The sequence below is a fragment of the Aethalodelphis obliquidens genome, unplaced genomic scaffold, assembly GCF_003676395.1.
Source record: "Aethalodelphis obliquidens isolate GAN/ISIS:26980383/991018 unplaced genomic scaffold, ASM367639v1 scaffold46, whole genome shotgun sequence".
NCBI classification, from domain to species: domain Eukaryota; kingdom Metazoa; phylum Chordata; class Mammalia; order Artiodactyla; family Delphinidae; genus Aethalodelphis; species Aethalodelphis obliquidens.
The window spans coordinates 6,454,376-6,524,042 of record NW_020837990.1 but is presented as its reverse complement, the minus strand read 5'-3'; the positions used below and the strand labels follow the sequence as shown (position 1 = coordinate 6,524,042).

Below are 69,667 nucleotides of genomic sequence, written 5' to 3'. Positions count from 1 at the left end.
ACTCTGTACCCATTAAACAATAACTCCCTATTCCCCAGCTCCTGCTAACCACTAATTTACTTTTCTGTCTCTGAATTTGCCTCTTTTGGGTACTTCCCTTAAGTGGAATCATACTATATTTGTCCTTTTGTGTCTGGCCTCTTTCACTTAGCATAACGTCTTCAACGTTCCTCCATGTTGTCACATGTCAGAATTGTATTCCTTTTCATAGCTGAGTAACACCCATTGTATGTACAGACCACATTTTGTTTATTCATTTGTCAGCGGACACTTGGGTTGCTTCCACCTTTTGGTGATTGTGAATAATGCTGCCATGAACATGGGTGTACAAGTATCCCTTCGAGACCCTGCTTTCAACTCTCTGGGGAGTGGTAATTGCTGGATCATATGGTAATTCTATTTTTAACTTTTTGAGGAACTGCCAGGTGCATTTACTTTTTTTGTATAGTACTTTCAGAGTTTAAAGGGCTCTCACCTGCAATTGCTCCGTGTAATCCTCACAATATCCTTTGAAGCTTTATCACTCCCCATTAAAACAGGTGAGAAAAGCGAGGCTTCGCTTGTTCAAGGTCACCCAGTTTGTATCACAAACAAGACCGGAACCCAGGTCTCCAGACACCAGGGCGGCCCTGCTTGCTCTGCACGGTGCTGCCTGCCCTCGTGGCCCAGCTGCGTGATGTGAAGTCACCACTCCAAAGTGGATGCTTTTTCACTAGGTGTTCTGCCCTCTGTGAACACAGGCTCAGAACAGAGACATGGGGCAGACTGCAACAGGTGTTTGAGATGACCCAGCCCAGCCCTCCGCTTTACAGATGAGGAAGATGAGGCCCTGAGCGGGGAGGCGATGGACCTGCCTGGGGTCAGGCAGGCAGCGACAGAGCCCAGCCGTCTCCAGTCTTCTGGCTGATAGCTTCCCTCACCACCGCCAGCTTACTGGGCTCATTCTTCCGTCCTGTTCCTCCCCTTCTAAAGGAGATGGTTGCTGAGAGGAATCCAGTTATTTTAAACTAAGCCTATTGACCCAGGGCACCTGGTCAGGCCATGCCTAAAATAAGCTGCTAAGTCAGACAGGATGAAAGGGGCTGCTGTCTGTTGGGAGGAGACGGGCCCTGAATGCGCCTGGGGGTGTCAGCACAGCTGCTCGAGCCCCACATGCTGGAAGGAGAGAGGGGGACCCTCCGCTCTCCATTTACCTGAAGTACCTCCTCTATCCTAAGTGTCCCTTTTATGCTGGTTACACCTGAGGGCCTTTCAGGGACCACAACACTGTGTGTAGAGAGTCAGGTGTTACCCGAAGGGTGAGGTCATTCACTGTCTCCTGAAGAGGCCGAGTGGATGTGGGGAGCAGGGGTGGGCAGGTGAGGCGGGCAGACTCGGGACTCTCTAGCACAAGGAGGCTCTCTCTGTATATAATGTCATGGTTAAGAGCACGACTTCAGAGCCAGAGATTAGATCTCAGCCCAACTCTGCCATTTACTAGCTGTGCAGTCTTGGGGAATTAATGTGTGCCGACCCCCGTTCCCTCGCCTGTAAAGTGGGGACAGCCACAGCATCTGCCTCGGAGACCTGTTGTGAGGATTAAATAAGACAAGCCCCGCGGCTAGCACGCAGTAAGCACAGTAAATGTATATATCACTAATGTTATTGGCTTTTGCTCAGAGGACCTTGAACTATAGGGGGTGGGGGAGGGAATAGCTCAATGGGAGGGGACGTTGGGATGACATCCTGCAGTCCCTATGGCAACAAGGCCAGAATTCAGGAGTTGGGAATCCAGGAAGAGGCCCCAGAAACATGGAGAAAAGGTGTGCTTGAGGCTGGAAGGGCATAGAGTGACTGTCAGCAAGGAAAGGACCTGAAAACAGACAGTCCATATGCTTTTTGTATTTTCCATTTCCTAGGTTTTGTTCCTGCTTAGTATTTAGGAAAATATCTTTGCAAGTGACAGTCTGGCTCAGATGTGTTCCTAAGTCCCCTCTTAACTGGAGTTGTACTTGGGGAGCTATGGCAGAGTCAACAACAAGCACAGCAAGGGAACTCCAGGGAAGAGAGTGGGATGCTTGTTTCACCCACGCCCACGCCAAACCCTGATGCTCTCCTCCCAGGGCTGACATTTTGGAGGGGCTAATTTTTTATTTTGATAAAAGGGACAATTCCTTCAAAGTCCCAACTTGGATGGAAGCCCTCACACCCACACACAAATATATGCACACCAATGTGAGAACAAACACAGTTGCCCAGGCAAACATCCATGTGTACAGGTAAACATAAATACTTAATGACAGGCACACCTGTGCTCAGATGCAATTTGAATACAATCCAAAAATCCTGCATTGACACCTTTGCATATGCCCTAATACATTTGTTTAAAGCCTCAAATTTGTGGGACGCATTTCCAGCAGGGACACACTGCTCATTTAAAAAGCGATTAATTAATTTCAATAATTTGTTACATCAGAATGCTGGGTGATGATGTAGCTGGCGTGTGTGTGTTTTACCAATGCCAGTTGAAGCGGCTATATGAAGACACTGGAAGGTGAACCCTTTCCAATTCAGGTTAATCATGGATATTTGGGGGGTATTATTTTGCCATGTTACATTAGGACTAGAGCCATCATGAGAAACAACAGATGTTTTCATTGTTTAACTCAAACAACAGCTTACATATTTTGGATAATTTTCTTCAAAAACAAAGGCATATAATTATTTTAGCAAAGGCTTCTTATTGCTCTGAAATGCTGTAACAACTTCAGCATAAATATGGTTTTCATAAAAGGAATCGATACTGAACCAGGTCAATGGTAAAAACTTGACATTTGGGGTTATATAGCTAATTTGGGATTGACGTTTTTAGTACTAATTCATTGATGGGAGGAGAAAAAAACAAATAAGGGTTTCCCCACCTTTTTTTCCAATTTGTAATTGATTTTAATGTTATATGAACAGTCCCGGACTACGATTCAGAAATCCTCGGTTCTCGTCTCATTTTTGCCACCTTAGCCAGCTGTGGGATCTTGGACAAGTCACTTTATCTTTCTGGGCCTCAGTTTCCTCACCTATGCACATTCTCTAATGCAGGCAAAGAGACGGAAATACGTATTTTCATGCACTGATACTCAGAAGCAAACAAAAAACGCACAAAATAAACAGTTTTTGCTCCAAACGCATGCACGTCTATCTAAAATACTTCCATCTTCTTGAGATGAGGTGAATCATTGCAATTAATAGGCTATGGTGCCTATATAAAAAGGTAGCACATGTCATTAAATTACCGGGGCATTCCTTAAACTAAAATTCTATATGCTTAGCTCCGAGGATGTCTAGGTACGTTTTGCCACTTACCCTCTCAACATTTTGGATTCTAGTATCATGGTCCTAAGCTCACGGAACAAAGGGCCCCAATCCCTGAGGCTCCTCCCCTACAGATGGCGTCTCTGGGGTTCCATGGCCCTTGTTCAAGCCACTGTCTCAGGAGGGTTGGGCAGGGGCTGCAGAAGCCCCCTCAATAATCATGGCCTCTCTTCCGCAGTCCCCTCTCTGCTCCCAACTCTGAAACTGGCTGAGAAGCCAACCCAGAGAGGTTCCATGAAGCTGGAATTCCGCGCAGCTGAAGCTCATTGCCAGGTCTCTCTCAGGGGTGGCGGCGGGGGAGGTGGGCGGAATCTAAACTAAGAAAGAAAATCAGGAAAATTCCATAAGTGGGAGCTCACTTTGCTGGCTTCCTGGGTTATCCTGCAGTTCTTCTGACCCACGAGGCACTCACGAATGTGTTCATCACATTGTATTGAAGCATCTTCTCTCCTGGAAAGCCTGCATGCTATGTTTTTCACTCCTTTCTCAAGTACCCAGTGCCCCTTCTCTACCTGCGTAAGCCTCCTTGTGCAGCAAGGCCTGGTCAGGCACCCCCAGCTTTCCCGGACCAGCACGGACCAGCCCCCCTCTGGTCTCTACCCGCCGCAGACATCTTCTTGGCCCGTGGCGCTCATCCCTTCATCCTGCATTGTGCTGCTTACGCACACATCTGACTTGCCTCCTCTTCCAAACGCTAGGTTCCAAGCCCTTTCGGTTTGTACCTGCGGAGCCTAGCCTGATGCCTCCTCACACAAGGGGGCACTCAGTGCCAATTTAATGACCAATCAAGCTCATTCTTACAGGGTTGCAAATACTCGATTACAACTTCACAGGTATGCCTTCCAGAGGCACATGCTTTAACTGGAATCAAAGCCTTAAGCTTCGCCCTTCTCATATGAGAGTTTCTGGCCTGGAAGCGTGAGGCCCGGAGCTGCAGGAACACTGACCCTAAAGCTGGAGTCTCCGCAGATGCCTGCTCAGCCGGCGTCACCATCATCTTCCTCAGGACTTTTGGGATCCAAAGGCTTCACATTTTCTTTCATTTCAGATCCTCGTCCGAAACAGAAAGATCAGGCCAGAAGTGTTTTGTTCATTGTACAGATGAAGAAACTGAAACTCTAAGAGGTCTGTGATGTGCCCAGAGGCAGATCTACCATCAAACTAAGACAACTTATGCTTCAGGGTCCTGTAGGGCCCCAGTAATAAGTTCACATAGTCAGATGGTATTGGTAATTTGGTAGAATACCACAGTTGATCTGCAATCATGGCTTCTCTTCTTTTCTACTCTGATGTGCATTTGGGGTCTGGTGTGCATTTGGATCTGACTCAGGATCCCCCAAATGAGTGAGTGGTGGATCCATTCGATTTGGGATCAGTGAGATATATTTACGCGTAGAGAATGGTTAGCACTACTGTGTAGCCATCCCAGCGTAGGGAATGGCTGCAGGAATGCGACCACCCATCGGGCCAATTCACTTGGCTTCGTGACACGAAGTCGCAGGGCCCAAGTTGTATCACAGCAGGATTATGGCCTGAGGTGCCTGCACTAGAGATGTGTGTCTTGGAAGAGAAACCAGGTTGGAGATGTATGGAGCCAGGAGCTGGTGTGTAAAATTGTGAGCAGAAGAAATGTTAAAAAAAAAATTTTAAGACATTATAGAGGTGTGTCAGGCAGTGAGTTCACACAAATATCGTTATTTGTCCAGATTGTGTGATATCTGTGGTATTTGTCCGTTTTTACAGAATTTGTGGCAATTTCATTTTAGCATCCTAAATATTCACGTTTGTACCTCATTTTGAGTTTATAGTTGTGGGTTGTTTTCCTTAAGGAGGTCCCTTCGAATGGTCTAAGCTTCAGGTCCTACAAAACCTGTGTCCATCCCAGGGACTTGTCCTGGGTCAGACCATGGAGGCTGAGCTGGGCCAAGAAACAGGTTTTCTGGATTCTGGTCCAGGGCTCTTCCCACCACAGTCCCTTGCCTCAGAGTTTCACACAATGTGTAATTTATGTGTTTGTACAGTACTGCACACACAGAGGATGCTTAGAAATGCCACAGCCCCCGAAGAGATTGTCCTCCATAGTGAAGGGGAGGTCAAGGTCCGGCCCATGGAATCGGCCCTGACTTGGATGCTCAAAGCCCTCTTCCTAGGAAATCTGGCCACTTAAGTCCACAAACCAGAGGATCTCAGGGGTGGAAGACGGCTTAGAGTCCCCCTCTACACCCTATCTGTGGGACAACGCCCCTCCCATCACTGGGACGGAGCTACCAGCATGAAGGACTGAGATGCCCCTCAAAGCCCAGGGGTTGTGGAAGACACTGGGAAGCCCCTCCAGCCATGCTGAGCAGAGAATGTCCACCTGCGGGGGGCAAAGCCACAGAGCCAGAGTGCCACAGTGGCGGGTGGAATGCCGTTTGGGATTGCCAAGGGAATGGGGGACACTGTGTGGGAACGGTGGGGGGGTACCAGCCCAACGGCCATAGACTCAGCGAGGAGGCCGGCTGGTGCCTTAGAGCCCATCTGACCGGCCCCATCTCATCTCACACCCCCCAGCTCTCTCCACCCCCCCAGATAGGTGCTAACAGTCCCTGGTTAAATGCTGCCAGGGATGAGGGGCTCCCTACCCACACAGAAGTTCACCCTAATTTGACTCTCTGTGATCACGCACACTTTTCTTTACGAAGCCCAATCTGCCTTAGCCCGCTGGAGTTCACGAGACCCGCCAGATGACGGCTTTTCAAATATCTTAGAACAGCCACCATAGCGCCGCCCTCCTACAGGCCTTCCTTTTGCCAGGCTAAATATCGCAGTTCTGTCAACCTCTCCTTTTCCAACATAATTTCCAGACCCTTCCCTCTCCTGGTTTCCCCTTTTGCACATATTTAACGTTAACAATGTCCCTCTTAAAAGCAGAGTGGCCCCAACACTCCAGATGAGATCTGAACAGCTCTGAGAACAGGAACTGTCACCCCCTTGATAGGTATTCGACTTTCTCTGTGTCTCAATATTTGATTGGCTTTTGGGGGCCGACGTGCCAATAAAGCTGGGCCTCTTTCCCATGAACTGCTGCTGACCTGTGACCCTGAGGTGGATTCTTGGGGACGGGGTCAGGGTGGGATGCATGACTAGACACATTGCTTTTTGACCGCTGGGAGAGGAAATGCTGCCTGGGTCAAATGGCATCACTTACACACACCGGCTAAGACTCTCAACGACCCCTGAAGTCCTAGCTCAGCCCCAGTGAGGGGGGCAGACTCAGCTGAGAATGCAGGCACGAAGGGAGGCCCAATTTCAGACCACGTGGCATGAAAGCGTAGCATCTCTACCACACGCAATCGTACTTAAACCCAGCTGAAAAGGCAAAAAGATCTTACACTGCATTTCCCAAGAGTTTCATGAGAAGGAAATAGGTGATATGCAAAAAGTGAGTTCTGGTCAAATAGGTTTGGAAAACACTGGAATAACCAGAGGTAAATAGGTTTCTTTTACTGTAAGGACATCCCAGAACCTTTAAAACACTATTGGGTGTTATGGATACAGTGTGAGGTATTTGGGAAGGTTTCCACTTTTCCTGGTCTGAAACCTCTGTCCTTTCACTGGCCGCTGCCCACCCTCGACTCAGAGGAAGCACATGTTGTCGGTTTATTTACACTTTCAGCAATTTTGTGCCCGGCCCCTATGCAAGGAGCTCCCAGCATCCCCGGAAACTCTAAGACAGGTCCCTGCCCTGGGAAGCTTGCGCTCAGCGGGGAAGGAGACGTATAGAGGACAGCATGCGGAGGTCTGTAATGCTGAGCCTAAAGGTCAGAGTGGGAAGGGGGCTGGAGGCCATCTACTGGGAGCACCCTGTGTCACAGAGGAGGAAACGGTGGTCGTGCAGCTGAAGAACATCCAGGCCATACATTCTGAAGGTCAGTGGCAGCGCTTGGATGCAGGGTTCCTGAATCCCAGGCCTGCACTCCGTCTACCGTGACATTCATGGCCCAGGTCGTGTTGTCCTCTGTCTCCGGCCCATTGACTGGGTAGCCCTGCCCACCACTCCATCCTCAGTAGCCACAGGGTTGGGTTAAAAGACTTTTAAGATCCCACCTAGGGCTGAGATTCAATTAGTCTGTGAAGACAGCTGCTTAAGCTCAGAGAAAGGAGTGGTTAGGAAAAACCAAGCCAGGATGTGAGTGGGCCTGGTGATGGGAAGAGCCTGAAGAGTCAAAGCTGGGTGGAAATGGATGTACCAGGTGATGGGAGAAGGGCCTCCCTGTGGGGGGTTTCATGAACCTGGCTCTGTGGTGTGTGTCTGCCCATCTGAGATACCCACGCACCTGGCACGAGATGGTTCAGGGCTGTGTCTTCCAAGACTCATGGTTAGAACCTTGGAGCTGATCGAAATGGCCAATTGTTTGTCTGAATCAGCTAAAGTAGCTTTTTCTTTTGGCAAATTATAACCAGAGCCATGGACTCCTAATAACGATTTTTATCATTGAACCCTGCTGTGGTCCAGCACTATGCTAAGTACTTTAGATGCATAATCTCAGTGAACCCTCCAAACAACCTATAAGGCTGGCATAATTATTATCATCCCCATTTTACAGATAGTGAAACTGAGACACGGGGACATTAACACATCTAGTAAGCGTCAAATGCCCAAGCCTTGAGCAGGGCTGGGTGGTCTGACCGCAGAGTTTTCTTTCTCTTTACTGCTGTCGGTGGTGGTTGGTAGTATCTCTGCTGTCACATTTTCAGAAAGGTTTTAATACGGAAAATTGTCAAACATATCACAAGTAGAGAGAAGAGTATAACGAACTGCCGTGCACCCATCCTCTAGGGCCAGCAATTGTTGACTCGTGGCAATCTTGTCTTATCTGTATTCCCCGACCACCCTCCCTTCCCATCACCAAGGATTTCTGTAAGCAAATCTCATGCATTATATAAATCCATTCGTAGATCTTTTAGTGTGCATCTCTAAAAGATAAGGCTGAATTCTTACTGTCAATCACTACACTTTATGCCATCCTGACTGAGAAGTAGCTTAGACCAGGCACACCGCCCTCAACTCCCAACACACACGTGCTGGGCTTCAGGCCAGTCACTGCCCAAAACGGCCAAGCTCATGGCAGTGTGGCCAAACAGCTTCCCTGAGCCTCCTCAGAGAGTCTTACTGCAGCTGAAGCCCCTGCCATCAGTCTAGCTTGTCTGGAGCTGGGGAACACCAAGTCTTCTGCTGGGTGGGGTTGCTACCACAGGACAACAGTTCGGACCAGCCTGGACCTGGCCCCGCAACTCTGGCCACGCCCCTAATCCCAGTTCCTAACTCAGGGTGATTTAGCATGCTCTCTTCTGCCTAGGAGAGAACGGCTCCCCACTCTGCTCAGTCTAAGAGCAAGAGGTAGGGAGGAGATGGAGCTGAACAAAGCACCTGGAATCAGAGGTTCACTGTGCCTCCCATGAACTCACTTTTCTCATCTGTAAAATGGGAACATAACACCTACCTCATACGGTGGCTGTGAATGTCCAAGGAGACAAGTTTTCCCCGCTGTGGTTGGGCTACCGGATGATGCAGTACCAGACTTGGCCAGTAGGTGTCGCCCAAAGACTAGCACCTGTAACCTTGGGGAGGGGCGGGGTGAAGCGGGGCGGCAGCTGCTTCATTGAGAGGATTATCTTTCCATATTAGACCCGGTTGCACCTGGGGGAAGTGGAAGAAAGTTCAGCCTGTGGGATTTCTCCTTAGAAAAGTCAGGTCTGGGGACTTCCCTGGTGGTCCAGTAGTAAAGAACCCGCCTTCCAATGCAGGGGATGAGGGTTCAATCCCTGGTCGGGGCACTAAAACCCCACATGCTGCAGGTCAACTAAGCCCGTGTGCCACAAATACTGAGCCCACGCGTCTCACCTAGAGCCCGCGTGGCGCAAACTACAGAGCACACGCACTCTGGACCTCGCGCGCCACAACTGGAGAGAAAAAAACCCGCACGCCACAACTAGAGAGAAGCCTGTGCACCGCAACGAAAGATCCCTCACACCGCAACTAAGACCTGACACAGCCACAAAAGAAAGAAAGAAAGAAAGGTCAGGTCTGCCTCTACGCGGAGTTAAAAAGTGGAGCTGTGCAGCCTTCAAAGCACGCTCACAGGAAGACCCCCCACAGCAAGACAGGCATCAATACCTCCATTTTACAGATGAGGAAATCGAGGCTGCAAGAAGCAAGTGACTTGCTAAAGGTTAAGCAGCCACTAAATGCAGAGCTCAGACTCCAGCTCAAGTCTTCTGCTTCCATATTCTAGCACCCTGCTGAGGCACGTCCTCAGAAGCCAAGCCTTTGAGGGGACCTGAGACGGGCTGGAAAAAGTGTAAAAGGTACGGGTGCTCCCGAAGCCCCTGGCCTGTGATATGCTGTCCTCTGAGAGCATCTCCCCTCTCTGGGGCTCAGATTCCACTGTTCAGAAAAGGACTGAACTAGATCAATGGTTCCCAAATTCAACTAATCAAATGCACGTACGCGCGCACACGCACACACGCTCACTCGCAATGGGGACAGGGAGAGAAAGAGAGATTCCAGATTCCAGAAGCAGGGATCTGTATTCTACATATCCCAGGTAATTTGAAGGTAAGCAGCTCAGCATGGGTCTTCGGACTGGCATTTGGGAAACACCAGACTAGAAGATCTTCTATGGGTTTATGTTCTGTTTCATAAAAAATTTCCACTCAAGCTTGTCAAAATACCAAACACAGTGACCAGCACATACTTGATATTTAAATAGTCAACATATATTTTGCTGAAGTATACTGAAAAGCATGCAATCAAACACCCAACCCAATGAAAACCTTGGTTGACATTGCTTCATCCACTTTGCAAACTCTTCTACACTGTTGGTGGGAATGTAGATGGGTGCAGCCACTATGGAAATTCCTTTAAAAATTAAAACTAGAATTGCATATGATCCAGCAAGCCCATTCCTGGGCATATACCCAGAAAAGATGAAAACTCTAATTCAAAAAGATACATGTACCCCAATGTTCATAGCAGCACTATTTACAATAGCCAAGATGAGGAAGCAACTTAATGTCCACCAACAGATGAATGGATAAAGAAGATGTGGTACATATATACAATGGAATATTACTCAGCCATAAAAAAAGAATGAAATAATGCCATTTGCAGGAACATGGATGGACCTAGAGGTTATCATAATATGTGAAGTAAGTCAGACAGAGAAAGACAAATATCATATGATATCATTTATATGTGGAATCTAAAAAAGAGATACAAATGAGCTTATTTACAAAACGGAAACAGACTCACAGACATAGAAAACAAACTTATGGTTACCAAAGGGGGAGGGATAAATTAGGAGTTTGGGATTAACAGATATGCATTACTATATATAAAATAATTAAACAACAAGGACCTACTGTATAGGACAGGGAACTATATTCAATAACTTGTAATAACCTATAATGGAAAAGAATCTGAAAAAGAATAGATATACATATATGTATAACTGAATCACCTTGTCATACACCTGCAACTAACACAACATTGTAAATCAACTCTACTTCAATTTAAAAAAAAAGAACGTAAAACTTTAAAACATCCACATTGCATTTCTGTAGCGCTTTATGGCTTACAGATCTCCTTTACACACATGATCTCATTCAGTCTCTTTAATGGGCATTGTGATCCCCATTTTACAGATGAGGAAATTGAGGTTCAGAGACGCTAAGGGACTTGCCCGCTGCTGCCCAGCTAGTCAGTGACAGAGCCAAGCTCCAAACCCAAGCCTGTGTTGCCCCACCTCCAATGCCTCTTCCACTGCACTATTCCTGCTTTTGCTTGTTTCACTGCGTGGTTTGAGGGGAGGAAAAACATCAGATCTAGAAGAGAATAAGTCTTCCAAAACTCCCTGGAGAGGGCAGTTTAAAAGCCCAGGAGCCCCCCTCCCTCTGCGTGGGCCCTGGCTCTGCCCTCCAGAGGGGACATCCCACTGCCTGCACCTTGTAGTCTCTGGTCCCTTGCAGATGCCTCCATTCCCAGGTCTCTGCACAGGGAATCTGGTTATCTGCCTCCCCTAGCATCCCGGGACGGGATGGGGGTGCCGCAGGCTCAGATCCTCCACACACAAGCTGCCCCTCACCCCAGGCCATGTGTCACAGTGAAGCTGGGATCTGGACTCACTCCCTGCCCCAGCTTTGTGTCTGTGTGTCTAAGAATCACTGGGAGCAACAGACAATGACCTCTGACCCAGCCCCCATTCTCAGCTGAGGGGGCCGAGGTCCAGAGAGGGGCCAGCAGAGTGGAGCTGCCCATTTCCCTGGCCTCCAGACTCTGGGCCCAGCCTCTTGCATCCTCCATGCAGTCAGTTCCCTACCACCTTGTCTGTCTGGCTCTTCCCCCGTTCCAACACACACACACACAAATGCACATACACGTACATGGACACTCACACACAATCCCTCGCACACCCAACACACACACAGAAAGTTCTTCCACAGACCCTTCCTGGTCCCAGCACAGCAGCCATAGACCACCCTCCACTGGTCTCAAGGGAGCGGGGGAGCCCATGGCCAAGCTGGCAAAGGACCCAGTGGGCGGGGCCTCCCAGGATGGGCCAGACCAAGTCCCCACTGTGGCCCAAAGGGTGCTGAGGAGGGTCTGGGGCTGAGGGTGGACTCAGGAGCCCCTACCTCCTGGCCGTGAACAGTGTCCTGGGAAGAATGCACTGGACGGTAAAACATTATGGCCAAGGGCTGAGATGCCTACAGGGGTCCAGGGAAAGACAGCAGCATCCAGTGTCAGCACTGGGAGAACATTCGAGAAAGTAATCACAGCAGCCACTGGTCACCGAGGACCGGTCAGGAGCAGGAACTCCACGAGTCAGACATTGTTTCTCCTTTTCGGGAAACTGAGGCTCAGGGGGGACTTGCCCACAGTCCCATAGTCCACAGCTGGCCAAGCCAGGGCTCACATCTGGGCCAGCTGATTCCAAAGCCTCTGATCTTAACTGTGATGCCAGGGACAAAATGCTGGCTGTCACTGGGACAGGCCCCTGGTAGCCCCCTCCCCGTCCAAGCTCCATGAGCGCCACCCGGCAGACACACTACCCAGCTACCTGCCCAGACTGCAATGCCCAGCAGCTCTCCCTGCCCCCTGAGAAGCAGGGAAGTGGTAGGTCCAGCTGTGGGTAATCACTCATTCATTCCTCTGGCCAGCCAGTCATGTGCTCAGTCAACAGCAAACATTTATTGAGCACATGCTAGGATGGGCGAGGCGCTGGGGATTGCTGGGTAAACCATCAGACGCCACCCCCGCCCTCATGCGGCTTGCAGGCCGTGCAGACAGACATAAAGGGACTGTCAGAATGCCAGGAGTTATGGGGCCCCCAGCAGGTCCCCTGGGAGGAGGGCATCTGAGGGCTGAGGCCACTCCGGGATGACATGAGTCACTGCATCAGGAGCAGATGGTCCACGGACACGAGACCTGAAATATTACTTACTGCGGCAGGGGTGGTGGGCACTCAGCTCCCGTGCAGGCTGGGTTGGCACAGCTGTGTTACTGATTGATAGGCCTTTCAGGAAACAAAGACCACGAGAGAATTCAACACGCTCCTGGCTCTGGGCCAGGCCAGCCTCATCTCCTCTGCTTTGTCAAGTGTGTCTTTTTGTCTGCCTTCATTACTTGCTGGGCGCCTCTGTTTTAACTACTAGGAGGGAGCGAGTGTATATTTGTGTGTGTGTGTGTGTGTGTGTGCGTGCACACACCCAGCCTCCCTGAGCACTGCTCTTCTGGGGGCAGGAGGTAACAAGGGGACCAGCTACAGGTCCCCACTTATCCCTTCCCAGAACCCCTTGACTTTGAAGCCAGCGCCTGGAATTTTTGTCCTGTGTTTGCTTTTCCCAAAGCCAAGTCCAGAGGCAGCCGAGGGCCGTCTCACGGTCACACAGTGGGCTGAAGGCAAAGCTGGCAGTGAGGCCAGCTCCCTACCGTCCGCAGCACGGACGGCACTGAGCTGCAGGCGAGGTTCCGGGGCCTCGAGCTGCTGCCCCCGCCTGGAGCTGCCCGTCTTCTATGCCCGCCCCGCCACCTCACCTGGGGAATTCCTCTTGGTGACACCAAGGAAGGCCTTCAGGGAAGCAACAGAGAATTTCTTGAAAAGGGAAACGAGTTTAAGAGCTCTGGAGACCAACAGCAGCCAGGAGCACCCCAGGGCCTGAGGAGGGGGCTTGGGGGGTCACGCAGGTTCAGGGCAGGCAGCCTAATAGCCCCCCAAATAAGCTGCTGAGTCAGAGCCTGGGGAGCCGCCACCCCTACATGCAGTGGGTTCGAGTTCCTTTCAGGTAGGAGGCCCTTCCATACCTGGGAAAACCCCTCACCCTGGTTTCTGCGGCCGCCTCCTTAGGTCCCCCCAACCCCCAGTGTCAAGCTGAGGTCATGGGCACCAAGGTCCCAAGTTCTAAACAGGATTTCTTCCCAAGCCCTCAGTCACTCAACTGCAGACGACATTGAGTGTCCCCAGTGTGGGAGGGGGACACCGAGGCTAAGGGGAGGGTTTCTTCTAAGGCTGGCTCACTCGGGCGCCACGCTGACTCTCCCAGCCCAGCCCCGGGCTCCGCGCTGCCCTCCCAAGGCCCTGCAGTGGGACTGCTGTGGTCCCGGCTCCAAGGCCCAGGCCCGATCCATCTTCCCAGCCAGAGACTCACTGCGACGACAGGACAAGGCTGGGCGGCCACAGCATTGGCCTCTGATCTCCCCTGGCCGAGTGTACGTCAGGAGGACGATGAAGAATGAACGCCTGGCAAGGAGTGGGTCACTGCCGCCCGGAGGCCCTGCTGAATTGAAGTTCAGACCTCAGCTGCCTGGGGCCGCAGATCAACAGGGCGGCCATTAATCTCTCCAGCAGGGATGAGTGGGAGGAGGGCCTGGGGGAAGGCTCAGCACTCCCCTCTGCCCTGGGCCCCTCTTCAGCTCAGCGCGCCCACTCCCTTGGGTGAGATAGGACCAGTGGGGTTGCTGCGGGCGGCGGTTGGGGGTGGGGGGTCTTGGGGCCGCCCTCTCCTTACCCACCTCTCTCTGGGTCCTGCTCATGACGTTGATGCTCATGACGTTGATTAACTCAAACTATGTGGGTGAAGGTCTCATGGTCACCCTAAGGTAAGGAAGATGTGCAGATCACAGAGGGTCTCTCCCTTCCAGGAGGAGTGAGGAGGGCTCGAGATCACACAGCCAAGAATTATCCCAGAGCAAGGGCAGGTGATACACCTGAGGGGTGTGCAGACGGAATGAGAAGAGCTCAGGGCTTTCCTGGGAAACCAGAGCCCCTGGCAGACCGGGAGGCCCCTCCTCCCAGCAAAGGTTCCACCAGCCCTTAGACTGAGTTGAAAGCCTGTTTGAAAGGGATTTGGAGTAAGACACATGCTCCATCTGGTGGTGACAAAGGAAATTGCATCCCCTCAGACTAAGGCTGCTCTTGTTGCTGTTGTGTGATTAAAAGTTAATTCATTCAATCACTTCCCAGCCTTGGTTGTTATTTGTGACAATCTGTGTACGAATTGTGGAAAATCCCAAAGTGAAGTGAAAGTTCAGTAGCTCCCAGTCAACGTGACCTTAATGGAGGGGGAAGGGAAAGTGTTGATGAGGGCTCTGAATGTCACCTGGATCTGTGGTTTCCGCACTGGCTGCTCTCCTGGGAGCTGGTTAAGCATCACCTGGCATGGGCCCATCCCAAGGTTAATATTTGATAGTTCTGGAGGGGATGCTGGGTAGCTAGTGCTTTGAACAGCACCCCAGGTTCTGCAGGGCGACAGTCTGGAAGACTGGCAGACAGAGGGCTTGCAGCAGGGGCAGAGGCGGAAGTGACTCAGGACCATTTCCCTCCAAAGCAGCTGGAATTGCCCTCTGGGTTGGCAGCTCAGGGCCTGTGTATGGAACCTTCTAGAAATGTGGCTCCTCTCCAAGGCGCTTACTTCTCCTCAGGCAGGCCGCAGGCCTGGAATACCCCTCTTCTCGTTCACCTTGCTGCTACCTCCAAGAAGCTTCAGGAGACCCCTCCTCCCAAAAGCCCCGCTGGCTGGACCTGCCCCATTCCCGTTCATTTCTCCCACTGTCGTGGATGGCTCCAGTGTCTTGTGTATGGAAATACTGAATTCTATTTAAGGGTTTGGCCTCTCAGGATTTATTTGTCATGGGTGAGCCCACATTCGGAGCAGGGTGTCACAAAGACCTTAGCTCTGAGTTGTAAGAATCAGGCTTTCCCCTCTGTGTCTCCCTGGAGCTTCTCCTCCCAACCCACGGGGTCAGTGAGAAGGACTCTGAAATTGGGGGGCCAGAGACCTGGGTTGTAGCTTGGCTCCGACACAGGCTGGCAGGGTCACCTGGACAAGTCGCTGCCTTTCTCGGGACCTCAGTTTCCCTTGCTGAAAATTGAGGATTGTTTGTTTTACTCTTTAGGGGCCTTTGGTGCTCAAGCATTCTGCGAGTCTGTGAAGGCTGGTGGTCCAGGCAGCAGTGGATTATGACAAAGAGCTCAGTTCTCAAGCAGAATGCTGCCTACCCTGCCTCTGGTCCCCAAACACACCCTCCCTGTTCGCTTTAAACTCTGCTCACTTGCTGCTGTCTTGGGTTCCCAGGCCAGTCCCGCCTCCTTCCCTGGCTGCTCCAGGACCCAGATGAGTAAACTGGACACTAGGTAGTGCCATGATCCCACCATCCCATCCAGCCTCTCGCAGAGGCCTCTGCCGGGAAGGGAGAGAGAGGGAAGAGGGGCTCCTTCCAGGGCACAGAAACTGCCCGAGGGGAGCAGCGTGCTGGGCTGCCAGGGGGCCCCAGGCAACAGGAAGTCAGGCGCTGGTGGCAGGGCCGGCCTGACACCATCCTGGGTTGAAGCTGTCCTGGGTGAGTGCCTGCCAGAGCGGACAGGGGGCTGGAGGAAACGGTTAACAAGGGGCCCACCCTCACCGTCCACTTTCTGGCCCCTGGCCCTGGGGTTAACCAAGTCAGCACCCAAATAGATGGATGAGGTTAGGTCCAGCTGAGGCCCCCTGGCCCCACGAGTGGAAAAGGGGTGGCTGGAGCTTAGCACCAGGGTCAGGAAGGGGATAGGAAGAGAGCGTGTGCTGAGGCCCCCGCCTGGACCCCTAGACCCACCCACCCTGGCACGTTGGTGCACCTGGGGAAATGGCAGAGCACATAATATGGCCACAAACAGCTACAACGCTGGCAGCCCAGGGCATGGCTGCAGTGTCTCCCACTGGAGAGCTCCAGCAGCCCCACCCAGGGCCTGGGCCGATGATCAGGCAGCTCCAACAGACCCAGCGGCTTTGAACCTGTGACCTTGACCTTCCCATCTTTCTCTTTGCCTGGCATTTGGAAGGCAGCCTGAGCCCTCTGTCTCTGGGGTCCTTGGCATCACTAGGAAAGTCCTAGAGGGGATGGTACTGAACTTCTTGCTTAAGTAGGCATGGGCACCTGAGCGAATGATTGAAAAACAAGGGACCGGGCTGTATGGACTCCGACCTGAAGGAGCGGATGGTGGCAGTTACAGGAGAGAAGGAGGGAGGGAGGCAGGCCAGGGAAGGAGCCGTCTCTGAGGCTGGTTTTATTATCAGCACGGGGTGGGAGGAGGCGATGCCCACCCAGGGGTCATGCGGAGCCCGAGGCTTCCTTCAGCCCGAGGGCCTGGCAGTCCCGGGTACAAAGACCTATAGCTCAGGGAGCGCTTCCCAAGCGGCCCCGGTGCAATGGTGGACATGACTGGCTCTGCAAAGACAAAGACAGGATTGGGGCTGTGAGGGGGCAGAGGTCGGGACTCTCATTTCGTTCCTTATTCATCTTACCTCTCCCTGGCATGTCTCAGCAGCCTCCCTTGGCTACACGTGCCACGCCAGGCACTTGGCCATCGTTTAAAAACATATGAGGGTGACAGACACCTGGCTGATGGATGAAAGACCCTGACGTCCTTCCCAGATCATCCTCACCTCTTCCTTATTAACCACAGCCATCCCCGGCCACCCCCTTGCCCGCCCCTCGCAAACCTACCTCTCATTACAGCTCATCTTCGTGAACTTGCCTGGGATGGAGGAAAGCAGACAGGTAAGTTGGGGGTGGCGGCGAGTTCAGGGGTCCCTGAAGTTGTAGACCCTCCTCACAGGCCTCAGTGACCAAACTCCTCAACCTTCTCCTCCCGCCCCCGCCCCGCCCCGCCCACCCCATCAGTCACCCAGGCAGGCACGCACCGGTGTTTCTTCCTGCCCCCGCAGCGGAATCGTCTGCCTTAAAGAGAGACAGGAAGTTAGTTTTCCAAGGAGACCCTCTCTGCCCTGGAGGACTCGGCTCTGTATTCCCTCCTCCCTCCCACCTGCCTGTACCGCTTGGTGTCTGCCTTGGAGGCCACAGTTGACTGTCTCTCTCTCTATATAGGGCTGCACCATAAGCAATCAGAAGCCCAAGCCAGTCGATTGGTCAGTCAACAAACACTCGCTGCAGTGGCTCCGTGGGGAGCGCCCTGAGCGTGGGGCTGAGCCTGGACCATTGTGGCGCCCGCTGCGTGGCGCTGGGCCTGCAGACGCTGCTCAGTAAAAGCTCTTGGAGAAGAATGGCAGGAAGCCCAGAGCCAAGACCCCTGCTCCTGCCCATCTGCCTTCCACCTCCTACGTGCTCAACACCGCCACCAGTGAGCCTCCAGGGGAATCGGGGAGACTGGCCACGTCTGCAAAGCGCAGCCGTCAGGAGGGGGGGCACCACCCATGGATGTGTTAGGATCCCAGGACACAGGTGTATCTGCTACATTCTCTCTCTTCTTTTCATTGGTGTGTTTCCGTGTATGTTTCTTCTGGTTGCACCTGAACAGGGCTCCTGCTGTGTGCCTGCCGGGGCTGGGGCTGGAGCCAGGACCCTTTTCTCCCCTAGGACGCCCCATGCCTACGTTCTGAGTGCTTCCTTGGCTGCTGTGTCTTTGGCTGCCAGCCCTAACCTTCTGAGGCAAGTGGGATCATCCCCATTTAACAGATGAGCAAACTGAGGCCCAGCGAGTAGGGGTGCCGAAGGCCTCTGGCTGCCAGGCACGGTTGCCTCCCGGCAGCAGGCAGGGGGTTGCGGGGGGGGGGGGGTTGCAGCTGAACCCGCTCCGCTTCCGATTCAGCTACGGAACCTCAGGCAGCTTGCTGCCCCTATCAGGGTGGGTCTGGTTTTTCATCTGCAAAATGGTGACATTGGTGGCCATCCCTCAGTGTTGCCAAAAGGATTAAATGGGCCGAGATGTAGCTCAAGCCAAGGAAGTGTCCAGATCTGGGGGAGGGGGTGTCCAGTGGAGGCTGGTTCCCTCCCTTCGCCTGGCTCCACGTGCACTGGAGCTTCCCTGGGCCACTGGAAGCCAGCTCTCCCATCTCCACAGCCTTCCCCCCAGCATCCACGGGAGGGCTCCCTGGAGGAAGAAGGAACCTCCTGGGTGGTCTGAGGACCAAGCAATGGGGCATCCAAGACTCCTCTTTCCATCAAGGTGGCCATCCATTTCCACATCCTGCGTGGGGGACGGGAGGGGGTCCGAGAAACTCACTTCCCCCTTCCTGGATCTGGGAAGGGGGCGAGAGGGCTCTCCCCCCTCCACCCCGCACCTGGGAAGCCAGTGCGCTCAGTGATGTGTCCCCATCAGCGCCCCACTTCCCACACGAAGGCCCCACTTACTGAGGATGATGATAAGCCCCACGACGAAGGCCAGGGCAGCGAAGATCAGGCCCCCGTTGCGGACAGTCTCATAGTCTGAGGGAGGAGAGGGCAAGGAAGTGGGATGAGTGATCCCAGACCCCTCCCTGCAGCCAACCTGGCAGCAGCCCTACAGTAACTGGCGAAGGTGGGGGACACATAACACAGAGCCAGGAACCGGGGTTACATGGGTGGGGGGGCTCAGGAAGGGTGCGGAGGAGGGGCCCACCAGGCTCACCATAGGAGAATGGGTCCACGTCCTCCTTGGGGCTGCCACCTGAGGAGAGAGCCAGAAGTGGGTCAAGGGTGAGTCACCGACGGCGGTGTGTTTCAGCCACAGAAACTGTGGAACTCCCATCCTTCCCATCCCAGCACCCCTAGGGGTCCAAGGGGGCCAGGTGAGGCTGGTGGAGAGACACCCACGAGTGGGGGCTGGTGAGTCCCCACTGCCCTACGCAGCTCCCAACCATCGGCTTGGGACCAGATACTGTGCCTCCAAAGCAGGGACCCACGATGCCTGTGGAGGCCCCTGGCACCTCTGGGAGGGGCTGGTTCCTTCCTCTCCTTGCTTCATACAAAAGTAGGAAAAGACCAACAGAGGCATCTCCCATAAGACTCACCAGCAACCTCTCTCCATATAACTAATGAACTACAAGGTACTTAGCAAATATTTGTGAAGTGAACGGATGAATAAATAAATAAATAGAACCTTAACATTCACTGAACAGAAGGAGGAAACTGAGGCCCAGTTTGAAGACTCTAAAGTCCCAATAAAAGTTGGAGGCAGACCTGAGTCTTGGACCCATGTTTCTAGATTCTTCTCTCCTACATTGCTATCCTCAGGGGGAAGCAAATTTATTTCAGAAGCATTAATATATTGTGCTTACCATGTGCCAGGCTGCGGCTAACAAAGCAGTAGCTCATTTAACCACTGTAAAAACCCTATGAGGCATTAATATTCTTCCAATATAGTCCATGAGAAGACGGAGGCACAGAGGGGCAAAGCAACTCACCCAGAGTCACACAGCTAGAAAAGGGTCGAGCTGGGAATGAACCCAGGCAATTGGTTGTTAAGAATCTAGGTGCTTAACCCCTTTGCTGGGCTGCCTGTCACATGGTCAGGAGGAAGGAGACATTTCAAGGCCAGGTGGTTCGGTCCAGTCTCCAGCCCCGAGCAGTATCATGGCTCTGCTTCCGGCCCTGTAAACTGAGCACACTCACTGTTGGGCAGCTGGAGGGCACCTGGCCAGAGCTTTTCTGCCACGGCTAGGGGTGGCCCCTTTTCTCTGCCCTACTTGAGCCCCTTCTTGGCACTAGGGCAGCAGTGCCCAAGGTCAAAGGAACGCACCAGTCGGCACCTCCCAGGCTGTGCTGAACTGTGCCTGGGCCGTGGGGCCTGGTGAGCCCAGCTGTCCTGGCGGTACACCCGCCCTAGGCCAGGAGGGAACAGGCTAGAAGGGGTCTGCTCCTGGGCCTGTAGGGCCTGAGGCCGAGGGAGCCTATGGGGGGCCCAGGCACCCGTCACCATGCAGAAGACCTCCGAAGTTGTCTCCCCAGATTCGGTTCAGGTCTTGTTCAAGGTCACATGGGGCATTAGTGTCAGAGCCATGAGCAAACTCACAGCTCCCCTCACCATACCAGGAACCCGTCTCCTCCCTGACCACCACGTCTTGAGCCACTGGATGAGCCAGCCCTCACCCAAAGCCCTCATCTTTTCTAGATCTGGCTCTAAGACCACCACAGACAACAGAAGGCCTACTGGATTCCAGGCCTGATCACCCTCGTTCGCAGGATGACTTCTGGGTGCGTGTCCTGAACTTGGGGGCTCTCACCCCAAAGCCAGCCTGAAAAGGCTGAGCAGAGGGGCCCACTCCTGCCCCAGCCAGCCTGACCCCCATCTGCCTGCTGCTCTGAGCTTAGAGAGTCCCAAAGATACATGGAACCAGGACGGATGCAGGCCAGAAAGTCAGGATAGAAGCTCACCACTCCCCACCCCCCAGCAGCTCCTACTGGGCGCCCAAGGTTCCGCCATTCAAGCTAGATTTCTTTGGAGTTAAGGCAGGATTCTCTTTTAAAAGCATATTTTCTTAGCGGGAAGGCTGGCACGGGATGTGGCAGAGGTGGTGGGTACACTTGGAAGGCAGGGGTGCCAGGAGACGGAAGAGTGGGGTCCTGCTCACCCTCCAAAGATGGTCCGAGGCACCTAATGTTTCACACGCGCACACACACTCACCATCATCTGTTGACAATCCTGCCATGTCCCCCCGCAGACGGGCACGTCCCACTGCCCTCTTCCTGCGGCCTCTGCTTCAGGGAGAGTGCCTGGCTGTGGGGTGGCCAGGGATGGGGGGGACATTAAACATTAACAGTGCCAGGTAATATTTACCCTGGTCACAAGAAAGGCCCTGGTGTGGGTAGCGGGGCTCCTGCTGAGGCATGAGGAGGTGCAGGGGCAGCAGGGGCAGGGAGGAGTTGGCCGGCTTTCCAAACCCTCCCCAAGGAAATTTCCAGAGAGAAGTGCTGGGGACAGATCAGCCGTGGTGTCCTTCCCCCAGCCCGAGAGGTCACGGCTGCGGCTGTGACAACGGGGAAGTGGGAGTTTCGAAATATATTCCGTGTATACTACAGCCTGGGGGGGCAAGGTCGGGGGTCCCATGGAGACCCCTGACCCTAGCAGCTGCCCACCTCACCCACCGCTATGGAGATCGCTGTTTCGGCTGATGTGTCTTGTCTGGCACTCAAGGCTCCTCTGCGGTGGTCCCAGGGTACCCGGCCCCTCCCGCCTCACAGCCCACCTGAGCCCCCCATGCACGTTCACACCTCCAGGCCTTCGCTGCCTGGGAGCGCCCTTTCCTCTGTTATCTTCTTCATCCATCCAGGCTGCATCTAACAGCTCACACCTCAGTCAGTGTCATCCCTAACCAACCCCTCGTCTCCTGCAGCCTCTGGCACTCTCCTTCTCCAGCCGTGAAGCACAGCTTCCGTGCCAGTTTCCCACTGTTACACGGTAGGCTCCCTCGGGAGGGACCAAGCCCTGCCACAGGGAGAGCGCCTTGTTTTCATGATTTGCAAAACACGTTCCTATTAGTTCCTTGCACTTTGTGTTATTTCCCCATTTTACAGATGAGTCATCTGAGGCACAGAGAGGGTAGGGCCCTGGCTCAAGGGCACACAGCGGTGAGAGGCAAGGTGGAGACTGAGAGCCACACCCTCAGCTTTAGGAATCAGGAAATTCCCCACGCTTCCAAGGCCTCCTCCCCGCCTCTACTGTGGCCCCACTCACCTTGGGGACCGCAGCGCTGGGTAGCTCACGTTCCTAGCTGAGTTCTAACCAATCGAATTGGCTTCCAGTAGAGGCTGATGCTCAGTTATAGCCAAAGGGCCAAGGTCAGCAGTCAGTGCTCATCAGGGGTGGGTTAGTCCTTCAAAAGGACTCCATCTATTAATCTTCCTGGAGCAGTGGCCGTGGGATCAAGGTTTGAGTTCACTTCCTGGCTCCCGCACTTGCTCAGTATATGGCCTCTGTCAAGTTACTTAACCTCTGTGTGCCTCAGTCTCCTCATCTGTAGAATGGGTTGTGATGAGGAGAAAGTGAGATAATGCAGTAAATGGTGTGGCAGGGGGCCTGGTACACAGTAAGTGTCATCATTGTTACTGTCATACACTGTCAGACCCAGAAAAGCCAACCACCTTCCAGCAGAATGAACATGAGGGTGAGATGGAAAGAGGAAATGTCACGGCCTGCAGACCAGGAGCCGAGGCACCCATTCAGCTCTTCTGCTTTCAGGGCCAAATGATGAATATTCATGAAAATACAACAGAGCTAACCTTTGGTAGGGGCTGAGCGTGTGTCAAGTTCTTGCATGCATTGTCCTGCCGAACGCACGTTTGCTCCATTCCACAGATAAAGAAACTGAGCTGGTCATTGACTCCACAACAACCCTGAAGGTGGCCAGGGCAGCGCCATGATCCCCACTGGGCAGCCCAGGAAGACTGAGGGCAGGGAGGTTGAGGGATTTGCCTGAAACACCCAGTCAGGGACAAAACCAGAGCTAGAAAGCCCCCACGGCTGTACTCCCAAAACTCCTGGGGCCCTCCACACAGACACTGGTACCTCCTTACTATACATTATCTTGGTATCTTAGTACATTTTGTCTGTCTTTGTAAGCCACTGTGGATTCTTTCTGGAGTATAAAAATAGGTAGAAAGTTGATAGATAGGTAGATAGATGAATGACTATAATAGATGATAGATAGATGATGATGATGATGAAGATGATAGATGGATAGATAGGTAGATAGATAGGAGATGATAGAAGACAAGAGAAATAAATCAGTAGCTGCGTTTTTAACTCTATATGCAAGGTACTGTTCTAAACACTTTACAAAAATTAACTCATTTAATCATCACAGCAACTCTATGAGTCAAGGAAGGCATTACTATCATCCCCATTTTATAGATGAAGAAACTGAGGTCTAGAGAAGTAAAATAACTTGCCAGAGGTCAGGCAGCTACGAAGTGGGGGAACCAAGCTCTGAACCCAGCAGTCTGGCTTCAGAGTTCCTGCAGGTGGACAGACAGATGGACACACAGACAGAAAGGGGGCTGTTGCACAAGTTGCCTTCCCAGCTCTTGCAGCTCAGAGACGCTGGGAGCAGAGATGACGGCACGCCCAGGACCCATACCGAGATGCCCTTGTCTAGAAATCCCGCCTCTCCTTGTTTCTGCTTTTCCTGTACTCCTGGGGAGCTGGGGGTGCACTTGAAAGTGATGGGGTGGACACCTGTGTCAGAGTCTGAGAAGGTGGGGGGATGGGGTTCAGGGGACTCACCCAGGTACCACCTGTCCATGGCAGGAGCTGCTGGCTGTGTCCTCAGTGGAAGAGAAAGTTATGAGGTGCTAGTGACCCAGGGCCTGGATGGGAAGAGTGGCCCTCCCTCCCTCCACACCCCAGCCGAGCCCACAGGCAGGAAGAGACAAAGGCAGGGAGGAGGGACTGGCAAGGGAGCCCTCATCTCGTGCCGCCTGCTGCCGGGGCCAGGCTGGGCCAGGATCCACGCGAGAGTGGGGGAGATTCTCTGACCTCCAAGGTGACCTGAGGAAGGGGGAAGCTGTGAGCCACAGCAAACAGTGGGAGCGGGACGGCAGAGCACTGGGGAGAGATGCCACAGCCAGCAGCCTCGGTGCAGCCCAAGGTGCCTGCAAAGGTCACCAGGAGCCAGGAGGGCACTGGCCGGGGCCACAGCCCGTGGAATCAGAGCCCTTGCTCTCCACCTGTCCCTGAGGCAGCTGAGGGAGACAGGGGTCCCCCCAGGCCTTTACTCAGCGACACCTCACTCCTCCAGCCCAGTCAGGCCTTGGCCCTGATGATCCTGCCTTGAGGGCTTGTTCTCCAGCTAGGAATCCCCTGGGACTGGGCAGAACTGCAGCAGGTCCTTGGAAGCTGCCCTGGATGAGGAGGGAATGTGTCCAGACCATGGCCCAGGGCACCAGCTGCAGCCTCCTGTGTCACCCCGGGACCTGGGCAGAGATGGGGAGCCGCTGGGGCTGGGAGAGGGAGCCGGTGTGTGACCCACCCTTCCTCAGCTGGGAACCCCCACTTAGCCCCCAGTGACTTACCTGAGGCTATGATGTCAGATCCGCCCAGAGGCCCAGCAGGAGATACCAGCAGCTCAGCGAGGCCCCTGAGGGCTGCCGGTTGGTGCCGCAGCGCGGGGAGGACGGAAGACAGCACTTCCAGTGGGAAGGCAGCTGTGCAGGGCCGGCCTCCCAGCTGGAGCCAGGAGCCAACCGTGGGAGCAGGAAGGCAGAGCAGCCCCTACCCTGGCTCAGACAAGACCCTGTTCCCTGGCCGCTGAGGTCTCTGACCACGGGGGAAGCGGGGCGGCGGGGGGATGAACTGGGAGATTGGGATTGACACATATACACTATTAATACTATGTATAAAGCAGACAGCCAATGAGAACCTACTGTATAGCACAGGGAACTCTGCTCAGTGCTCCGTGGTGACCTAAATGGGAAGGAAATCCAAAAAAGAGGGGATATAGGTATACGTATAGCTGATTCACTTTGCTGTCCAGGAGAAACTAACACAGTATTGTAAAGCAACTATACTCCAATAAAAAAAATAAAATATAAGTGGCCACAGAGAAAGAAAAAAAAATAAGCAGTCTGTGTGGCTCACTTGGGACCACAGGATCGTCCTCAGGTCCCTTCCTTGTGGGTCGCCCTGCTCGGCCATCCCAACACAGACACTGAAAAGCAGGGTCTGGGAGGTGCTGGTCTGGCCCCAGACACTGACCCTTGGCTCTGGTCAGATGACACCCGCCACTCTGTCCCTCCTTAGCAAAGCTTCCTGCCCTGAGAGGGTGACTCATGACACCCCCTCAGAGCTGCCCGGGCTGGAAAACACTCTGGAAATAGAGACAGGCAGGCCTGGAGGGGGTTGTCTGACTGGGCTGAGATCTGTCCTGGGGGGCCACCCCCCCCAGCAGGCAGCCCTGCCTCCAGGCTCCTCGTCCCTTCCCCACGAGGCAGGGGCCCACCTGCCCAGAGACCCAGCTTCTCACAAGACCAGGCCTAGTCACATGTTCCCAAGTGGAAACCTGCGTGCTCACGGCCCAGAGCGCCAAGCAGACATTCCCCAGGTTGGGCATTTGGAGAAGTTCCTAAATCTTGGGGCTAGATGGGCCTTTAGTCCCAGTCTAGTTACCCGTCCAAACATGTCAGTGGTCCCAAGAGTGGAGACCTCAGCCAGAAATACCCCCATCACACACACACACACACACACACACACACACACACACACACACACACACACACTCCCAGACACGAACGCTGTGAAGAAAGACATCTCCATCCCAAATGGAGACCCTGCATCATAGACTAACCAGAAAGGGCCTCCAAGGTCATCCCACCCAACGCCCTCACTTCACTAAGGGTTCCCTCTCCTGCTTAAACCCTGAGGGCTCAGAGTGTAAGCCAAAGCCCTTTCTGTGTCCTAGAAGCCCGTCTTTATCTGGCTTCTAGATACAGGGCTGACCTCTCTGACCTTGTCTCCAATGACTTCCCTGCCCCTTCTCTCCACTCCAGCCATACTGGTCCCCTTTACGGTCCTCTAATCCTCCAGACACGCTCCTGCCTCAGGACCTTCACACGGCTATTCCCTCTTCCTGAAGACTCTTCCTCCAGAGGACTTCCTGGCTGAATTTGCTCAGGTCATTCTTCAAAGACTGACTCCAAAGACCCTTCCTTGCATCCCCGCCTAGTATTTACACGCCCACTCTGCAACATTTCAAATTCGGGTTCTTTTTTTGTAGCACTTACTATATCTGATTAAGTACATATTTTCCTTATCTTCTTTCTCATTTCTCTCCTAACTAAAACTTAAGCTCCAGGAGAGCAAGGAGTTTTGTTGGTTCTGTTCATTCCTAGATCCCCAGTGCCTAGAACAGGGCCTGGCACTTAGCGGATCCCTAGTTTTGTTAAATGAATGGATTAGTTCCAGAGGTGAAATAATTTTGCCAGCTGCACAGGCAGACCCACAACTTGCCTAACGCAGCCTCTTCCCATGAAATCACCTGTAATAAGTAGCAAGAACTAGTTTGTCCCCACGGAGAGACAGCACACCCCACCCCCAGCAGACAGCTTCCCCAGAGTCCTTCCTGGGGAGTTCCCCGGCCCCGGCCCCCTGCTTCCCTCCAGCGCTTCACCTGGAGCCCTGCAGCAATTTTCATAAAAGTGTTCGTTTGTCCGTTCAGGGGAAGCCAGATGTTAAGAGTCAAGGAGGTCCTGCCCCTCTCACCTCACCCACAACCAAGTCCTTCCTTGTCCTGACTGAGGTCATCAGCCTGGCTGACACTGGGGACAGGGACCCCCCCCCCAACCCGCCAGAGACCCTACAGCCTTCCAGGGAGGCCCTGGCTCCTTCAACCTGGATCATGGCCACGATCCCCCGGAGAGAAGCCCAGGGAAGCCTCCCCGCACACATCTCTGCGAGCAGCACAGGGGTCCCTTGCAGATAGATGCACCCACGCTTAAATCCTCTTGCATCCCGACTCCTTACTACGGATTGCGTGATGCTGGGGAAGGTTACCTCTCCGAGTCCTCTTCTCCCATCTGTAAAATGGGATGATAGCACCTACCTTGCAGGGCTGTCGCAGGAATAGATGTGATGTAGGTAGAAGGCCTGGCAAGAGGGTCCTGATAAGTGCCAGCTTCACTACCCTCACCCTGAGCTGACCCTCCAGTTCCTTGTGGACACTTGCGGTAACCCCCTCCCTGGGCTCAGTTGCCAGTGGGGTGATCTTTAAAGCAGGCTCTTGGGGCACCTTTCTGTCTCGGACCCTCAGCATGATCTCTGCCAGCCAACCACCCATCCGGCATCCCCAGCCTTCACTTCTTCCCCCGAAACCCCGTGCAAAACGGCTGTTCCCTGCTGGCATCTGGCCCTACCTCTTGTTCTTCCAGTCTTTTCTGGGATATGGGGACAACTGGGGTGGGAGCACCACTCTTCCATCCTGGAAAGACCACAAGGCAAAGACCCCCAAGCCCTCCTCCTTTGTCTGTTGTGCCAGGCTAGAGCCAAAGAGGGGCACACTCTGCTGTTTTCCCCAAGACCCAGAAATCAAGGAGCAATTTGGGAGGTACGGAGAGGCAGTCCCAACTCCCAGACCCCTCCTTCAGTGCTGCCTGTCCAGAGGGACAGTGTCCTCAGTTGCCTGTCTTCCTGTCTTCCCCCTCTCCTGTCTTCCCCCAGCAGGCCTCCTTTGTCCCCGGATTCCTCAGCCTTGGGCGACCGTCTGGGGTGGTCATGGTTGGGCTCGTGGGGTAGGGAGTTAACGGACTGGGACATCAGCTGAGCTTTGTCTCCCTGGTGCTCAAGAACCAGCAGTGAGGCGAGGGCCCTCATCCCCAGTCTCCTCGAGACGGGATCCTCCAGATTCACCTGCCCTGGGTGTGGGGGCTGCAAGGCAGAGGGCACAGCCTTGGACTCCAGGCCCCCAGCCAATCCTCCTGGTGCTGGCTCACAGCTGGAGAGAAGCCAGAAACCCCTAGAAAGCCCCGATTCCCGGCTCAGGTCCGTCTTCAGCTCCATGGCACGTGTGGTCACTCGGCAGGGAAGGTGGTGCCTCTCAGGCCCCATCTGTGTTGCCCAGATGTCCCGAACCCCAAGGAACGCTGGCTCCTGTCTCCTGCTGTGGCTGTGAATGCCAGGGTCCCTGGGGTCTTATAAGGCAGGGCTGGGAGGGGGTGGGCCCTGGAGGGTCCATTCCTTAATTGTTGGCTTCAAGATGGCGCAAGCCATGGGGCACACAGGTCCTGGGAGCTGCCAAAGGGCAATGTACTCAGAGTCAAGGTCGCCCAGGTCTTTCTGCTCCCTGAGCAGGCAGGAGATGGGGACGTCCCCTTCTGCGTCTACAGCTGGTGACAAGGGCAAAGCCGTTTGACCCACCTCTCCCACAGTGAATACCCTGGAGAGAAATGCATTCTTGACTTTTTTAAGTCACGTCTGGGTTTGAACTAGAGCGGAGGCTGTTTCTCTCCAGCTGCAGCCCTTCTCCTTCCAGTAACCACATCCCTCCCTACCTCTGAAAGGCAGGTCCCAACTCACTACTTCCAGGAAGACCTCCAGGATCAAGCCTGCCCCTTGCCGCTCCCACCCTTCCTCCATGACCTTCTGGATGCCACTGACATGGCCCAAACGGCTCACACCTGGCTTTGTAATCATCTTCAGCATATATTTCACAAGACTACCAAGTCTATTCTGGCTTTTTCGAGGACACAGATCATGGGGTCTGTTAAATGTCTGTCTTCACTGAGTCTGGTGCCCATCTCAGATCACTTGGTAACAATTCCATCCATTTTATGGTTCTTGATTGTTCCAAAGAACTCTTGCCTGTTTGATCTGCTTCGTTCCGTCCAACGACTTAGTCAAGCAAGTTTTGAGATACCCATCCTACAGAAGAGGAATCTCCCATGGTATGTGGACAAGTCAAAACTTGAACCCCAGTCTAAAAGACAGAAGGGGAACCCTGCTATCAAAGAAAGAGCACATAAGGAACTGGCTGGTAATGTAAATATTAATAACGTGGACAAAAAAATGTTGCCTCCATATTTTAGTAAACAATGAATGTCACCCACCATCAAACCATCGGCCACTGCTGGTGACAGTACACCCTGAGGGGGATATAGGGTGAAGAAAAACAGGATACTGGCCCTAGGCAGTTAAGATAAATATCAAAGGAATGATTTCAATGAGCCCAGATTCATGCATCTTCCCATACATAGAAAGGCACTAAAATCCTTAACTTGGGATGCCTGGTTTTTGTGATTAGCAGTAATCTTTTCATGTTTAGCTGTACATGGTTTTTTTTGTTTGTTTGTTTGTTTTTCAGTAAAGACTCCTATATATCCTGGCTTCTCCCTTACCTCTTTGGAACAGCTCCGCAGAGCTATCTGAGAGGCTGTCTTCCACACCATAGTCCTCAGTAGTACCCCCGAATAACACATAATTCTCAACTTTTAGGTTGTGTGTTATTGTCGACAATAACATAATATCTACACGTAAAATTTTCAATGTTTTTATGTCCATCGTGTCACTCTGACCCTGTGAGGTAACAGGAAAGATACTGATAGGCCCACTGGACAGTTGAGGAAACCAAGGCTCCCAGGTGTACACAGGAGCCCAGCTTACCCCATGGCTAGGAAGGACTTCATTTTGCAGAGAAGGAAACTGACAAAGATGCTGGGGTCCGCCCCGGATCACACAGCTAGAGGGAACACAAGGAAATGTCCTGAGCCTCTTTCTGTTCCACCAGGCCACCCCCAAGCCTGGCTGGGAGGCAGGAACCCACTCCTCTGGATGATACAGGGGGCCCACCCCCTGGCAGCCCCTAACACCCCAAGTCCTTCAGGATACCCGATCACGCCATCACCTGCTCTGCGATCCCCGCCTTGGAAAGTGCCCCACTATTGTGCAACCAGGCACGGGGCTGGGGCTGGGGCTGGCTCCATAATGTCAGCAGCCGGTTGGCTTGAGCTGGCTGATCCTGGCCCCCTGGAGTTCAACTGTGTCAGCCATGAATCACACTAATGGTGAGAGGTGGCCGCTCCCCCTCTGTGGCCTAGAGACAGGTATTTCCAAGGTTCCTCCCCTGGCTCAGGCAAACACACCTGACCTACCCCGCACCACCTGTCTCACTCTCTCTGGGCCCAGGGTGAGGCAGAACTACCAGGGACAAGGTTGGGGGAACCAGACAGAGCTGGACCACTCTCCCACCCTGGCTCTGCCAGCCCATGATCCTGCGGAGGGCAGCACCCTCCTCCCCACAAGAAGAGAAAGAGCCCGCTGACCTTGAGGTGTGCTTCAGCCTGGCGTCCCCCTCACCCACCCCTCTCTCCCTGCTGCTTGCACTGGGCCTCTGACTCTCTTCCAAGAACAATTTGGCAAGTTCCTATCCACAACCTGCAAAAAAAAAAGGGATGGGGAGGGCCACAGCCCAGGGGGACCCGGAAGGCAGACTGACCTTTTTTTATGTGGTACTAAGTAGCACCGACAGCTCATGTAAATAGACTTGAAAATCTTTGGAGTGAAATTCATGGGGAGGTGGGGAGCAGCGGGTACAGCCGGGAGGTGAAACGTGCAGGACACCTGAGATCTGAGACCCTTCTGGGAACCGGCACAGCACGACAGCTTTCCTGTTCCACCGAGTTACATCTGCTATATTCAGTCAAATCACAAATATAAGTTGCGTGCCTAGAGGCTGAGTGGACAGACGCGGTCCTGCCTGCACAGGATTCTGGCCCAGAAGGAAGACACACGTTAAGCAGTGACCCATGCCTGGATTCCGGATTCTTCTGCCCTGGCCCTGCAGCGCTAGACCAAAGAGGAAGAAGCAGCTCATCTATTGGTTGGGAGGTGAGGGGGTCATCCGTTCAGGCCCGGACACTCAGGTCATTCTGGGTAGGTTCTCAGAGTCCATCTTGCCTAGGGGATCCTATCTGCTGGTTATTTTCCCTCACCTTGAACACTTCCGGTGACTGGGAGCTCACTCCAGTTCGGGATCACCGTAGCCTGGGGACTAAGCCCTCACTCACGATAGGCCAAGTTTCACCTCCTGCTCACGTCCAGCTGATGGGCCTGGGTCCTCGCCTCTGTGGCACAGGGTCACACTGGCTTGGAGCTGGATGGGCCTGGGCTAGACCCTGGCTTTGACACCAGCAGTGCAAACTCAGGCAGGATCCACCAAGCCTCAGTTTCCTCATCTGTAAAATAGGGATGCCACCGTACAGAGTCGTGAGTTCTGAATGAGTTGGTGCACGAAGACCTCAGCCCAGTGTTTGGCACAGTAAGTGCTTGATAAATGTTAGCTGCATCCATTCATTGGTTATTGTTATTATTTTGATCGCCAGTTTCTTTGACTGTTCTTTACGTGTCTTGTTTCCAGACCACTCACCTCTCACAGGACTCTCCTCAGAGCACAGTTCAGCTAGTTTATGCCCTGAAGGGGCCGCCAGGCACCGGAAGCAGCCTCACCAGCCCAGACGATCCTCTTCCTCTATCTGGATATCAGCCTCCCGAAGAAGGAAGCCAGGCCACGTGTGTACTATAAAGAGCTCTGGAGACAGACAGCCTGGGCTCAACTCCTAGCTCCTCTACCTGCCAGCCGTGTGGCCCTAGACCAGTCACAAGTTTATCAGAGAGAATCTACAACGTGAACATCTAGCTCAGAGATCATGCTGGATTACCAGCAGGAAAAATAGGTAGGTTCTCAGAGTCTGCCAGAGTAGAGGTAACCATTTTCTATCTATGCTAGAGATGAGAACTACCATTCTCTATTGTTAACATAATTATTATGAGAAAAATCAGAACCTCCCCGCTGGACTTCCTTACACTTATTTCTGTAGTTTAATGTTTTCTTTTCAATAACGAATGTGGGAAGGTACCCACCAACTTTTGTGTACCTGGGGCCTCTAAGCATCTCCATCCAGCCTTCCTCTGAACTTGCTGCAATTCCCTGGCACACAGTGAGTGTTCCATGATCGGGGGGTCATTGGCTTATTCCCAAGTTTAAGCATGACCAGAGATGTTTTAACCACCATGATCTCTGGGTCGACAATGCCGAGCTTCACCTCAACTATAAGCCTCAGTCTTTTCAAGGACCTGGGGGACCGAGGACCTAAGCAGTGGAGAAGGAGGACAGGCAACACGGATGTCCCAGGGGTGGCCAGGCGTGAGTGGCTGGACCCCCAAGTCCCTCAGGACCCATGCCTTGTGAGTCTGCAGCTCCAAACAACTCAAAGAATCTAGGCAGACCCTATGAAGACTTTTTTGAGAACGTAAGGTGTTGCAGGCATTCTTAGGTCAGAACAAGACATAGCCCTTGCCCTCTAGGATTTGGGTCACACCGTAAAGACACGTAAGACACGCAGAGGTGGGGGCCACACATGGGCGTCCTCCAAGGGAATCAGCTCACAGCTGTATTTGTTTGCCCAACAGTACTTTTTAAAAAGCTGAATTGGAATGTCTTTGCGAGGATGCTCGAGGTGACCCCAGGTCCCTATGCTCCCCATCTATTGTGTCACTACCAGACAGACATTATCCAACAGGCCTCTACAGTTGTGATCCAAGGCATAGAGCATTAAACATGAAGATAAAGGCAGGAACCAGTGTGACTGGAGCATAGAAAGAAGGGATTCATCTACCTTAAGTCCAAGAAGGCTTCACAGAGGAGGGGGTATTTGGGTTTAGAGAAAGATGAAAGGGTAAAAGGGCTTTGATCATAACCCAAGTAACCCGCCCACACCCCTCTTTGTCAGGTCCTTAGGTAGTGGCCCCAGACTTGACCAAAGGGACAGGCGAGAACCTTTCCTTCCAGGCCAGCAAGCCCTCGGTCAAGCCACCGTGATTCCCTTCTCTCCAGGGCATGTGGGAGGCACAGGTCCAGCTATGGGGTGGAGCCTGAACCCACTGACCGGGGGCAGAAGCAGAGGGAGGAAGGGGTGAGGAGGAGGGGTGCAGGTAAAGGAGGGGAAAGGAAGGGGAGGCACGAGGAGAAACAGGGGAGGAGCTAAGTGGTCAAGCAGCGGAGATAAACCCACCCCCGGAAATAAAACACCTCCCAGCTGGCCCTGCAGCTGTCACCTCCTCCCTCTGACCGAGGACACGGTCCCTTTAGCCCTTCAAGCACCACAGACCCTACAAATATTCAAGTTCTTTCACAGAAAGGAAAGCACCTCAGAGCCACTAGGAAACAAGTGGTATTTTATTCCTTTTCGTCGTTGTTGAGGAGAGATCACGACACAGAGAACAGCAGTCCTGGTCACAGCGGCACGGTTTGGTTAGTTTCCACGAGAACACGATGAGCGGGAGGGGCGGGGTCTGATTTTCCACTCTCTTCACCAGCTTCGACCTCGTGCTGTTCCCCCTGCAGCAGGGCTGTGCGGAGCCCTGCCGGGTCCCTAACCCACAGCACAGCCGCTGCACTTGCCGTTCTGGCCGGCGACAGGCGAGCAGAGGGTGCAGGAGCCCCCGCTGCTGCCTGGCCAGTGGGATGTGGACAGAGAAGCAAAGGACCCCTGCTCTCCCAGCTGCCCCTCCCCAGAGCACCGGCCCCAGCTGAATGCACCCCTTCAGCCATCACCTGACAGAGCCTCAGTCCAGGGACAGGAGTCTGAGTCCAGACGAGCTGGGCTATAGATGGGCATCTTGGGAGCAGGAAAGGCTGGAGAAGGGGGTGGGGTTCCAGAGCCCATGGGGTTATTGCTGAGAAGATATGCAAGGGGCACGTTCCCCAGGGGCGGAGTAAGGTGGGGCAGATGGGCACCAGGGAAGGGGTGTAGCTGCCCCAGGGCAAAGCGGGCTCATCGGCTCCTTGCTGGGAACCTCCCACTGCCAAGAGACCTCAGAACAGACTTGGTCCAGGGACAAATATGGAAGCAAGGTTCTTATAAAAGGAGTGAAGACGGGCCATGTAGAAGGATCACGAAGGTGATGTAAACCTTCCCAAGTCCCAAGCCGATCGGAGACTCCGCCCGTGCCCAACCCCTCCATCCACCCGTAAATCAAGAGAAGGAACTGGCCTCTTAGGGACAAAGCAGACTCCCAGGAGTGGAAGGTGATGGGGCCATGGAGAGCAGAGACGAGCTGACAGCCACATGGCTCAGCTCCTGCCCGGGAAAGTGGGGCCAGGTTCACTAAGATACAATGTCATCCACGAACAAGCAGCCACAAAGACCACATCATCAGACAGACACACACACACACAGACACACGTCACAGGAGGCGGACGAGACCACAGGCGGCAGGGAGGCAGGGGTTGCATCATCAAGTTGAGGACAGGTGTCAAGGGGTTGGGGAGAGGGTGGGGGACACACAAGTTCTTGGCTTCTCCTGGGGAAAGATCTGTTGCTGAAGTGGCCGGTTTTCTTAAGCATCAGAATTTGCATCTAAAGGTTCAAGCAGCTGCCTTCAGGTTCTAGAGGTTGAAGTGAGAGAGAATTTAAATTAAAACGAAACTCTGGCTTCCTTTCAAAACTCTTTACCTGCTCGTCTCCCAGCCATTAATTAGGACAGACCCTCTGCCCACGGAAACTCCCAAGATGAGACCCACTCTGAGTGCCTTGTTCTCAGCAAGTCAAGGAGGACGAGCCTGAGAAGCAGGGCCAGGAGATGAAGGTGGAGGAGGGCGTGGAGCTCAGGAGAAGGGCTCTCTCAGGGGGATGGAACCTGGTAGATGTGGAAAGGAAATTGTTAAACCCGGGATTTCTATCTCAGGACACCTCCAAGAATCGCTCACAGTCCTGAGACTCAGGAAAACAGGGTTTCCGAGGAAGTTCTAGTTAAAAAAAAAAAAAGACAACTGCTGGCTCAAGGCTCTCTCCCTGGAGCCTTCCCACACCGCTCCCCAGATTCCGAGTTGCCAGCTGCCATGACATAGACAGAACACCGAGCTGCAGCTGGGATGCCTGCCTCCTGGATTGGATCTACGTCAAACTGAGGCATCTTTAACCTTCCCGAGGCCCAGCTAGAAGACAGGAGGTAATGAGCGCCACTCTGCCCACCCTTAGGAAAGAATTCAAATGCTCCACAAGTACCCTGTGTTATTACCGTGATGGTAAAAGCTGGTGTGTCAGGCATTTTACATCCAGAAATCTCCTTTAACTTACGATTTAGGATAAAGTATATCCCTTATTTGTGTGGAAAAAAAGGCAGAAGTGAGCTGATAGAAGACTGATCCCCGCCACGCCCCAGTATATTCCAGGGTATGTTATAAAGGGAGACGGGCAGGAGCAGAGGGGTGTAGTGAGATGCAGCACTCAACTACAAAGCCCTGAGCTCGAGTTCCAGCCGGTTACTTACTATATGTATGGCTACTCTGTCTGACCTCAGTTTCTTCATCTGTAAAATGGGGCTAAACCCTACCTGTCCTTCTTACATCTTCTGGCAGGCTTGAGTGAGTTTGTGTTTGTGGCAGCATTTTGAAAACTGTAAAGCATTTATTACTTTCCTGCATTACTGTTGATACAATGAACAATGGAAACGGATACTAAATAGAACTAAAAACAGCGCCCCTAAACGTCAAGAACTGATAATGCTGGTATGGGGGGGGGTCATATACTATTCTCCCTACTTTTACGTAGGGTTGGAAAGTTTAAAAATAAAATGTTAACTTTAAAAAGCGGCCTGAAGGTACTCTCTGAATCATCACTGAAAGCCATTGTCTTTATGCTACTTTGATATTAGGAGTATTTCACTGACTAATTCTCTCCCAAGTCATGCCCACATGGTAGCTAGGATGGCACCCTATCAACTTGACCGCTGGGTTGCTACGGAAGCTCTATTTCCCGACTGCTCATTCTGCGTGTGTGTGGTACACCTGGGAGGTTTCAATCCGTCTGTCTCATCACCCTTCAGACATGAGCCTCCTGAGAGCACAGCTCATAATAAAAGCTGGGCGCGTTGCAAGAGCTAGCCCAGTTCTTCCCTGATGACTCCTCGGCCGGACTTCAGTCAGAACAGTGATGGTGACAGGAAGTTGCAGGCAGACAGCATCTTACCTTTGTGCCTGAGGGCTGCACTTCAGTTCTCTGCTTTCTGGGGCTCCGTTGCTGGAAAGAGAACCAGAATGGAGGGTGGTGCATGAACCCCTCACCCCAGCAGGCCACCCCCTGCCGCAGCCGTGACTGTGCCTGTCTCTGGGGGGAACCTGACCCGCACAGCAAAGGTGACTCATGTGGATTTCGAGTCAGACAGACCTGGGGCAGATCCTTGTCCTGTTATTCGCTTGTTAGAGAACCTGGCACGTTCCTTAACTTTTCTGAGTCCCTTGGTTGTAAAATGTGGAGAGCGACGCCTACCCCAGGGGCTGTGCGCCCATTAAATGAGAAGTGAAGCACTTTGTATCATGCCAAACACTAAGAAGATTCCCTGTAAACAGCAGCCGTCAGGAGCAGCAGCCTGTTGGTGGAGGGGAGGGAGCGAGGCAGAGCAGAGGCCCCGGGGACCCCCCACTCTGGCACTATGCAAGCACGTCTGACCGGCCAGCTCTCAAGAGACGACGGCACCTGGCAACCGTCCCCGACCCTCAAGCTGTAGGAGAACCCTTGCCAATTCCCTCCATCCCACCTGGGCGGGTGGTCCTGACACTCACCATTTGCAGTGACGAGGTTCTCCACCTGGGCCTCCTCGTCCCCTGGAGCCCTGCAAGAGGATGAAATGCAAGCCCGTCAGAGGTCTCCAGGGCAAACCCAGAGAGCATCGCCACTCACCTTGCTGGGGCAGGGCCCTAGGATCCTTCTCCTCCAAGTCATAGTGGATCATTCCCCACCATGGGGCTCATGGGGCGGGGGAGGCCAGGGCCAAAGGGGATGTAGTCAGGGGAACTTACAGGCACCCTTCAATGTCGGCCCCTGAGAGAGCTAAGTACTGGGAAGAGATGGCCTAGGGCTGCATGGGGTCTTGGGTTGTGTCCTGCCACAGACTTTGGACTCCTGAGGTCCAGCGCTGCCCTGGGTTACCATGGTGGACTAATGGGTTGTGCCCTTAGGTGGAGGTAGAGGGTGGGCGAAAGGAACCCCAACATTCCACAAAGCTCAAAGAACCTCATGAGCAGGTGACCACAGGGCAGTGTCACAAATCCTGAAGAGAGGAGACAGATCTCAGGAGAGGCCCGGAGGCCCTCTGCTTCCCTTCTCCCAAGCCCAACTCAAGGGCCTCCAGACAAGGATCCAGCATCTTCTCCTCCTTCCCCCACCCCACACATACATCAGAAAAAGGAAGGATGGGCTAACCCTTGATGTTCTGACCTCTCCTCCGCCCCAAAGACTGTCTGACAATCCTCAAAACTTCCACCTCTACCCCAACACACACAGCCTGTTTCTGAGACAAGAATCCAAAAGCACACTCATTTGGGGTCACACACCACAGGCCCCTCCCTGTCCCCTCTTAGCGTCATCACCCCAGATGTCCACAGCCATGGCATCCTTACCGCGGCTTCTGGTTAAAACCGCACTTGCATCTACGACCTGAAAAGCAAAGAAACCATCCAAGGTCAATGTCCTGGCTTAGCCACAGCAGAGCTGCCCAGTGAGTCTGTGAGACTGTGCGAACAGCAGCCCCGACTCCTGGGCACTGCACGGTTTGCACAGCTGCATGCGGCGATCCCTGGTTGGAGCAGGGCTCTTTGGCGGCCAAGGTTCAACCGTCAGCAGTTTGGATGGCTACAGCACCACTGTCTGCTTGACCATGTAAACGCAGACAGCTCCATGCAGCCCAGGCTCACGAGGGGAAACACACGCAGGGGCACACCCCTTGGAGCACTCTAAAGACAGCCCCTGTCTCCTCTCCTGTGACTCCCCCACTCGCGCCCTGATACAGACAGCAGGGGGACAGCCACCTCCGCCCCTTCGTATCTGTGCTTGTTTTCATCGAGCACTTATTTTGTTCATGCTTCACTGTTTCACTGAGCACCTATTATGTGCCCAGCAGTGTACTAGGCCCTGGAGATAACTAGGAAGACAGACAGGCTCCTTCCCTCTCCAGGAAAGAGAACCGCCAGTCTCTTACACTGTTCCCCACTCACTTCACAGCTGCAGACACTGCCCTTAGAGTGAACAAAGGAACAAACAAACTTACTTAGGATAAGCAGGATCCCCACCGAGAAGAGGACCACAGCAAACACCAATCCCCCGATCCTCAGGGTCTGGTAGTCTGCCAGGGGAACAAGAGTGAGAGATGGAAGAGGAGAAGGGCCAGGGAGAGCATGTCCATCCCTCCCCTGGACGGGGCTGTGCCTCCCCCTCCCCACCCAGGGTCACCGTCCCTGCTCACCATAATGAAAAGGGTCCTTTTCTTTCTCCTGCTCAGCTGCTAGAAAAACAAACAGGTGTGGTCAAGGGGGAGACAGCTACACATCCTGATTCCCAAATATCCTACCCTGTCTCACAGGCCTCACTCCCCACAAAGGAATTCCTGGGAAACAGGGCCCATGAAGCAGAGATGCCCAGAGAAGCACGGAAGGGTGGGCCTGCCTGCCAGGGCCAGCCTAGAAGCCAAAGGCAGGTGCAGCTCAGAGCACCAATCAGTCTGCATTCACAACATCCACATTTATTGCTCCTTTGTATCTTACGTCATCATCAAAAGGCAGGGTCTATTTTCCTCTTGTTATAGGTGGGGAAACTAAGACCACGGAAGGACACGTGACTTGCACAATCTAGAGACTGATGTACAAGGCTGACTCCCAAAGTTCAGGTTAAAAGTCTACAGGGACCTGGTGGGCTTGAGGTCTGGAGCCCATGGGGAGAGGTGGGCAGGCTGGAATAGGGGCTGTGTTAGCTGCTGCCTTCCAGGACTTTCTTTGCTGACTAAAGGCGGGACAGCTGGTCAGACATGTAGAACCTGAGAGCCCCCCAACCCTAGTGTCCCAAAGGGCCTGGACCTTCCACCAGAAAGGGGTACTTACCATTGGCCAGGACCGCCGGGGCCAGCAGGACGCACAGGTAGAGCAACACCACCTCCATGGCGTCTGGGGACGGAGGGAGGAAAATGACTCTCTGGGTAGGAGACTCCCCACTCCGACCCTCAGCCTGACGAGGGCCCCAGCTGGATTCCCACCCCGACTCTGAGCTCTCTCCACACGGTGTGAGGTCAGACAACAGAGCCAAAGCAGCTGACGTTTATAGACTCCTTATGGAGTGCTCTGCATGCATGAGTTCAATTACAACAGAATCAGTTCAACTAGCAGGCACTGTGACTAACCCATTTCGCAGGTGAAGAGGCTGAGGTTAAGGAGGTGAAAGGGCAATCATGGTAGCGAGTAGCACTGTCTGGATCCCAAGGCAGCTCAGGAATGCCTCTGCCCGGCTGCCTCTCTGGTGCCAAAGTCATAAAACCCCAAGGGCTTGGGAGATCACATCACCTGTGTCCTCCTCTCTGGGCCACCTAGAGATGTGGCCATCTCTAGCTCATTAAGATGTCTGGGACTTTCTGGCCTGGTTCCCTACAACTGAGACCCACTGGCGGAAGTTCTTCTTTCTATCAGATTAAATGGGGCAGGTAAGCCAGGGGTTGGGGAGGAAGGCCTGCTGTTTCCTGGACTCTTTAGAGTAAACCCTGAAATGCTGACAGCTCTCCATCAAGGTACCCCTCACGCTCTCACCTCCAGAGTGCCCAGGTCAACTCTTCCTATACACTTTAGTTCATAATCCTCCAGATAGGTGGTCTGATTAAACAAAGGGAGCACGGAGACATGCTCTCTGAGCATCGGCGCCCTGGTCTCTCCTTCCCCAGAAAGGGCCTGAGACTTCTGCTCGTGAGCTCAAGCCCCTGGTCTCTGGGGTCAGTGGCCCCTGGATGGAGGCAGAGGGCAGGGCCGGTTGGTCCCTCCCAGGGATGGATTTCGGTGCAGTTACACACACCTCATTCCTGGGCTTAATTAAAGGAATGTGGTAAAGAGCCAGAGAGGAAAGGGGAATGAAACCCGAAACACGAAAGCCCAAGGCTGCTTCCTCTTTCTTAGTGGGGTGAGACTGGCAGCGGCCTAACCCCCTGCACACTGTCTAGGGGCCAGGACCATGCTTGCTCTGTCGGTTCACGCCCTATTCCGTTCCGGCCCCGCAGCCAGCAGCCCCCAGCTGCCCTTCACCTCCCAGCCAGCAGAGGTCAGAACAGCTCCATCCAGGGTCAGGCCAAGGCACAGACCCAGAACTCTGGACTCCCAATTCAAGGAGCGTTTCTCATAAGGCAGTCATTTGCCTTCAATGCTACTTCATTTAATATTTGTATTTCTTTTAAGTTTCATATTACATTTTATATGTACAAAAATATATGTGGGCTTCCCTGGCGCAGTGGTTGACAGTCTGCCTGCCAATGCAGGGGACACGGGTTCGAGCCCTGGTCTGGGAACATCCAACGTGCCGCAGAGCAACTGGGCCCGTGAGCCACAACTACTGAGCCTGCGCGTCTGGAGCCTGTGCTCCGCAACAAGAGAGGCCACGACAGTGAGAGGCCCGCGCACCGCGATGAAGAGTGGCCCCCACTCGCCGCAACTAGAGAAAGGCCTCGCACAGAGGCGAAGACCCAGCACAGCCAAAGATAGGTAAATAAATAAATAAATAAAATTTAAAAAATATATATATATATATAACACACATGTAATGAAACATAAAGGAAACACCCATTAAGTAACTTAAGAACTAGAACTTTATACGTACTGCTACATTTACTTCTATTTTCCTCCAACCCATCCCTCTGCCTTACTCCCAAAAGTAAACAGTACCCTGAATATATATTTTTAATCAGTCCCTTGCTCTTCTTCAAAAAAAAATTTTTAATTAAGATACCATTCACATACCATGAAATTCATCCTTTTAAAATGTATGATTCAATGATTTTAGTATATTCAGAAAACTGCAGCCATCAGCACTAAGAAACATTTCATCATCTCAAAAAGAAAGCGGGTCCCCACTGGCAGTCATTTCCCATTTTGCCTTTCTCCCAGTCCCTGACAACCACTAATCTACTTTCTGTCTCTACGGACTTGCCTATTCTGGACATTTCATATAAAAGTATCATAAAATACATGTCCTTATAGGTTCTTTGAGTTTATTCTATTGTTTTTTGCTTTAGATTTATCTTATGTTGGATGCCTAGTTCATTAATATTTAGCCTTTCTTGTTTTCTAATATCAGCATTTAAGACTATATAACCAGGGCTTCCCTGGTGGCACAGTGGTTAAGAATCCGCCTGCCAAGGCAGGGGACCCGGGTTCGAGCCCTGGTCCAGGAAGATCCCACATGCCATGGAGCAACTAAACCCATATGCCACAACTACTGAGCCTGTGCTCTAGAGCCTGCGAGCCACAACTACTGAAGACCACGCACCTAGAGCCCGTGCTCCACAAGAGAAGACACCGCAATGAGAGGTCCACGCACCGCAACAAAGGGTACCCCCTGCTCGCCACAACTAGAGAAAGCCCGCACACAGCAACAAAGACCCAACGCAGCCCTAAATAAATAAATAAATAAAAAGACTATATAACCCTCTAAGTGCCACTTTCACTCCAAATATAAGCTTTGAAATGTGGCTTTTTGATTATCGTTTAGTTCTTAGCACTTTAGACTTGCATTATAATTTATTTGACCTGTGCATTAAGAAGCATGTTTTTAAAATGTCCCAATGTATAGTAATTTTTAATTTGCCTTTGTTACTGACTTCTAACAAGTGCACTGTGGTCAGAGAATGTGGTCTGTAGGATATAGATACCTTGAAATTTACTGAGACTTGCTTTATGATCTAGTATATGGTTATTTATTTCAAAAATTATTCTGCGTAATTCCTTCATTGTTGGGAAGTTCTATATGCCCATTAAATTAAGATTATTAATGGTGTTATTTAGATTTCTATATATTTTCTCAGTTTTTGACTGTGTGACCTACCAAAAACTGAGATAGGTGCTTTAAAGTCTGCCACTGTGAGGAAGGATATATAAATTTATCCCTGTGTTTCTCACAATATTGTAACAGAAAGTTTAAAACTGTTATATTGTCCTGTGGGTTGGACCTTTTAGGATTATATAGGGATCCTGTCTTAAATTCCATTTTACTTTCTACTTTTCTGTGTCTTTATGCATTCTATCTTAAAAGAGCTAGATTTTTAAAAATTCAACCTGATTATTAACTGTCAAGTTTACTCCATTCAACTTTATTGTGACTATTGACATATTTGGTCTGATTTCTACCATCTGTTCTTCCCTACTTTTCTTATGTGTATTTCTCTTTCGACTTTTTTTTTTTTCTTATTCATTTTCTCCCTCTACTGCTTGAGAAATTACACAAGTTATTTCTAGTCTTTTAGTGGTTACCTTTGGAATTTTACCATTTGTATTTTCTATAGACTGAATGTTTGGGTTCCCAAAATTCATATGTTGAAACCTAATCCTCAATGAGATGGTATGTGGAGGTAGGCCTTTGGGAGGTGATTAGACCATGAGTGGGGGGAGCCCTCGTGATGGGATTAGTGCTCTTCTAAAAGAGACCCCAGGAAGCCCTCTTGCCCTTTCTTCCATGTGAGGGGTCCGTGAGGAGACGCTGTCTATGAACCAGGAAGCAGGCCCTCGTCAGATACTGAATCTGCTGGCAACTTGACCTTGGACTTCCCAGCCTCCAGATCTGTGAGAAATAAATCGCTATCGTTTATAAGCCTTCTAGTCTATGGTATGCTGTTATAGCAGCCTCTGAACAGACCAAAACAGTATTCAACTTAACAAAGATTTTAAAAGTCTAAAGTTAAAATGTATAATAGTTATTAGGTACAATACTCTTCTTGAAAAATACAAATCACCCCCTTCATGATATATATGCTATTACTGTACCAATTTTCAGTTCTTTTCTTAATCCTATGAAACAGACGCTAGTGTTTCTATTTCTTGGAAAGAACATTTGTTTAGATTCAACCACGTGTATAGTGGCCAGCCTTCAAGCGAGCCCCCAGTACGTCCTGGTATTCACATCCTTGTATACTCCCCTTCCACAGTGCACCAGGGTTAGTCTGTGTGACCCATAATATATGGCAGAACTGATATGTCACTTCCAGTATTAGATATAAAAGGCACCACAGCTTTCTTTTCCTGCTCTCTCTCTCTCTGGGATCGCTTGCTCTGGGGAAAGTTACCTGCCATGTCTTAAGGATGCTCAGGCATCCCTGTGGAGAGGCCCACGTGGCAAAGAACTGAGAGCCGCAGTTCAAAAGCCCACTAGGAAGTAAGCCTGCCACGAACCACGGAAGTGAGCCTGGAAACAGGTTCTCCAGCCTTCACTGACTGCCACCCTGGCTGCCAGCTTGAGTGCAACCTCATCAAAGACCTCGAGCAAAACCACCCAGCTAGGCTGCTGCCTGACTCCTGACCCTCAGAAACTGTGTGAGATAACAAACGTTTGTTGTTTTAAGCTACTGAGTTTGGCGGTAATTTGTTATGTTGCAACAGATAACTAATACAACTTATTTACTAACTCATTTGTTCGTGATTCCTTTTGAATCTCAGACCTCCATCAAGCCATTTTCTTAATTCCCAGAGAACATCTTTTAGAATTTTCTTTAATGAAGATCTATTAGTTGTAAACTCAGTTTTTGTTTATAATTTCACCCTTCGGGTGGACAGACTCTAATGTGATCCCCAATAATTCCAACCTTCTAGTATTCAAACCTTTGTGTAATCCCCTCCCCTTGAACAGGAGTAGCAGCTGGGACTTTCTTCTAGCCAGGAGAGGGGTTATTAGGCGAGCAGGGCCCCTCCTGGGAGTAGGAAGGACACATATCAAGGGTTCCAGGCCACTAGTCACTGCTACACCTTCCCCTCAGCTCCCCCCAATCACCTCCATAGATGCTCACGTTCAAGTTAATCCCCCACACACATACACACAGAATTCCTAGACGGGGTTATACGATAGCGGGTTCTGCAAGGGATAAGCAGGTGAACAGGACAGGGCGGCAAGGTTTGAAAGCAGAGGGCTCTGGTGTATCAGCAAATGTGAAGAGAGCTTCACAAAAGGCAGAGACTACATTCAAGGTTCAGCCAGCAGGGCACGGAAAAGGGGAGCAGGGAATACAACAGGAGACCTGGGACATTTCCATGGAGGAGTTGACATTCCAGCTGAACCTTGAAAGCAGGATGGGATTTTGATGGACAGGGGTAAGAAGAGAGAAGAGGAAGGGCATTCTGGCAGAGGACACAGCATGAGCAAAGGCAGTGAGAAGGGAAAATGGGAAGCGGGGATAACAAATAGTATTCAAGTTCAAGTTCGGTTCAAGTGGAACCTCAAGGTACTTCATTCAGTAGTGGTCACCTGGGCTTCCCTGGTGGCACAGTGTTTAAGAATCCGCCTGCCAATGCAGGGAACATGGGTTAGAGCCCTGGTCCAGGGCTCTGGTCCACATGCTGCAGAGCAACTAAGCCCGTGAGCCACAACTACTGAGCTTGTGCTCTAGAGCCCCTGAGCCACAACTACTGAGCCCATGTGCCACAACTACTGAAGCCCGTGTGCCTAGAGCCTGTGCTCCGCAACAAGAGAAGCCACTGCAATGAGAAGCCCGCACACCGCAATGAAGAGTAGCCCCCGCTCACTGCAACTACAGAAAGCCCACGCACAGCAACGAAGGCCCAATGCAGCCAAAAATAAATTAAAAACAAAACAAAAAAAGTGGCCACCTTTAGTGGCTTCCTCAGAAGGATTCTGAATGAAGTGGGGCAGGAGAGAGGGCCTTCATCCATTAGTAATGTCTACATAGCGCAGGAGGGGGCCGTGACAGCCATCTGCAAAGTATTTGCCATTTCTAGAGTAAGATACCTTCCAAAACAGTGAATAATTGGGTTGTGTAAAGCATGAGGGTGTGGGTGGTGAGAATTCTGGTAAGACACTTGGGAGACAGCCTCTAGAGGATCTTGAATGCCAGGCTAAAGAGTAAAGACCTGTCTTTGTATTCTAAAGAAAACATTCCTGATCAAGTTACAGTGAGCTGAAAGAAATACTGTTACAGATTTGAAAAGGGACCAACTTCGCTCGGTCAAACTGCTGCCCAGGCCTGGACTATACCAGCCACACCTCAGCACAAGCTTCCTCAGGGTGCCTCTTGGACCCCCACACCCATTTTTTTAAAATCCCGCTGGTACCCCTGGCACTGCCCTCGAGTCGAGTGGCCATGTACACATACAGAGCCTCTGACGGGACACAAAACGCCTTTCTCTCACTGATGCACCAGAGACTCTCTCTCTGCCTTCCCTCCCTCCCACACAGCTGCCCCTCTGTGTCCTACACCCTCCCAGTTCCCACACATTCCTTTATCCCAGAAAGGAAGCTGGGTTGCCTGGGGCTGGCTAGGGGGAGGGGGAGATTAAGAGGTGGTAGAAGTGGTACATCTCATTTCCAGGCCACAGAGTTTAAGAAGTAGATGGAAGAAAGGAGGGAGGGATCTTTGGAAGACAGAAAAGCAAGGCAGAATTGGGTGGAGCTGGGAGAGGACGTTCGGGAATATTACCTTAGCTTCCCGTGCATGTGAGGTCATGGACCCCCTACCTGGGGGTGCCTGAGGACCTGGCTCCCTGGGAGGGGGCTCTGGCGAAATCATCACTGTTAGATGGGGAGTCTTGAACTCTAGATCATTCAGATCATCCTCCCCATGTACAAAATGGAACCAGTCACATTTTGCTTCCTCGGCAGCATCTCCTGAGAAAGGATTGATTTTCCATTCATTTTTCTGCTCCTTTCCATACTCTCATTTATCTCTACATTGGTAAACAGCTGACACGTTGGGCGGCAATAGCACATCCATGTTAATTTTCCTCCCTGATCTTTCTGCTGTCTGCACACTTGCTTTTCTGCATGTGCAGGAGAAAAGCAATCAGAAGAGTTTCTCCGGTGATTATCTTTCCATCTGAGTCACATAATTTCACATAATTGCTGGGTAAAAGCTGTTCAGAAAGAGAAGCCACTAGTTGATGATCCAGCATCAGGCTATGTTATTTTTGATTACACGCAGCAGCGAGGTAGATCAGAATACCCAGTTCTATTGTGAAAATAACTCAGAAATGACCTCCCTTTCAAATGTATAGGCTCCAAATGACAGTGGAACATCATTATCTCATCCTCATCTCTGTCTCACTCAGCCCCCAAGGCCTCACCTCCCATCCCTTCCATCCCACCTGCTTGCCTTCCTTTGGGTTCAGCCCATCAAAAACATGCCCAGGGGTATCATCAAGGCCTGGGTACTGGCAGGATCCCCAGAGAAAGATGAGACCCCCTCTCCAGACAGCACATGCCAGAAGGGAGCCTTTTATGGGGTCACAGAATGCCCGAGCCCCAACGTTTAGGCTAACAGGTTACCCTAGACACGTTATTGTATGATTTAGCCTATGACGTATCCAAACCTTTGCGACAAAGAAGCTGGTGAAAAGAAAATTCCACTGTATATAAATAGGATATAACCAAGATCTGAGGTTTACCAGACGGAGTTAGAATCACAGAATGCCAGCGAATTCGAATGACTGAGATGAAAGCTCTTACTTTTTATTTGAGGAGACTGGGGCCCCAAGAGGAGGGCTGCAGCCAACTCGTCCAGCTAGTCAGGGGCAGAGCCGGGCCCAGAACCCACGCCTCCAGCCCCTGCCTACTGCTCTGGTCTGCTGGGATTGGGCAGTGGGCGGGCCAGGGCTGGAGGAGAGGAGCACAGTGATGGCAGCAGGGAAGGCTGAGCAATGCCTGAGAGCCCTCGGGCAGCCCAGCCGGAGCCAGGAAAGAAGACACGGCACCTCTAGGAATGCGGGTGACGAGGGCAGTGAGGCGGGGAGCAGAGAAGCACTGCCAGGCTCCTGGGCTCTCCATGAGAACACCATCTTGGGAGAATTCCCTGGCGGAAATGAGAGGAAATGAAAACTCTGGGATGGGAAGCCCATATTTGAAGCCTAGCTTGGGGCCTGGATTGGATATAAGAAATGATAATAATAATCACGATAAACAGCATACAGGTCAGGTGCTATTTCTGCTACTTTAAGTATTCATTCTCATTTAATCTTTAAAAGTAGCCTGTGAAATATGTGTTACCATCAAATCCATTTTAAAGGGAAACAAATTGAGGCAGAGGAAGAGCAGTCCCCTGGGGAGCGAGAGCTGGATCCCAAACTTCTGCCCAGCTCAGTCTGCTTCCCTGCTGGGGGTAGGAAGGGTAATCTTCCTGCTGTGAGTCCTGGATTCCAGCCCGCCCAGCCCCACATCCCAGGGGAGGGCTCACACCCACTCAGGGCAAAGGGCCATGATGGGCCACCTGCACTGCTGCTCCCAGAGGGCTTACCTCCCAAGCAACTGCCACTCTGTTCCTTACTCCTGTCCCAGTCCAGCGGGCTTAGGCTGCAAGGCTCAGCCCCCTGAGAGAATCAAATGAACTCTGCAAAGAGGGGTTCCTGCCTCTGGGTGAACATTTACCAACCAAGCCCTCTAACATTGTTGGCTTCATACATACTCACGAGAGTATGGACAGCAGCATGGACAGTGCCTGCCAGCTCACCCCCGAAAGAGAATTTCTATTCCCTTGTTGGACAGAGAGCTGTTCACTGGAGAGGGTGATTTTTTTTGGTAACAGATTATGGGATTTATGCTGTTGATTAGGTCAGAGGTGACAGCATGGTGTCGGGAGCAGTGGGGGATCAGCCACCTCCCCTGCCCACTCCAAGGCTATTACAAAGGTCAAGTGAGATAATATATGTGAAGGTTCTTTGTAAACTGTGAAGCTCTGTGATAAGAATACCTAATATTTATTAGGCATTCATGGCATGCCAAGTACCGTTCTAAGTGGTTTACGTGTACTAACTCATTCAATCCTTACAGTAGTTCTAGGAAATGGCTCTGATCATTCCCATTATACAGATGGAGAAACTGAGGACACAAAGGGTAAGCAAGTTGTCTAAAGTCTTTGCTCCCGAGTCCTCGCTTTTTTTTTTTAATTTTATTTTATTTATTTTTTTATACAGCAGGTTCTTATTAGTTATCTATTTTATACATATTAGTGTATATATGTCAATCCCAATCTCCCAGTTCATCCCACCACCACCACCCCGCCACTTTCCCCCCTTGGTGTCCATACGTTTGTTCTCTACATCTGTGCCTCTATTTCTGCCCTGCAAACCGAGTCCTCGCTTTGAACCACTCCACCATCCTGCCTCTCTGCCACCCGGTGGCATTGGGGCCTTGAACAAGTCACTCTACCTCTCAGAGCCTTTGCTTCTGAAACTGTAAAATAGGAACAATAACAGGCATCTCAGGAGCTGGGAGGATTAGATGAACCAGCCTCTGTGCATGCACAGTTAATTGCCCACACCTTCCCCTCTGGAGGGGAGACAGCTCCTCCCCCACTCCAAAGCTACAGGTCTACTGGGGGCTGCCAATCACAGCCCCTCCCTTGTTGCTAAAAGGACTGGGTTTGAGACTTCAGTATTCCCCCAGGGGCTGTCACATCGTCCGGAGGCAAGGGAAGAAGGGTCAAAGCAGCCAAGCTGTGAAATCTGGGGGTGGGGGGATCTGGCGGGGGCAGTCAGGCAGCAGCTCACAGGTGAAGAGCCCGTGGGAGAGAAGCAGGGAGAAGAGATGGGGATAGGGTACTGGCTGACCGTGCTCCAGCTCATCTGTTCTCAGCCCAGCGCTGCTCTGCCCATCCCACAGGCCGGCCGGCTCTATGAACCGGTAATCCCTGCCTTGCCCCCAGGCAGATGCAGTGCTGTTTGGGTCATTTGCGATGAAGAGATACCATGTCACAGCCGAGCACTCTGCATGGTAAATACCAACTGCTTTTTAAGTGTCAACTGTTGATTCTATCACCATCCCCCCAACCCTTTCCTCAGCTTCCACCTTTATTATCTAGCTTCTCTTGGGAAATGGGGAAGAGATACAGAGAACACAGCTGGGGAAAGGCCCCGGGTGCCCCCTTTCACTTCCCAACACAGGCGGGGGACAGGCCTCAGCCCGCAGAGGAAGCAGGCAGAGGAGGGCTCTACAGATGCAAAAGGCTCCCCAGAGCCACTGGCCTCCAGAAAAACAGGCTGCATCACCCAGGGCCACCAACAAGTGGCGTGGGGAGCTCAGATCTGCCTGGGACAGCAGGGACGGGGCCACATGGGTGAGCCCCTACCAAGAGACACAGAAGCAAGACAGGACCTGAGACAGAAGAGGAAAGAAACCCCAGAGGAAGAGCGGCTGAACGGGGAGGGGCCCAAAGAGAAGTGCGAGACAGGCAGGCAAAGGGAAGAGAAAGGAAGAGTCTGCAGGACAGAACGGAGGCTGGCCAAGGGGAGGGGCTCCCAGCAGAAACTGAGCAAGAGATGCACACGGTGACAAAGCAAGGAGAGGCGGAGACTGCTGAGAAAAGAAATCGGCTTTGTAGAAACATCAAGCAAGGCTCCACGCTGTCGCCCTCCCCATGAGGCCCCAGCTGGGCCCCCATCCTTGGCTGCCTGTGTGCCTCCACCATACCCTGCCTGCCCCAGTCACACGGGTGCTCCAAAGAGCAGAGAAGGGAAAATGCCCCTGGGCAGGGCGTGGGGAGGAGAGTCAACGGACAGCTGCAGCTCCTGGGAGAAGACATTTCATCCCCCTCCCTGACTGTAGGACAGCTGCCCAGTGGAAGACACAGGGTCTCTGCTGTCCAAGCAGCCTGCTGGGCAGGGCCGAGCAGACTTCTGCTAGACTGGGATACTGTGCACCCTGGTCCTCCTGCCTCTTGGATTTAAGGGAGGTTGAGGCAAGATATATCAGCTCAGAGACTCTTGTCCTACAGCCCCAGACCCTCGAGTGTACCTGTGGCTGTCGTTAAGACAAAGGGGGACCGATGGTGTTGTGTACGCTCCCCCCAACCCTGCTCCTGCTACCTGCCCACGGTGGCTGAAGGGGATGATGAGGGTGATGGTGGTGATGTTGATAACACCAAACATCTGTAAGACACCCGACTCACCAGGCAACGTCACAAGCATTAGCTCAAAGGAACATCACAACTGCAGGCGATGTTGGATATCATTGCCATTTAACAGATTAGAGAAGGTGAGGCTCCGAGTTACGTTGCCTCGTTCAAGGCCCCACAGCTAACAATGGCACAGCTGGCATCGGCTCCTAATTCTGTGGATGCCACATGCTAGGCCCTTTCCACTCTTCCTTGTTGCCTCCCTGGCACATGTGGCAATGCATGGGGACTAAGGGAAGTCACAATGCTGACCTTGACCCAAGACCATGCAGGGCTCATTGGACGGGAGTGTTCTTACCCAGGCCAGGGGAGAAAAACCAGTGTGAGAGAATAACCCAAATAAAATTAAATAGCTTTATTTAACTTTGGCATGTATTATGTCATTTTTTTCCCTTTCACAGTTTCCTGCTCAACTCTATTCTGTCTACTACGACTGATGTGAAGGCTGGGACCCTGGAGCCCCTCAGGAGGCGGGAGGAGGCCTGGCATATCCTTCAGCCATCGCTGGCCCCCAGCTATTCACAGGTCTTCCCGTTGCTCCCAGCTGAGCTTCGGCACCACCACGGGCTCTCTTCTCTCCCTCCCCAGTCTCCCCACAGCAGCTGCTGGGCACCCTGATGCTCTCTGCCTAGCAGAACATCCGTGTATTTATGCAGGGAGCTACACAGCATCCCAGACCAGTTGTAGGGCATCCTGTCCATTGGAGCTAAGCTCACAGGGGATGCCAACAGAACTACCAGCCCAGCAACTGACAGCCTTTCAGAGCAGACTGCCAAGCTGCAGATCCCATTCTCTTCTGGTATGGTTCAGAATTAGATTAGGGTGTAGAATTGAAATAAAGACCACCCCTACTCAAAAATATATCCACGCCCACAACATTCTCCCAAGGAGAGAGTTCTTAATTCAACCAAATGCTTCGTTTAAAAGGTAAATACTTACATTCCTAACAGTTATTTATATCTCGGCCTGAGTTATTTAATCAGATTGCTTTCCAAAGAGCTGAGATCCGCCTGCACTTAGGTGGAGAAATTGGTGGAGAAGAGAGGATAATTTTGGAGCAAGGTGTAATTTTGGAAAGAGTGGCATCATTATCCTTCCAGTAACCAAATTAACAAACATTTCTTGATGGCCTACTGCTGCCCAGGACCGTAGTCATCACTGGGGGAGCTGCAGCAACACAGTCCCTGCCTCACGGAGCTTACAGTCTTAACTGAGTTCACAGGATTTCCTCCCCGCCTGCCGAACTCCATGTGGTGTCGGTGGCAAAGTCCCAGCCACGCTGACTCCTGCGTTATCTCTATCATCTTCTCTCCCGTTGCTTGCTCTATAGTTCAGACCCTCATTATTGCGCCCCTGGGCTGCTGGTATGCTGATCACTTCTCTCCCAAACTCAAGTGTATCATGGTGCTTCCGTATTCTATTTATTTTTTAAAAAATCAAAACTTTTTATTCTGGCATATAAATACCTCTAAGTCTATCCCCTTTCTATCCTTTCAGTATTTTCTCCCATTACTTTCAGCTAAGATGGTCTACTCCCATCCCCTGCCACGCGTGTTTTGATCTCCAGGCCGTTGTATATTCTGTTCCCTCCACTTAGAATGCCCTTCCCTCCCCTGTTTATTCCAGTTCTCAGCTCTGGCTGTGCCTCAGGATCACATGGAGAGCTTTTTCATAATAATAATAATGGGGATCAACTATGTCCCATCAAATTCTAAACTCTGGGGGTGGGACTAAGGCATCAGTAATTTTTAGAATCTCTCCACTCATTCTAACGTGTAGCCAAGGTTGAAAAATGCTGTCTTTGTCCAACTGCCACTCCAGCCCACGGGCTGACTTTCTTTCTCCAGCCTGTGACCTGTCATTAGCACTGATCTGCCACACAGCACATTCTGGTTTAATGCTCTCTTTAATAAGGTTCTCCTGCCTGGAAGCTCTCTGTGCTACTCCACAACTTGTAAGACCTGGGGCGGTGCAGACAGCCAGCGAGTGCTGGTTGACAGATCGATGTTTGTCTCGAGGAGTGGAAAACACAGCTCTGATCACCAGGCCCTGGAACCCTGCTGAAGTGGGGGCACTAAAAGGGACTGGAAACCCAGCGCTGTCAACATCGACAGTGATGAATCGTGCTGATGTGATAAAAGTTGCACTTTACCTTTGTGATTTTCCTCCACCAAACCCATAAGCCCAGTCTTATCACGAGAAAAACATCAGCTAAATCCCCATTGAGGGGTATCCTGCGATATACCCGACCAGTCCTCTTCAAAAACTCTCAAGATCATCAAAAACAAGGCAAGTCTGAGAAACTGTCACAGCCAAGAGGACCCTAAGGAGACACGACAACTAAATGGGATGTGGTTAACTGGATGGGGTCCTGGAATAGAAAAAGGACCTTAGGGAAAAACTAAAGAAATCTGAATAAAGCATGGTCTTTAGTTAATAATAATATATCAATATTATTTCATCAATTGTAACAAATGTACCACACTAATGTAAGACATTAATTGGGGAAACTGTGCAGGAGGGTTATATTGGAACTCTCTGTACTAGCTGTTCTGCTTTTCTGTAAATCTAAAATTTTTCTTTAAACAGTCTATTAAAAATAACTTAATAAATTTTTAATTCATTTTAAAACAAAACAGCTCCCCAACCACACATGCTCACCTTCCTGGCAAGCGGTGTGGAGCCCTGTGCTCTGCTGGTGGTGTCTGATGTTTCTGTGATAGGGGCTGGGCTTCTGGGTCAGACCAGAGCCAAAATCCAGCAAAGGCTTTTAGAGCTGCCTTTTCAAACAAGTGCTTTGGGTCCAACCAGAGGTTGCTGATGGACCTGTACCCTTCAGAGGAACATGCAACGTGTTCCCTTGATTTGCATGTTAAACGCTCATCAAATAAGCATAAACATAAATTATTCTCTTTAATAGCCTAACTATAAAATTCCAGAGAAGGGCTGAAGAGCAGAGAGAACTCAAAGCCTGGGACTCAGGAGAGAGCAGAGGGTGGTGACATTCTCACAGGCCGAGGGGCTCACAGTGGCTGCTGTCACTTTACTGAATTCCCTGCACTGCCCCAGGGCAGCTGGACCTCCTTACAAGCAGGGCCGGGCCTCTGGCCCCCATCATCGCTGCTGACACCCACCAGGGTGGCCCCTTCCTACCAGGCCCCTCTCATCACAAGGGCCCTCAGGCCTGGCAGGGCCCCCTTGTGTAGCCCCATCCCTGGGTCTGCCCCACCGTCCTTCCTTCAGGGAGGAGGGCACCCCACAGCTGGGAGGCTGGAGGCTGGGCCCGCTGGTCCCCATGACTCAAAGCTCTTCCCATTCCGTAAGCCCAGACCCAATCCAACCTGGCTGCACAGGGGGCATGGGAGGGACAAAACTGCTTTATCACGTACAGAGAACTTACTATTTTAACTCGGAGGCACCTTTATCTTTAATGTGGGATTACTTCTGAGGCAAAGGAAGAAAAGACCTGACCACAAAAAGAAATAAGACCCTTTCCCTAGAAGCGGACACACTGAATTCACAAATCACAAACACAGGCCTGGTTTCTAAAAAGATTCCCTGGAGAGACCTGAAGCTGGCCCACCAGCAGGGTCAGAGGGCCTTGCTTCCCCCTCCCCCATCACTGCCGACTATGACCGTCTTTGCAGCGCCATCCCAGACATCACCCTGTGGGCTTGTCCCAACAGCCCTCAGAGGCAGGCACACAGGGCAGCGTTGTGCGGCCAACCCCAGCACAGGCCGGTGATACAGTTGTCCAGAGTGAGTAAGGGAGCGGGACTATGCCTGCCACCTGCCAGCCCAGGGGCCCGCGCCCCTGCCCCCCGGGGGATCTCAGTCCAGTTCTGGGGAGTCTGGATGGTGGGCAGCCTACTGACAAAGGCCCATTCAAGAGAGGCCAGACGAACAGTCCTAGCGGCAGAAACAGAAACTCGGAGCAGCGGCCAGAGGCCCAGGGGCCAGGCCCGAGTAACCCTGCCCACAGCCAGACCACAGTCCCTGCCCCTTCCAGCCTCCGCTCAACAGCCCACCTCCTCTGAAAGCACAGCTCCGGGAGGCGCGTTTGAACCTACAGGGCACTTTGTCTATGCTCACGTTGTCTTGAGGGTAGAAATGACACAGGGATGCACCCTGACCCGTGGGCCTGCATACCTGGAAACCTGCCCAACCTGGTCCCGTCGCCTGCGTGGAGGTTTACCCGACCTCTGCTTCGGGAAATGCACTGTCTCCTCCCTCCTGCCACACGCCTCATTGCCCCAGTTCCCACAGAGCCAAGGCCCACGCCTGTCTCCAGGTACCACCATCACGACCATGTGCGTCTCTCCCATCAGACTGTGAGCTCCTTGGAAGCAGAGGCACATTCTAGGCATCTCTGAAGCTCCAACACTTTGCATAGTAGCTGCTCAGTAAATGCCCATGCCTGAATGAATGGATGCTTCAGTATCATTATGCCTTTAGTCATAATCCAATCTAAGCCCAGAATAACTTGAGGATCTGTGTGGAATTTTAAAGGAATTTTAAAACTTTCTCAGTGCTCCCCTGCCCCCACCTCCTCCAGCCAGCTCTCCAGGTCTCCGTCAAGCCCCAATCACCAAAACGCTGTGATGAATAAGCTTCCTTCCATCGCCTTCAGCCCTTAAACACCTCCAGACCTCCGATAGGGTCTGACTCTTAGTTTTCAGACTCTACCAAAGGAACAGGCAGACTGAAATGACACATGGACATAAAGGAATGTATCCTTCAGGTATGTGTGGTGGGTACCTGGGTAGCAGTGACAGGTGGGAGAGAGCTTAGAGGGACAAGTGGGCTTTCACTGTGCCCTGGTGGGTGAGGACTTTTTCCCACATATGTTCAGTTCACAGATGGTCTCTGGGCTTTCTCCATGTCTGACACTGTGCCAGGCCCCGTCTGGGGCAAAAAACAGACCTTGCCTTTGAAGAGGTAGGAGCGGGTATGGGGAGCAGGTGTGGGGAGCAGGTGTGGACATAAGTAGCTAAATGAAGGCTCAGTAGGCGTGTACTCTAAGGGAAGAATCAACCGAGCATTTCACGGGTACCAGGAAGAGGAAAGCTTGTCTGTTTACTTGGAATTAGGAAAAGCTATTTGAAAGAATGAGCACTGGAGAGAAGCCTCAAAGGATGCTATAACAACAACAATGTCATTTTAATAATAACCATGTGTCATTATTATTACTATTGTTATTATTATAGCAGCTAGTATCTACTGAGTGTTTACCATATGCTGGGCACCAAGAAGCATTTGACATAGCTTACCCCTGGCTCAAACCTCATGCCCATTTGACAGATAAGAAAACTGAGGCTTAGAAGAGTTAAGAAAACTAGGAAGCGTCAGCACCCAGATTACAGCCCAAGTCTGTGCGTCTCCAAAGGCCGCTACCCCCTACTCAGCTCATTCCTGTTAGGGCCTGAGTGGAGGCAGAGGGTAGGAAGTGCAAGGCTCAGGATGACCATCTGGAGAAGGGGCCTGGAGCGATGGCTGCAGCCGAGTTCCTGAGAGCCTCGAGGGCCAGTGCCAAGTACCTGTCCTCATTAATAGGCAATGGAGGGCTTCCCTGGTGGCGCAGTGGTTGGGAGTCCGCCTGCCAGTGCGGGGGACACGGGTTCAACCCCTGGTCCGGAGGCTCCCACATGCCACGGAACAACTAACCCCACGTGCCACAACTACCGAGCCTGCACTCTGGAGCCCGTGAGACACAACTACTGAGCCCACATACCACAACTACTGAAGCCCATGTGCCTAGAGCCCGTGCTCCGCAACAAGAGAAGCCACCGCAGTGAGAAGCCCGCACACCGCAACGAGGATCCAATGCAGCCAAAGATGAATAAATAAATAAAACAAATAATTTTTAAAAAAAATTTTTTAAAAAAAGGGCAATGGAGAGATCGGACATATGGGGCCACAAGGTCAGTGGTAAAAGGATGGGGGCTGAGAAAGTGGAAGGGAAGAGGCGGTCACAATGGTCTGGGTGAGAGACTGCACCGGGGTGAGGTGAGAGGGTGCTCGGGAACCTGTGAGCTCATGCCTGTGTGTTAGGTATGGAGATTACGTATGTGTGAGAAGGGGAGAGTGTGTGCCAGTGTGAGCGACACACGAGCAAGCGTGGAGCCCTGCTTGTTGAAGAAGGACGTTGCAGGGCCTTCCCAGGGGAGGTGCGGGTAAGGTCAGCTGGGGAGAGAGGGAGGGACAGGGCTAATGGATGGATCTACCGGTGCAGGAGGGCTCCGGTGAATGAAACCAGCATCTGACTTTCTCACAGCTCTGTGGGTCCTGGGAAGCCCACTGGGCCTGGCATAGAGGAGGGACTCAGTTAACATTTGTTCAAGGCATGGCTTGTATGAATTTAAGACCTCACCTCTTGTCCCTTCCCAGGCCTGGCTTTGCCCTCCAGCTGCATGGGGGGCACTGTCATTCCAACTAGATCCTCCCTCATCCCTGGCTTCAGATCAGATCTTCTGCGCTCAGCAGCCACCTTCCCATGGTCCCAGCCTGGTTCCCAGGGCCCCAGCCCCGCTCCCCCTCGCATCTTTGTAACAAGCGTGTTCCTGTGTGAGCTCCAAGTTGACTTCATACTTTCCCAGGCCAGAGGGCCCCTCCTCCTTCCCATTCCAGAGAAGAGAAGATGATGCCAAATTGGTCCCAAGCTTTTGTCTTGGCCAGAGACACCCTGCTTCTCATTAGAGACAGAAAACCCTGATCGGCACCTCCCGTCATGCTCTCCAGCTGGTCCAAGGCTCTCCGTCCAGAGGATTCATAGACCCAGCAAATGATGGCCTTGGACCTCATCCTCTCCAGAGACCACATCTCCCAAGACTCCACCCAGCCCCAGTTTTCATCCTGGCAGAAGAGACCAGGTGCACATGGTGTCCAGGGGGACTGGCTACTGCAGCCGGAGAGAAAGAAGCCCAGTCTGAGCTTCCTCAGCATCTCCTGGCCCACAGGGTGAAAGGGGAGGCCTTCTCCGGAGTGACCGGAGACCAGCCCCTTTCCTGCTCAGCTCAGCTACAACCCTGTGTTATGAAATCATGAGTACAGTTTGGCACCCGGAGAGAAAAGGGATCTCTTTCAAGACTGTACAATCTATAAAAATTAGGAGGCAGAAATGCCTTAGAAATCATGAAATCTAGCCCCTCTGCTGACGGACGTGGAAACAGAGGTCTAAAATCGTGGAGGCTTTCAGTTGCTTGAGATCAGTCTAAACCATTTCTGACTTTTGCCAGAAACCCCGTTTGCATCCTAAAGGATATCTGTGGCATGAATGCACTTCCCCCTGGAGCACAGCCAGGACTACAACCTGGGTCTGTCTCCAGTTCGCAGCCTTTCTGCTACAGGCTCTCTGCCTCCAGGGGCTGTGCCTGTCATGACTGGTTTGCTTCCTCCAGGGTGTTCAGGCAGAAGCTGGTGGGTGATTTGTCAGACAGTGAGTCCTGGGGGCTGCCTGGCACAGTCTGCCACCCAGATGGCAGCCAGCTAGGTCCAACAGGGCTGGGCTCTGACTTACGGGGGGTCTGGTGGGCTGGCTTTCCTATGGCTGTGGGGAGTTTCCAGGGTCTAGGGAAGTGCTCCTCCTGGCCCCTCTCCAGGCCACATTCTCCCAGAAAATAGGATGGAGCAGGCTCCCCACCCACTAGGGCACCCACACTTTGAAAGGGATCCTGGTCCCCAGAGGATTGCTGGCAATAAAGAAAAGAAGGCAAGTGATGTGGGACAGGAAGTATGGGGGTCACAAATCCTGGCTAAAGAGTCAGAGGCCTCAGCCACAGCTGGGTGTGTGACCCCGAGCCTCAGTTTCCCCATCTACGTGATGTCCTGATTGGATGTTCCCCTTCCGGCTCTGAGAAATCTAGGACTCTGAGGTCAGGGACTGTGTCTTCCTTCTCACCCTCATGGCCCTAGCAATGAACACATTGTAAGTACTTAAAACAATTCCTTGAATAATTGAATGAAATGGGGCCTAAGTCAGTCCAGAGATCACAAGGCGGCCAGGAAGGAGACCCTTGCCTCCGGTGACTACCACGAGGACCCCTAGAGAAGCGACAGGTCTTAGAAAAGCCCTGGCAATCCAGGAGCCCTCTGCAAACCCACTTCCTCTCCTAGATGCACAGATGTGGCTGGCGGAGCCAAGGAGAAAGCAGGAAAGTGTACCTGGGGGGAGGGAGGATAGCCTGGACCTCCTCCCTGCCATCACCCTACCTACACTTTCTACACTCACCTGGCTCCTCTTTCTGGCTCCCCTCTCCTCCCAGCCCCCATCCAGGCTTTGTCTCCTCTCCCTGCCCTCTCTGCTCTCCGCTCTCCACTCTCTGCTCTCCGCTCTCCAAACACAGTCACACTTTTCCTCCCTCCTCTGGGGAGGCTCAGAGCCTTCTGCTGGTTCCAGAGCTGCCTGATCCTCTGCTAGGCAGGAAGCCTCAGCAGCAGAGTCCAGCCTCCTAGGAGGGGCCAGGAGCCTCAGGCTTTCTCAGGGTCACGGCAGGTAGAAAGCTGCCATGGAGAGATTTAAATTCTGGTCCATGCCCAGCCTCTTGCATCTAGCTCCTAGGAGAGGGGCTGCCCTCTGAGGACATCTGGAAGTGCATTCCTCTCCACCTTCTTCTGCAGGGTTCTTGGGGAGGTGTTTCCTTCTGGCCTTCTTGAGCCTTCCCCTACATGCTCCTTGGCACAGAGCTAGGAAACTGCCCTCTCTCTTCCAGCCAGAGACCTACTGCGAAGAAGTACTGCGTGTGTGTTGGGGAAGCAATGGGATGTTATTGCTGGTATGTGTGAAAGCACACACCGTGCGATGACAGGGTGTACGTGTGGCATTGGGGGTGACGTGTTGTGGTGTGGTATATGTATGGTGTATTCGGCGTGTTGTGTGGTGTACGTGTGGTATGATATATGTGTGTGTGGTGTGTTGATGCAGTGTGTGTGGCAAGTAGGATGTGCGGTATGTGTGTGAGTGTATAGGTGGTGTGGCAAGTGTGCATATGTTTGGGGTGTGTTTGTGATGCGTACTGTGTGTTGGGGGGCCTGGATGGGGTAGGGGCCACATCACTTTGAGCTGGGAGCTAGCTAGCTCTCCAGGGTCTCCTACTCTGAGAAGTCAGGGATAACCAGTATCTAGGCAACCATGTTGGGGGGAGGGGAGGAGATATGGAGGTAAAGAATGGGCAGGAAAAGGAGGGAGGCTGAGAATTGAAGAGGGGTTTCTATGGCAACTACCGGGCAGGTCACGTGAAAAAGGCTAAGTTGCGGAAACAGATATACATATCCACACATACACAGTATGAGGGTACTGGGCCCTCAGAGAGGGATCCTTCAACAGAGGACGTGGGCTGCCCACTGATCCATCTCCAAACCTGGAAATCTGGGCCCAGCCAGAGAGCACAACGCCAAGGAGACAAAGCAAGTGGAGACAGAGGCCCCATTCGTGGCGAGAAGCCCCGGCAGCCACAGCCCACCGTGTCTGGAGGTGGGCAGCAGGGGCCTAGCCAGGCCCATTGCTCCAGTGTGGCTGCTCCCGGCTCCCACCGTCGGGTGCTCCCTTTACCCGCCGCCACTTGTAAGAGCCCAGAAGCGAGCGCCAGTAGCTCCGGGCGGCCCTTCCAAGTCTCCATGGAAGCCCAAGAGACACAATGGGGAAGGCTGTGCCAGGGCCAGCCCTGCTGGGGAAAGAGGGCTGGGTACCAGGAAAGGAGGGAATGGGGGGGCGGTCGGGGCCCCCTGGAAGAAGCTAGGACTGGTTAGACGAGAGGAGAGGAAAATTGATGCAGACACTCTCATGAGCCCCACGCCCTGGAATCAGCCTTCCTTATCTGCCCCCATTCCCAGTGCCCACTGCCGAGCCCCAGCTCTCCCTGTCCCCCAAGCACCGAGCCAGCAAGTTCCATTTTGTATGGTTATGTGTGCACACACACAGCCGGCCCCCTCCCTCTCTTCACCTCCGCACACTCCACTTAAAGAGTCCAAGCTTCCAAGTAACAAAGGAAAACCCCCTGGACACAGCGGAGAGCAGCCCTTTCCCCTTCTCCCAAAACCGTAGCCCCAAGCTCCAGGTAGCGGTAAGCCCCTTTCCAGAACACCTTCACTCCCACCGCCACGGCCTGCCTCCCCTCGGCAGCCCCTCTTCTCTTCCGACGACCACCTCCGGGTTTCCATCCCCTGCCCGGTTTCCGCGGCCCAGGCGGCAGCTGCCCGGCGAGGACCGCTCACACCCACCGAAACAAACCAACCCTGGCAGCATCCCGGCGCCCCGCGATCTGTCCCCACCCCAGCCTCTCTCCCTCTCCGGAAGAAGAACCCAACTTTGCCACGACCGCAGCCACTTACCTGCACGGCGCGGTCCCCTCCGAGACAATCCCAGGAGGATGCGCGGAGTCCAGAGGAGCCTGGGAGCGGCGGGGCTGGGGGCAGGGCTGTGGGCGAGGCTTTCTTTTTTTTCCCGCCTCCCCTGCTGGGAAGGGTTGGGGCTTGTTGGAGAGGCGCGTCCTGCAGGGGTGGGGAGTGGTGGGCGGGAGCTCAGCCGGGGCTGGGCTCCGGGGACCGCGATGTCACCGTCCGCCGACCTCCGGCTGGCGTCCGCGCGCAGACCCTCTCCTGCTCGCCGCGCGCCGCCGGCTCCTCGGAGCGCGCCGCCGCTGCTCCCGGGTGCGGGAGAGATTCTTTTTCAAAGGGCGGGCCGCTCCGAGAAGCAACAGGAGACCGCCGTCGAGGGCGCGGGCCAGCGCCGGCGCGCATTCGCCGCCAGCTGTGGCTTTTTGGTTTTCCTCTGCTGAGGGTGGGGAGGGAGCGAGACAAACACGATGACAGAGCTAAGTGTCTCTCCGAAATAGTAAACTCGGGGAGAGGGGGAGGGGGGACGGAAAAGTACGAGAAAATAACCCAGCACCAGACACAGCAACCCACGTTCATTGGAAGTCTTGACAATGAAGTGGGATGCACACCTAAAGCATGAAGGGCTGTGTCGTGGGAGCGCGAGCCGGTTCTGGCCGGACTTGTCATTTTCAGCAAGAGCCGGGGCGGGGGGTGGGGGGCTGCTGAGGGCGGGGGCTCGCTAGAACCACAGATTTGCTGCCCAGATTCCCCTCATCAGGGCCCCTCGTCCCGCTCCTGCCGGATCACAGTACCGCCCCCTCCCCAGTCCACTCCTCAGGTCCAAATTCGAGACGACAAACTTAATGAACAGATTTAAATCCTAGCTCCGCACCTGCACCTGTGATGTGACCTTGAGCACAGCACTGAAGGGAACACTTGAGCCTCAGTTTCCTTCCATGTGAAACGGCGGTGAGAACCCTGACCCCCGGGAGCTGAGTCCAGCGCTCAGAGCGAGCGCTCTGTAAGCCGGCAGTCGCTGCGAGGCCCGAGGCCAGGCACTGGCAGAAACCACGGACACGGCAAGGGCTGGCCACTCGGTTGGTAGCCAGGAAGCCATGCTGCCGGCCATGAGGCTGCCCAGCCTGAGCCAGGAGGGGGATCGACAGGATTGGGGGTGGGGGAGAGGGGGCTGGTTCCTGAGAGAGGCTGTAACTGTCCAAGCCCGAGAGGAGCCGCAGGGACTTCCTTACACACCCGGAACCCTAGTACGCTGGGTACTGCCAGGAAGAGACCCAGCCCTACCTCAACACCCCAAGCCCTGGCCCTCAGTTTTCTCATTTGTGAAATGAAGGACATGGGCTAGATAATCCAGAGGCCCCTTCCAGCTCGAACCCTAGATTGAATTATTTTAATGAACGGTCCAGTCTCAAAACCCCAAAGCAGGAAGTATACATGGATTCCAGAAGGCTTCGCACAGATGTGGAAGCCATAAATGGCCACTGAGAAAGAGTGGGGAACCCTCGAGAGGACAGGTTGGACTCCATGAGCACAGAACCTTGGACAGAGTGGACGTCTCTCTGGCCCAGTCCCGAAGTTCCTTGGGTGCCTTTGAAAATCACTCGCTAGGCCCATGTCCTTGGGCAAGTAGATTAGTCCCTCGCAGACGCCCTTGAGGACTGCCTGCCAGCATCTCACTGTGTTGCCTCTTGGAGTTCCTCCCGGTGAGGACACTTCAAACCCAGGTCTGAAAGTCTGTTTGAGAAAGACAGGCCAGGGGTCAGAACTCCAAAGCCGAGTCACCTGTTAGTACCAGCCCTTGTCTTACCAGAGAATTCCAAGGTGTTTGGCCAAATTACTCAGATGTCCCTTAGCAGTGAAAGCCCGCAGAGGGGCAGCCGGGGCTACATTCACGTGCGGAAGGACCTTGGCTTGCCCCTCAAATGTGCTTCTCCCCAGTCCATCCAGAGGCACAGCTGAGGGAGTTTGGGGTGACACAGCTATGAAGTCACACACAAGTTTGTTCTAGCGGGAGTCCTGGCTCCCTTCTAGGGGAGGAATAAACACATCTAGCCCCTATGAAACATGTGGGCGTCAGTAAAAAAAGGTCACCAGCTGCCTCATTCTTGCAACACATTTATTGGCATGAGGAGCTACTGGGCAGTGAGCCCTGGGCCAAGCTCCAGGCTCCACAGTGAAAGGATAGTCACGGTCCCTTAGAGCTAATTGGCAAGGCAGAGATTGATCAAATAATCCCATGGAGAAGTGTGTCATTAAAACAGCGTTCAGAGCCCTGAGGATGTAGCGTTTGAGAAGCGAGCTGAAGGGTCAGGAGGTGTTAAGGAGATGAGGTGAAGGAGCCAGGAACGGGAGTGACAGGCAGGGTTGGGAACTGATTCTGACACGGGAACAGAAGCCACATGCGCAAAGGCCCTGAGGCAGAAGGAGCATGTCATGAAAGGAGCCACAGTGGCTCTGGAGCAGAGGAGACAGGCTGGAGAAGGAAGCAGATGCCAGACCGGGCAGACCTGGTGGTTCCTGGGTGAGTCCAGCTTTTATTCTCCCGACAGTGGGAAGCCACTGAAGGGCATTAAGAAAACTACTGCAAGCAAGAATTGGGGAGTTGCTGGCTCCATAGTGTGGGGGACCCTACAGTCAAGAATCAGGAGCTGTCAGGAGAGCAGTGCTCATCTGAAGCTGAGAAATCGGCTTGGATCCCAACTGAAGGGAACCCTGCTTCTCTAGAGGCCAAGGAGCAAAGAGAGAGAGCTGGGGCAGGTGTGCCCAGCCACGGTGGGCATAGGGCGCGAAAGCACAGAAGCCATTTCTAAAACCCTCCCCACTCTCACCCCCCCCCCCCATGCCCATAATAAGATCCATGCCAGGACGTAGGGTTTGGAAGGATAGTGTAAGTGTTGGGAGCTTAAGGGACTTGTGCTGAGCTAAATATCTTGCAATTGTTCAGCTAAAACTCCATCTGGATAACACTTGCCCCAGTTCCCTTGTACTGTGGCAAAAACAGACCTGCAATATGTCAGTACCCAGGTCACACAGCTACGGACAGGAAGCAGAGGGCCTGCAGGGAAAATTAAAGGGACAAGACCAGGAGTCACCCGAGGAGACCCTCGTCCCTCCTAGCAGTTCCTAGTAGAAACAGCAAGCTTTGGGTGCTGTTTCATCCTAGGGTGCAGACTGCAGAAGCAGAGCAGACCTTGCCCACCAATTGCTACCTTGGGTCCATTCGTACTCATTTTACTTTGTAGGGTTTTGAAAGCGTGTTCTCTCCCACCCTTGGCCGAATGCTAAGCCCCTCGCTGAAAGAGCTCTTCTCACTTCAAAAGCACTCCTTGGTCCTGATCCCTTCCCAACTCAGTTATTCATCCAGAAAAGTGTGTATCATCCTCATGCCTCTCCCCGCACTGCTTCTGTTCTAGGTACCAGCCTCCCGCTGGTGCCTCTGCCTCAGTCTCCCCACCCCACACTAACTCTTGTTTGGTAATAATTTTCCACAACACAGATGTGATTCAAACCTTCCAAGTCTCCCTATTTTCTACAAGTTAAAATCCAACTTCTTAAAATCCAACATTCAGTCTTTACCACCTGACACCCACCTACCTTTTCTGCTTCTTCTCCGACCCATTCTCTGCCCTGCCTTCCCCATCTCATCACTCTGGTCACCCCAGTCCTTGCAAACGCTGTCCCCCAGCTCAAGAGGGCCACTGACAATTATCCAAATACATTGCTTGCTTTCCCACCCCAAAACTTTTGCTCATATAATCCTCTCTGCTTGAAATATCCTCTCCCTCCCTTCTCTGCTTACATGAGTCATACCTACCATGCAAAGCGAAATTCAAATACCACCTTCTTGAAATTAAAGCTGTCTTGTCCACACTGTCATGAACTGCACTGTGTCTCTTCATCTGTGCTTGTACATATCATAGTCTGAATTTTACTGTGTTTAATTGCACGTGTGTGTGGCCCAAGTAGAATGGGAACTCCTTGGGATCAGCCAGGCATCTTACTCCATTTACACGCCCTAGTGTCTTGCATGGTGACTCTCTTATAACTGGTTGAATTTAAGTGAATTGCAGCTCACAAGACTCTACGTGATCCTGCCTCAGCCCACCTCTCCAGGTGCATTCCGAACACTTTCTTCCATGCTCTCTCTCCAGCCAGCAACCTCTCAGCTTAACCAAAGGGTCTTCAGAACTGGTTCCCTGGGCACGGGTACCCTGGGCCCAGACCACGCTGGTGAGCTGCAGCTGCTTCGTTCTCTCTTCCCAAGATGAAGGGATGAGGAAACTAGTGCTATTGAGGCCCAAGGCAGAGGAGAGAATGGTTCCCAGGCAAGACTGCCTGGAGAGGAGGAGCAGGGAACCCTGACACTGACATTGGGGGTTGAAAAGCAGGACTTCTCTGACTGTGGGTGGAGCAGTGGGGACTGGGTAGGATGGCAGACACCCCTGGTTCCCTAGACCAGATACGTTCTCTTCCTTTTCCCTTCTTTTTTTTTCCCCTTAGAATGTGATTTATTATTTGATTTTAGTTAATTCACTTAATTCTTCATTTCCTCATCAATGAACTCTTTTTTTTTTAATTGGAGGATAGTTGATTTAAAATGTTGTGTTAGTTTCAGGGGTATACAAAGTGACTCAGTTATACATATACCTATATCCACTCTTTTTTAGATTCTTTTCCCATATAGGCCATTACAGAGTATTGAGTAGAGTTCCCTGTGCTATACAGTAGGTCCTAGTTATCTATTTAATATAGAGCAGTGTGTATATGTCAGTCCTGAACTCCTAATTTCTCCCTTCCCCCGCTTCCTTTTCCCTTCTGTCAGAACATTTTTCTAATTCAGCTGCAACGTGTTCAGTTTAAACTACTGATTTCCCAGCAACTAGGGGTGTCCATATGACCCAGTTCCGGCCAAGGAGATGGGAACAGAATTATACTCAGGAAGAATTCTAAGAAAGACACAGTAATATGTCCCTTTTGCCCTTTGCCCTTTTCTTTTTCTCCCTTCTTCTGTTCCTTTTCTTCTTCCTCCTGTCCTTTCTCCCCCTCCCCCTTCTCCTTTTTTTTATTATTGAAGTATAGTTGATTTATAACTAATTTATAACAACTGTGCTGTGTTCGATTCAGGTGTACAGCAAAGTGATTCAGTTATACATATATATATCTGTGTTCTTTTTCAGATTCTTTTCCATTATAGGTTATTACAAAATATTGAATAAGGTTTCCTGTGCTATACAGTAGGTCCCTGTTGTTTATGTATTTTATGTACAGTAGTGTGTATCTGTTAATCCCAAACTCCTAATTTATCTCTCCTCTCCCCTTTCGCCTTTGGCAACTGTAAGTTTGTTTTCTATGTCCTGTCCTTTTTTTTTTTGTCAGAAACATGGATGGGATGCCTGAAGATGAAACAGCCATCTTGCAAGCATGAAGAAAGAAGTCTGCAGCTAAGGATGACAGGGCAGCAGCTCGAAAGAGCCATCAACGACATCTGAATTACCTCATTTCAGAGTTCTTGTTACATGAGAAAACTCATCTCCTAGTACATAAATTTTTTTTCCAGGCTGAGAATTTTTTTTTAAAGATGAGGACACAGGGATGGGGGGCAGAAGTTTGTACAGGCCAGGTCACCCCTCCCTCCCGCCAGAGGCTGACAGTGGCTCTTCTTGCTGAGTCTATCAGACGTGGCACCGGCTCTACCCCCCAGTACATAAATCGACTGTAGTTGGTTTTCTGTCCCATGCAGCCAACACACCCCTAAGGGATACAAGAGGGGAGAGTAGCCTTTCATCATGAGAAAGCAGAAATTCAGCACAAGCCTTCCTCCCCTAGAAAACCTACACCTGCCACTTACAGCCCCACTGGCACACACTTGACACACAGCAGCACATCAGAAACACAAATCCCAGCGTCACTCTTTGTGGAGTGCGTCCTGCATGGTCCCTTTCCTTAGCTCTCTTTATCTGGGTCTTGATTTTTGGAAAAGGAAGAAAGCAAAGGCAGTCAGGGCGGGGGAAGTCTGAAATAATCTCTCCCTATCTTCCCACAGGAAAACTATGACGTATGTCAGGAAGCAAGGCATGCCAAAGCACGGATGAGATTTGTTTCTAAGTGAAAAATTCACCCCAGTCCCAGTAGTCTGGAAAACCAGTTGCTGCCTGATTAACTTAAACTTGTAAGCGTGTAACGTCATCTCAAGGTGCTGATCTCTAATTATGAGCACACTTCTTCCAGAGCCGCTGGTTATCCAAGTTAGAGCACATGACCACTCCTCCCCCCACCCAGCCTTTCCACTCTGCAAATATGCACCCATTTGTCTTTTCCCAGTGAATGCAAATGGGAGAAAACTGAGTGGTGTTGCCCTTTGGAGATAATAACGTTGGAAATTCAATACCTAATGGCTCCCAAACAAGACCAGAATAGCTTCGTGTTTCTGTTATCCCTATGCACAGAGAAGCTGACAGCCTGTTAGCATAAGCAGGCATCTGAACTCCCCGCCCCTCCCTGAGTGCCTGGAGCCAGCGTTCATGGAGAGAGACACCTGTTTATCATCATACACTTTCTTCCAACCCACTGGATCCAGGCTCAGAACAGAGGCTGTAGCTGAGTTTGGGGGCCAGGAAGAACTATAGTGACCCAGAAGTCACCTCCATTCAGTCTCTAAACCAGCTTTGCAACTAGACAATGACCCATTAGTCTAGGCACATGTGCTGGGCAAGTAAGACTGATCTGAATCCACTTATTATTTCTCACATCCCCAACATCCCCCCCCCCCCGACCCCAAAGCCCAAGCTAGAGTTCAGGAAAGAAATTAAAATGGTTTGGGGCTGGCAGACTGTTGAACTTCTGTATAGAGAAGTCACATGAAGCCTGCAGATTAACTACCATGAGGGGAGGAGCTTCCCTACAGAGCAAAATCAGGTGCCTGGAGATAAACCTGCATTTTTCCCGAGGGGGACAGGGCAGTAGCCAGAAGCCTGGCATCCTGGGCAGGTCAGCAGACCCCCTGTGGTCATGGAGGCTCTGTCTCTCTCTCTGTTTATGTTGGACTCCTGGGACCATTGCCTGCTCTGTCCCTCTCAACCCTCCTGTAATTCACTTGTCTCTTTGATGATGCTGTTCAAGTAATTGCCTCTCAGACCAGAGGCGTATTTGATGTCCACCATTTCAAGCATTATCTCTATTGATTTTCATTTTTCAGGCCTTGTACAGAACCTTAGATGTAGCTGGTGGGAGGTGACAGGTATAAAACACTCACCATTCTAGCCACTCACTCTAATTGTAAACATTTATATAGCCTGTGGCACACAACTCCTTCCCGAGACCTTGTTAAAAAGAGAATCTGCAATCATCTTCCTAAATTTAACTCAGGACTTTCTTTTTCAGAATCAGGAGAAGGGATGCAATGATTTCACCCAGGGAACAGACTAAGTTGTTTACTTTTACATGGTGAGTAATTTGAAGACGGGAGGGGTGTCTGGGTTATGTTTTGAACCCTCTCCCCACTCACCAATATAATTAGTGTACGGTCAGTATTTACTGAATGCAAATGATGGGAATGATATTGACAGAGAAGACCACCACGCGTCAATAATTAGCCCCTATATGGGCGCTGTGAGGCAGTCTGAAGCTGTGCCTTGTCTGACGGGAAGGAGAAAGGGAGAGATGGGAAGCAGGCTCCCTGAGACGCGGTTTGCAGACACCGGGTGCAGCAGACTCATCTGGAGGCTTTTTTTGTCCTTTCTGGCTGTGCCTGGCTTCATGCAGGATCTTAGTTCCCTGACCAGGTATCGAACCCGTGCCCCCAGCATTGGGAGCATGGAGTCTTAACCACTGGATCACCAGGGAAGTCCCAGGAGACTATTTTTTAAATTACGGTAAATTGTGTTTCCAAAGACGGCCTCTCCCATCCCACAGGCTCTTCTACAGTGAAACTTCACCACTCTTCCCACTGAGAGTCTGGGCTGGCTCTATGTCGTGTTTTCAGCAACAGAAAGAGGCAGAACTATCATCGTGTAACTTTCTAGACTGGGCCTTAAGAGATCTGCGACTTCTGCCTTAGACATTTGGAATGCCACTTCTTGGAGGCCATCTGCTTTGGAAGAAGTCAGACTCCCCCTGGAGAGAGAGGGAGGGACAGACAGACAGACAGACCACGTGAACATTCCCAGCGCAGCCGAGCTGAAGGCAGCCCCTTGAGTGATGCTGACCGCAAACCACTGAGTGGCGCCTGAATTCCTGCTCCTCAGATCATGAGTAAATGAAACGGTTGTTGTTTTAAACAGAAAATTTGGTGCATAGACTGCCATGTTGTTTTCAGAAGACTTGAAATACCAATGATAGTTTAAAAACTGTACGCCTGATGAAGGAAGACAATTTAATGTTTCATTCGGATCGAGAGGTGCATCAAGTTGAAGGACAGCTCCAATCGGCAAACAGGTGTTTCATGATGGTATCCAAGAAGAAATGGTTGGTGATGGACAATTCAGAAATGCTTCCCCAAAATGTGGATGGTTCTTTAAAAAGTTTCAGGTCACAGCCCTTGCAGAGCACACGGAGGCCCAACACGCTGATTCTCAGTCCAGGAAACGTGAGTCTTCCAGGTATTAAAAATAATCAATATATAAATAAGTATAATAAACAAACAGAAAATTTGGGAACATTTTGTTCTGCAGCCATAGCTGACTAAAACAAGGTGACTGGGTCCCCCGCAGGCCCATGGATCAGACTCTCCAGGGATCGACCTGGGCATCTGTATTTTTACAGGCCCTCCCTGGCACCGAGAAGGAGAATTTGGTCTCCCCCTTATTCCTCCCATGGCCGCTTCATCCGTGACCCCAGACTCAGCAGGTCAAAGCTGCAGGAACCCAGGCCAGGGACACAGAGTAAGAGAGATCAAACAGACTCAGAAAGGCAGAGTCTTGAAGAAACAGGGCACAAGAGATATCTGTGTGTGGAGCTCTGAACTAGACACAGGAGAAGAGTCAAAGGAAACAGCTATGGAATATTTGAGCCAGATGAGACCTTAGAGAACATTTTGCAAATTGGGACCCCAAGGCCCAGAGAGGGGAACTGACTGGCTCAAAGTCACAGAGCTTATCAGTGGCCCAGTGGGGACCAGAGCGAGGTCTCCTGAGGACTGGCCTATCCTTCTTCCCTTGCCCCACCCATCTCTCGGGGTTTCTGTGTCCTAACTGAGCAGTGGAGAAAACTCACGCTTTCCTAAATGCATGGAAAATATTTTAAAATATTAACTAAGCTGTGTACTTGAGTGCCTATTATTAATGTCCCAATCCAAGAGAAGGATCAGA

General features: G+C 52.1%; 2 protein-coding genes across 5 annotated transcripts; both read right to left on the bottom strand.

The window, feature by feature from the left end:
- Positions 1 to 16,903: 16,903 nt before the first annotated feature.
- On the bottom strand, positions 16,904 to 24,113 carry FXYD2 (FXYD domain containing ion transport regulator 2). 2 transcript variants are annotated; one of them, XM_027082209.1, is made up of 6 exons: positions 23,868 to 24,113; positions 19,275 to 19,313; positions 19,019 to 19,093; positions 17,572 to 17,608; positions 17,375 to 17,405; positions 16,904 to 17,095 (listed from the first exon to the last, which is right to left on the bottom strand). In XM_027082209.1, exons 1-5 carry the CDS (start codon positions 23,884 to 23,886, stop codon positions 17,381 to 17,383), a joined length of 195 nt encoding a protein of 64 aa, XP_026938010.1. In that variant the 5' UTR covers positions 23,887 to 24,113; the 3' UTR covers positions 16,904 to 17,095; positions 17,375 to 17,380. The 2 variants fall into 2 exon arrangements, with proteins under 2 accessions (XP_026938010.1, XP_026938009.1); XM_027082208.1 differs by lacking the exon at positions 23,868 to 24,113 and adding an exon at positions 21,270 to 21,531 and having other exon boundaries at positions 16,914 to 17,095.
- Positions 24,114 to 33,282: 9,169 nt separating this feature from the next.
- On the bottom strand, positions 33,283 to 60,500 carry FXYD6 (FXYD domain containing ion transport regulator 6). Of its 3 annotated transcripts, none has more exons than XM_027082207.1 (8): positions 60,360 to 60,500; positions 39,001 to 39,063; positions 38,370 to 38,405; positions 38,175 to 38,249; positions 37,528 to 37,564; positions 36,691 to 36,740; positions 36,098 to 36,148; positions 33,283 to 34,515 (listed from the first exon to the last, which is right to left on the bottom strand). In XM_027082207.1, the coding sequence occupies exons 2-7, from the start codon at positions 39,056 to 39,058 to the stop codon at positions 36,120 to 36,122; spliced, it is 285 nt and encodes a 94-aa protein (XP_026938008.1). In that variant the 5' UTR covers positions 39,059 to 39,063; positions 60,360 to 60,500; the 3' UTR covers positions 33,283 to 34,515; positions 36,098 to 36,119. The 3 variants fall into 3 exon arrangements, with proteins under 3 accessions (XP_026938008.1, XP_026938006.1, XP_026938007.1); XM_027082205.1 differs by having other exon boundaries at positions 38,370 to 38,408; positions 60,360 to 60,490; XM_027082206.1 differs by lacking the exon at positions 60,360 to 60,500 and adding an exon at positions 45,570 to 45,629 and having other exon boundaries at positions 38,370 to 38,408.
- Positions 60,501 to 69,667: the final 9,167 nt, after the last annotated feature.

Bases quoted from the DNA above. Each gene is read 5' to 3' on its own strand.
- FXYD2 (XM_027082208.1), bottom strand. From the start codon at position 21,294: ATGGCAGGATTGTCAACAGATGATG. The intron at 19,314-21,269 runs GTGAGTGTGTGT...CTCTCTCCTCAG, and splicing joins AGGATTGTCAACAGATGATG to GTGGCAGCCCCAAGGAGGAC. The intron at 17,406-17,571 runs GTGCGTGCCTGC...CCTCCATCCCAG, and splicing joins GGGGGCAGGAAGAAACACCG to GCAAGTTCACGAAGATGAGC.
- FXYD6 (XM_027082205.1), bottom strand. From the start codon at position 39,058: ATGGAGGTGGTGTTGCTCTACCTGTGCGTCCTGCTGGCCCCGGCGGTC. The intron at 38,409-39,000 runs GTAAGTACCCCT...TTGTTTTTCTAG, and splicing joins CCCGGCGGTCCTGGCCAATG to CAGCTGAGCAGGAGAAAGAA. The intron at 36,741-37,527 runs GTAAGGATGCCA...ATCCTCTTGCAG, and splicing joins GGTTTTAACCAGAAGCCGCG to GGCTCCAGGGGACGAGGAGG.